At 48.1% G+C, this 69,403-nt stretch overlaps 3 protein-coding genes across 6 annotated transcripts; 2 read left to right on the top strand and 1 right to left on the bottom strand.

Annotated features, from left to right (window-relative positions):
• Nucleotides 1–13,829: 13,829 nt before the first annotated feature.
• PTP4A2 (protein tyrosine phosphatase 4A2) lies at nucleotides 13,830–33,255 on the bottom strand. Of its 2 annotated transcripts, none has more exons than XM_086479081.1 (6): nucleotides 33,171–33,255; nucleotides 24,367–25,041; nucleotides 22,692–22,784; nucleotides 17,510–17,640; nucleotides 15,369–15,443; nucleotides 13,830–14,261 (listed from the first exon to the last, which is right to left on the bottom strand). In XM_086479081.1, exons 2-6 carry the CDS (start codon nucleotides 24,460–24,462, stop codon nucleotides 14,153–14,155), a joined length of 504 nt encoding a protein of 167 aa, XP_086335207.1. In that variant the 5' UTR covers nucleotides 24,463–25,041; nucleotides 33,171–33,255; the 3' UTR covers nucleotides 13,830–14,152. The 2 variants fall into 2 exon arrangements, with proteins under 2 accessions (XP_086335207.1, XP_086335208.1); XM_086479082.1 differs by lacking the exon at nucleotides 33,171–33,255 and adding an exon at nucleotides 25,179–25,196.
• A 3,609-nt stretch (nucleotides 33,256–36,864) lies between these two features.
• Nucleotides 36,865–53,485, top strand: KHDRBS1 (KH RNA binding domain containing, signal transduction associated 1). The gene is made up of 9 exons (XM_086479354.1): nucleotides 36,865–37,189; nucleotides 44,135–44,262; nucleotides 44,837–44,953; nucleotides 45,998–46,144; nucleotides 48,057–48,193; nucleotides 49,082–49,301; nucleotides 50,234–50,301; nucleotides 50,642–50,700; nucleotides 53,090–53,485. The coding sequence occupies exons 1-9, from the start codon at nucleotides 36,865–36,867 to the stop codon at nucleotides 53,185–53,187; spliced, it is 1,299 nt and encodes a 432-aa protein (XP_086335480.1). The 3' UTR covers nucleotides 53,188–53,485.
• A 2,441-nt stretch (nucleotides 53,486–55,926) lies between these two features.
• On the top strand, nucleotides 55,927–69,133 carry TMEM39B (transmembrane protein 39B). 3 transcript variants are annotated; one of them, XM_086479635.1, is made up of 10 exons: nucleotides 55,927–55,941; nucleotides 61,521–61,629; nucleotides 62,386–62,594; nucleotides 64,481–64,700; nucleotides 64,995–65,078; nucleotides 65,743–65,897; nucleotides 66,496–66,832; nucleotides 67,641–67,828; nucleotides 68,283–68,403; nucleotides 68,773–69,133. In XM_086479635.1, exons 3-10 carry the CDS (start codon nucleotides 62,467–62,469, stop codon nucleotides 69,007–69,009), a joined length of 1,470 nt encoding a protein of 489 aa, XP_086335761.1. In that variant the 5' UTR covers nucleotides 55,927–55,941; nucleotides 61,521–61,629; nucleotides 62,386–62,466; the 3' UTR covers nucleotides 69,010–69,133. The 3 variants fall into 3 exon arrangements, with proteins under 3 accessions (XP_086335761.1, XP_086335760.1, XP_086335762.1); XM_086479634.1 differs by lacking the exon at nucleotides 55,927–55,941 and adding an exon at nucleotides 60,173–60,225; XM_086479636.1 differs by lacking the exons at nucleotides 55,927–55,941; nucleotides 61,521–61,629 and adding an exon at nucleotides 60,173–60,225.
• Nucleotides 69,134–69,403: the final 270 nt, after the last annotated feature.

Here is a 69,403-nt window from a genome sequence, read left to right as displayed (position 1 = left end):
GGCCAGCCGCACTTTGCTGCTTCAAGCTGACACCAACATTCCCCGGACCTCCACCCCCTTCCTCGGCCTCACCTGAACCTCTGCCGATGGGAGCAAGCCGTGGCAAGAGTGAACCCGTACGCACACCCCGCCGCTTCGACACTCGTTCTTCGCCTCGGTGAAGCCATTGAACGCTGCCGCGCTCAAGGCAGCAGCCCTCCTCACGGTGACACTTTGCATCCCTCCCTGCACCTCGGCATGTCACGCCAGTTGCCATGGCATTGGACCGTTCCGAGGAAGGAAGGTTTATTATCAGTTTCTCTATTGAATAAAACCTTGGATGAAATTTTGTTTTCTCCCTGCTGATACAAAATGTCACGGATTTGTTTCTGACCCTGCTGTAGCTCCCTCTGTATTTATAGATTATCCAGGCCAACTTTCAAAGCCTGTTTCCTACCACTGCTGAGGGAATCCAATGCACACACCCAGTCGGGGCAGTGTCTGAATCCCCATTAACAACTCACCCGAGCCCTGGGGTAAACCACAGAGAGCAGCATCCTGGAGCAAAGCTCATCTGGACACTTCCCAAATGCTCAAGAAACATGCTAACTGTTGTTAATTCAATGGCAATCAGCTGTCTCCAAGCAAAAAAAAAAAAACTTTCCTACAGACCAGTGGTCCCTGAGATTAACCCTGTAAGGCACAGAGCACTTTCTGCTGAGCTCTTCCACATGCTCCACAACTGCACAGAAAGGCTGCAGAGCCACAAGACATCCAGTACCGCATGAATTAGGCCCTCAGGCTGAATATCAGAAATGCAGAGCAGCAGGTTTATGAGTCAGTTCTAGGAATGTGAGAAAACTGGGTAGGAAACAGCTAAACAAATTGCAGATTTTTTTTTTTCAAAGGTCTCTGTGTTGCAGTGCCAAGGACCCTTCCCACGCAGGCCAATTCCCCTCTTTCTCCTCACATCAAAAGCTCTTCAAAATTTGTTCCCATCACGCTTTCAGGCTGACGCACTCTCCAGTGTGTTCTCTGAAGTACAATGATGTGACTTGAGAAACGCTCCAGTGTTTTTAACAGGTTTCTGAAAGTCGGGAAGCGGGAACACGGAGAAACTGGAGAGCTGTAGCATGGCATGGTAACATGGGCGAGTTGGGCTCCTCTCTCTCAGGACAAGAGACTCCCAGAGACAGGCATTAGCCTGAAAATCCCATTTCACTGCAGCCCAGTGAGCCCGGCCTCAGCAAAGAACCCTTCCTGGAAAAGCAGGGAGAGCATCATCAAATCCTCAGGTTTCACCCCGGTGGAGTTTTGCAAGCTATTTGCAGAGCAGTCCCCTCGAGCACCGGGGGAAAGCAGTCTGGCCTCCCTCCGATGGGATTTGGGAAGCTCAGCCCACGCTCGAGGAAGGGCGGTTGCGTTTCTGCCCCGGGTCCATGGCAAGCCCAGGGTGCACGTGCCGGGGTTGGAGAGGGCTCACGGCAATGCCAGGGTGACCACTGGCACGTGCCTTCCCCCGTGCTGGCAGCGAGGGGACAGGGAGCAGAGCGGGGAAGCAGCAGCAGCTCGCTAAGCTGTGGCTTGTCACTCGCTCCCCATCCCTGCTCCACGAGCCCGGGCACGTGCGGCTCCATCTGGCACGGAGCAGGAGAGCCGCTCCACCGGGACGCAGCGAGGCACGCTGCAGTGGCAGCACGCGCGCGAGTCGGTCCCGGCTCCTGCCAGTCATTGCCCGTGATTCCCTTCCACCTCCTGGGAGGCTCAGTCCTTGTCTCTCCCAGCGCCGCGGGGATAAATCCCAGGGTACTGCACCACGGGAAGCTGCTCTTCACTCCTCGGCAAGGCGAAGGCAGGTGCTCTACCAGATGGCAACAACTCAGCTGAACATTAAAGACGTATCCGGCATCAAAACCGAAGGAGTCCGAGTCCACAAGCCTCTCCCTTTGATACACACCATTTTGGACCATAACCAAGAAGGGAAGTTATTTAATGGACACATTCTTTTCAGCCAGGAACCCACCCACGCTGGGCTCTGCCACCCCGACGCCCATCTCGCTTCTCTTAGTTAGCAAAGACATCCCGCTGAGGGACATCTAGAGACCTTGGTGGTCTGGACCTGTCATGCTCAGCCAGGTGACAAATACGTCCCGTCCCCCTGTGGGATTGCATTTGAATTGTGCGAGGCAGACAGCAGATGGGCAAGTCAGGCTGTAGCTGAACTGGGAATAGCATCTACATTGCTGGTAATCACAAAATATAGCTGCAGAATTCAGGCTGGGATGTCACCCAGTGTACAGGGGATGGGTTGTATTTCTAATTACACTCTAAGTCTCAGGGCAACACAGAGAGATAAGTTAAAATACCTTTTGATCTGCAACACATGTCACATGGCTTTGTAAGGGGAGGTTTACAAAGATCAAGCCGCAGAGGAGTCAGCACCCAGGTGAAATGAGAAGGCGGCCTCCGAAACCGCTCCTTTATCAGCAACAACATTCAGCTCTGGGGCCACCCTGGGATGATTTTGCCAACGCAGGAACGAGCCGATGCCATTTTCACAGTGAAAGTTTGCATTTTGCAAGCTTTTGCGAGGGGTGGCCTGCAACTGAGGGTCCCACTGCCTCATTACAGCTGCTTTACCTCTCCCTGGCTCTCTCACTCCCATCCGGGGCTTCCGAAGAGCCCTTCCATACACAGCCTGACACCGGCAGCACATCTCACGCCGGCATGCTTCGGGTCCCCACGTGCAACAGGTTCACTGTCTTGGTACCACAAGCAACGGGATGGGGAGAAGCCCAGCTGTGCAGCCCCATCGCTGCCGAGAGCGAGGAGCCAGAGCTCCTCCTGAGAGTAACTTGTGTGGAGCCCGAGGGCTGCACGTACTCGAGATGGAGTGCAGATTTAGAAGATCACTGTCCTCAGCATCACCAAGCGTTTGCCCTTGAAACATCCTTGTTAAAGGAACAAGAATCATCTCCTGTCTGAATTCTGCCAAGGAATCCATCTAAAAACCTGTCTCTGTCTTGCATCAAATGCAAAACACACGTTAATTCCACACCCCTGGTGTTTTAGGACCCTTTTCTCACTAGAGAGGCAGTGCTGCACTCCAGGTGAGCAGGAGACATTCCCCCCACCCCCAAGCTTTTAGCTCCCATTCTCATCTGTTTTCTGCCTCAGCTACACAGCAAACATGAGGGAGATTTGAGTTTATAATGCAAGTTTTATGAAGCATGGAGATACGACATAACGATGGAAACACGGTGATAGGACGGGATTCAGGAGGCAGCGTTGCAGAGCTCCGTGCAGGCGTGTGCCTTGCCAGTCTCCAGCCAGGAAGCCGCTTTACAAGGCTGCACATGTATTTCTCCACTTCTCATGAGGGTCCTGAGGAGGCACAGATTTAACGCTGCTCCATTTCTACCACGTATTGATCAGATATCGGTGTTCTGGAGCAGCAGACAGCTCTCATCAATTAGGAAGACACTGCCTGCTGCATTAAGCCCTGCAGACAGCAGTCAGAAGCCCTCAAAGGCTGACTCAAAGAGCAATTGCTTCCTGTATTACTGCATTTTCAATATGAGACTGATCTCTAAGAGGTTACATTTATCCCCATCATCAAAAATTGCGAACTGGATGCACAGCAGCCCCAGCAGACAGACAGCAAGGGCACTGCGGGGATACCTGCAAATAACCCCAGCAAAATGGGACAGAGCAGCAGGGAGGTGGTTGGTTTGCCCTAAGGACAAGCTATGTGGGAGGGAAGAGGCCCCTCTCTAGGGAGCTGCCAGACTCTAAGTTACAAAGCACATGATAAACATGGCCAGATAATAATTCCTGAAACGTCAAGAGAAGGTGGACTGAAGGAAGCTCTCACATCCTGTGCTGCATGACCGGCTACCATCAAAGACTCCACTCCCATCTTCCTCACACCAAATTTCAGACTTGCGGAGGCTGGTTCACACCACAGTACTCAGAAACACAAGAGATTCCTGATCCAAGACCTCCATCTGCCTGGTCTGACGATCTCCCCTGTCACCTGGGATTTTGCAGGCTTACTGCAAGGAGTACAACTGAAAAAGAAGGAAGTCCAGGAAAGCGAAGGGTGGGAAGAAGAGCAGAAGGGTGTAATTGGTGCATGCAGAGATGGTGCCTTTGCAGAGAAAAGTGTCCTGGGACACAGGTTGGGAATCCCAGATTTTGGGAAGTGCTAAAGGCAATAATTCATGTCCTTTCAAAACCAAGTAAAGAGATAGCTGCTGATCCCACATCCCAGCTCAGGTTGTCAGTGGAATGGCCTGACCCATCTCCTGCGCTTTGCAGGAAACCAGAAAACCAAAGGTGATGCCTCCATGGGTGACAGGAGAGGGTGCAGACAGCCAGAACCACTAGAGAAAAGGCTGAGATATTATATTCCTCCCTCTGTCTCACAGCTCGCTGTTACCACCTTGCTGCCAGCAGAGACCACAGCTCCACTGACTGCAAAGGTCACGCGAATGCTCTTCACCCAACAAAAACGATCCCGGCTGGCACCAGTCCTGCCTGCAGCTCACACCCCTCCTGCAGAGCAGAGGTGCACACAGCGCTCAGCAGCTGGAAGAGACCTGGACAGTCATCACCTCCATCAGTCAGGGACATTGTAATCCCCTGCGGCACTGCGCAGTGACTGTCCGAATCCTCTCTCTGACCTGAATCACTCCCATTTGGCTTCAGTTTGGAAACCGGACCCAAGCTGAGGCCATTGAGATCAAGGTAAGCGCAGCAAAGGGTAGAACAGCTCACAGCCCGCCATGGCATCCAGCCAGGACTTTGTGCCCAGCACCCAAACACCGGTGCTTCAGAGGAAAGAAAAAAAGTTCCCCATTCACGTGGGCTGCTCCACGCGTTGCTTCCAAACAAACACACTTCCAGAGCCCAAAGAGCAGAGCTGGAAGGGGCAGAAGGCAGCAGGGGAGGGTGCTCAAAGCAGGCAGGGTTGAAATCTGCTGGAGTGCTTTCTGATGTCTTGATCTACCGAGGCAAGCAGCAAGCACACGGATCGCAGAGACAGTAAAACAAATCTGCTCGTTACTGTCTAGCTAAGAGGCATTTCTTTCATGCTACAGCAACTGCTTCCCGTAATCAGTTCACTGCTGAGGCCACGAGACAATGAAATATGTTTTTTTTCCCCCAAAACAAGGAGCTCATTTCAATTGATCTGAAGGTGGAAACAGCCTCTCGTTATCCCAGAGAGGCCAGGACCCTGGGAATTGCTGGGTAACCCTCAGAGCCTCTCCTGCCCAGGGCCAGCTTTCTCTAACCCCCATGTTTCTGGACTAAGGAGGAATTGGCAGCAAGCACTGCTGCCAGGGGGAAAGCTGGCCCAGTAACTTGCTGAGCGAGCAGAGCCCTGGCTGGGTGTGAGGGAAAGTGCAAGCCGTGCTGCGGGATGCCCGTGCTGAAGCCCAGATCCATTTGTATTCCACAGGATCCTCTCCTCTGCCTGTTAGCACAACAGACAACGGGGTCCCCCATAGAAGCCGAGGCTGGGATGAGCGCACAGCACTTGCTCTGCTCGGCAGAAATGCCGTTTCTGTTCGAGCTCCTGTGGCTATGCCCTCCTGCTGAGGACGGGCTGTGCCACAGCGCTGGTTTGATAGACTGTGGCGAGCCGGGTCTTACCAAGATTCATCCCAAGGGAGGTGCAGGAGCATCACTTCCCGAGCATCCTCTCCGGAGGACGCAGCGCTGCCCTGCAGACTGGAAACCCCATGGGTTCCGAGGCAGCAGCCTGGTGTCAGGAGGCTGACGGCTCGTCATGTCACGATATGACACTGCAGCAGAGACAGTTAGGGAGCAGTTTCTTGTCATAAAATCTTGACAAAATTGCTTTTTAAATCCCTCTGGTTTTGAGCTGATCTCTTGGTTGGTTGTGTTTTGTATTTTTTTTTAACCCTGCCACAATGCTCTGCCACACAGGAGTGGCAATTTCTTCTTCAATTTCTCAGCAATCCCTCTAGAACAGAGCGCAGCAGATTTCCCTAACTCCCATTATCAGCACCATTTGCCTCATGAACGACAGAAGGACCACCTGAGATTAAAAGGAAAGCTGTTGCCCTTTGGGTTTTCCCATCTCACAGGCTACACGATGTCTCTGCTTTTAGCCTCCCGCCTCAAGAGCCATGCAGAGTTCAAATCCGCTGCCCAGCAAATGAACAGGACATGTAAAACCTCCCTTAAAGAGCAGAAAAAATCTATTCCCTTCCTAGGCTGTTAGACGCCATGGATAATTGATACATGACTCCGTGCGATAAAGAAATAAACCATTCTTCCTTCTGGAGGCCCCTTCTGCCTCCAACTCTCAGAGCCGGGTAGCCTTTGACCTTGAGTTCTTGCATTAATGCCTGCACACAGTCAGAACAGGGATATCGCACACGCACTCAGCTCATCTCCTGGGGTTTCGCTTTCTTCTGCCCCTGAATAATGGCAGCTTTGTCCTCTAGTAAATGAAGAGGCAGCCAGTTTATTGCAGGCCCAGCTTGCTCTCAAAGATAAACCCAGTGAAAAATGTCACCTGCTGATTTGATCCGCCCCGTGTGCCACTTTAGCAGCTGCTCCATCCCAAACACCCATTATCATCGAACAGGTGGAATAATAGAAGTGTATACAGAATATATACATAAACATGAGAGCGGGAGGAAAGATGGCATTTCGTCTCACAGCCCTGCAGGCCTGGCTTAGAGAGCTGCTTTGTTTAGGAGCGACAAGAGGCCAGATTCACAACGAAGCTCCGTCGGCACTGCGGCATCCAAAGGCAGAATTCACAGCAGCTGGACACCCGGTCCCCTGCAGACCACCCAGCTCAGGACACTAAAGCAGTGATGGGGGTCGGGAGGGAGGTGCCCCGGCAGCACGGCAGAGCTGCCTTGGACTGCACTCCCGGAGGAGTTTAATGCATGTCTGCACTTAGAGAAGCTGTGGGGGCCTCTGGCGCTGTGTCAGTTATTACCCAGCTCCGAGCAGGGGAAGGCAGAAAAGTGCAAGTGCTGTTTGCAAAACAGCTGCCCAGAACTTGCCTCCCACCCCAGCTATCACTAGCAGACTCAGCTCTGCGAGCACCAGAATTAATTTAAAGCCATTTCCAAGCAAAGGCAAACAGTTTAATTCTGCTGCCCTTTGGCAACCCTGCTTTGATTCCTTACTGAGGTCCCGAAATAAATGGAAGGCTTGGATTCAGCTTAGCAGAACACAAACAGGAAAGCCATATGATAAATTACCTTTGCAGGCACGAAGGATTCACCTGGGACAGTGCTACTACCTAGTAACCAGGAAGCAACCGCGGGTTATCAGCGTCACATCTAGCTTGTGCGAGCGCAGCTTTCACCTATGATGTGAGTGTGTGGGAGACACCAGCTCTCTCGGTACTCCCGGGCGAAGCAGCTCCAGCAGCCGCACCCGTGGGGCGATGTTAAAGGAGTCGTAGCAGCAGCATCCCGAGACTTGGCAGCTATCCGCAAGCCCTCCTGGGGTGTTTAAATTTACTGTCATCATTAAGGACAAAGACGCAAATGTCAAACGCAAGGCATCCCGTAATGGATTTAATGCAGGCTGGAGAGGAGTTAACTGAAATACAGAGCATTCGTCTTGCTTTAAGTAATTATCCTTGTAGGAAGAATACCGCTACCAAAAGCGGGTCTGCTGTAATTTCTGTCACCTTCCTCCTGACCCCTTCTCCTATTTAAAATTTCTGGCTAGCTTTACAGAAAGGAAAGCAAGACTGGCTCATTAACGAAGGTACAAAGAATAACTACAGCAGGTTGGGATGGAGTCCACACGGTAATCAAAACAAGGCTTTGTAGTTAGCACTGAATTCCTGCTGTCTCAATTACGTTTGTGGAGCCTACCCCGTGCTGCACACAGCTCTGCTGTGGGGAGACTTTTCTTTGTGCCTTATTGGCTGCTCGCAGTGGTACTGTGAGAGCAGTTTCCTTGACAACATTTTTTTTTTTTTAATAGAATCTTTTTTTTTTCTCCTTGCCCCACTCCACGGCTGCAAGATCAGGCCTGACTTTGAATCCCAGTTGCAAAGATACCACAAATAAGAAGGAGCGTTACACGAAAAGGAACACCCCAAAAGCCTGTCCGTGACGCGAGGTCCCCATCCCACCCAGCTTGCAGTGCGACCAGTGGCGGAGGAGCTGAAGTAACAGTTGGGAAGACGGTGATTATCATTAAGTTGTGCATTACGCAGCTCTTCCTCCAGATTTTTTCCTGCTAGCCTGACATTTTGTTACCCTTCATCTTGTTTTCAGTGCCTAGGGAGGACAGAAGGGAAGATATCTACAGCTCATACCCACCCCACTACCAGCTATTCCAGCACGGGTCACGCAGCAGGTGCTCTGCAGTACAACACGCTCCAGCTGACTCCTCCAACACACCAGCCAGCCCCTCCATCCCCGGGGAGTCCATCAAATCTGCATTTTATCTCCCGTGTGCCTGATCTGATGGCAGGAAACCCACTGACTCACTCACTGCCCGCAAGCAACAGAAACAAAAAAAGGACGTCTCATTATTAAGACTAGTCAAAGATCTTCCAGCAAAACAGATGCTCCCCTCCCTGCCAAATGCTGAGATGATGGGACTGAAGCGTTCTGCAGAACATATCGATCCCAACGTAGTTCTCAAAAAAGCAGGAGGCTCTGCCTGCACTCCTAGCACTTCCAGCTCGCAGGCAGCAGGGCTGAGCAGCAGCGAGGATTCGATGTCAACAAGCTGCTGCTATTTTAACATTGTGCCCCCCACAACCCCACTCAGCGCCAGCCTGATGGTTTCTGCTGCCCTTTTCCCTAGGAAAATTTCTTATTTCAGTCCTAAAGCCGTTTATATTCCACACAAAACTGTCCTCTTCCCTTTTATTGTTGGAAATAGAAATTTGAAATTGAAATGGCAATAAATCACAAAGTAGCACAAGAGTCAGCCTGCATGCAGAATTATCTGCAGCAAAAGGTACCCCAAAGCACTAAGTCCAGTCAATTGGAATAACCAGCTCAGTAAGACCATGCCACCCAGCAAGCTAACGATCCGACAGCCCTCTGGATAACAACAAGGACAATAAAAAACAGAAACAAAACAGTAGCCCAGGAAGGTCACAAGCTCCACATGCACGGCCTTGCCAAAGACAATCCAAGGGCTTTCTGAGTATTATTTCAGCCAGGGGTTCACGCTGTGCTCTCCATTCTCTGCAAAATACCGCAGATGTTAGTAGCCTCAGCCTCCCTGCTTTGCTGGGAGCAGGGGGCTTTTCACAACATCCTATCCTCCAACTCACTGCATGCGCATCCCCTCAGGGTGCTTGTCAGTGAGAGAATTGTCTCAGTAACAGTAACGGACTCCAGTCATCAGCATTCAGCCTCGCTTCCCAGCAAAGCGGCTTCAGGAACCAACAGAGGATGTCCCACATCCTGGGGCCAGATTCGCTCCCTCTGTTGACTTTGTGCAGCCCTAAAGGACTCCCTGTCATTACTCAGTGCTTTTGGTTTCCCTTGCTGGACAGAGAAGAAGCGAGTCCTTACCTGGCTCTTTTCCCCCCCTTGAGCTCTTCTAATCCATCGACAGATTTGGATCACGGATTTTCCTCTGGTGTTGGCTCCCGGTGTCCCTTGTTTGTCTCCATCTACAGAGTTAAACCCTGTAAGAAAGGGCACAGACACCACCTCAAATTCTAGCTAGCCTGCCAGTATCGCTGCAGTCGCTGCCAAAATAAAGCAGCTTCTCTAGCAGCCTCTAAATCTCACCCACCGTTGTTTCTCCAAGAGGCAAGCTCCTTGCCAGTCACACCGCCACCCCTGCAAAGCGCTCGGGTGCTCAGTTACCTGGTACCAACCACATCCCCGAAATGTAGATCTGCTCAGAGGTCCAACGAGAAACAGAGTTCCCGTCCTGGCTGGTAATGTAGGCAACTTTCTGCAACTGCACCGACAACTTTGTCAGAGAGCCAGAACGCTGTGAGATAGCCTCGTTTTCTTTTTGGTGTCGTCCCAGCCATCAGAAGTTGCAGGATCTAGACTAAATCTATGGCACGAAAAACAACTGAGACTCACTTTCGTGACGTCATTCATTGATGATGGCGATTTAAGTTCTGATGAAACAAGCAATCACAACAAGGGAAGGTCCTAAGACTTAGCTCCACACCAAAGGTTTTGGGTTTTGCAAAAATATTTAACACTACTTAATACCCCCAACTTTATGCCTCCACAAATTCAGCCAAGCCAGCCTCCAGGACATACAGATGAACCCAGCAATCCCACTTCCCCAAGCCTAGCAACTCGCTGCGGAGCTCGGCAGCAAACCGCTGTGTGCCCCGAGCGCCTGAGCCCAAGTGTCTTCCTGCCTTTGGGAGGGAACGTCACAACCCAGAGCCAAGGCCCAGGCCAACCCCAGCACGGAACCCTGCTGCCTGGAGTGGCGACGCTACACAAACCCAGAGAGACAACGGGTTTGGTGGTAGCCTTAACATCCCACTTCAAGATCTGTTTACTGACAAAAAGCTGTTCCTCCCCTCCCCCAAGAAACTTCAAATGCTCTCTGGAAGCAATTTGCAAGCGCTGAGACTAAGTTAAATGATTTATAATTTTTTAGTTAAAAGAACACACACTATTATAGAAGCGCCAACCACGATTCCTGCAGTTTCTTTCCCCAGAGTCACTCCACTCTGCTTATCATTCTTAATTGCTCCAAAAAGTAGCATTTTAAGTGACATAAAAATGCACATGATTAAGTGTTATCTCCAGTTAAAGTATCAGTATCTGAAGCCGCCTAGATGTTAGTGAAAAAAATTTAACAAGAGAAACAAGCAACTCATATCATACAGAAAACCTCCGCTCCAATTAAGTGCATAATTTTTTATACTGAGTAGCCTTTCATTAGCAAGACATTTCACTTTGATGCATGATAACCAAAAAGGTAGAAACTTTGAAAAACAAAGCAAGAGTTCAGCGTTAAAAAAAAAAAAAAAACACCAACAAAACCTATACAAATACAAAGACGAGATGGAACTTCACAGTTACTGCTGCCAGTTTCACAGTCAAAGTGGTTTATTATCTCACTGCCAACAGGGACTAAAAATTTGTTCTAGTACACTAGTGGGAAAAATCTGATAAATATTAGAAACACGATGCTGATTTGCAAGTAACATATTTCTTTGATGGCAGCAAAGCAAGGCTGATTGGAGTGTTATCTGTGAAAACAGCACCATAGTATTATTTAAATAAATTATACAGATCACCACAGCGGCACGCTGCTGCCAAGGAAGGGGAACTGACTGGGACCCAGGACTCTGGAAACTCACTCATTGTTACCCCAAAACAATAACCCCGTTCAAGCCCTGCCAGGTGGCATCGTGTCTAGTCTCATCCAGGGCACAACAGAAAGTTTTGCAACAGATCTTGGATGGTTCTTGGGAAAGTTCAGAGCTGTTGTTTGGTTTGGGGGTTTGTTTTGTTTGTTTAAAGGTAAGTTTACACGTTTTTGAACAGGTAATTTGAAACGAAGAGAACTGTTCTTGTCTACAGCACCGTTCCCTCTTCTCAAAGGTAGAGCAGCCTTCCCACCAGCAAATCCCAGCCACGTAGTACCCAACTGTGATCGGCAATACAAGGGGCACGGACAAACTTCTCCAAAGCCCTTTACAAATCAGATTTTAAAGAAGAGCATTTAACATTAATGAGCTGCAATAAATTCATTGAGCGCCAGAGGGAAGACATTTTACTGCAAGAACTTTATTGCACTACGTTCAAGTGCTGAATCAAGTATTGTGCCTACTGGACATGGGTCACAATTACACTCCCCCCGTTTGCGTCTACACTGCGTGACAGTCTGCGCTTTTCACTATTTTTCCTCAATTAAGGCTGCAGAGTCAATAGTATATGGCAATTAGTACATTATAAATCAGGGTAAAACTAGGGGGAAGAATGCAAAGTTATACATATAGCATGTAAATTTTTTTTTATTGTTCTTCAGAAGGGCTTGGGGTTTGGTTTTTAATCCAGCTCAACACCTTCCCCTCCAATCTGACTTCCATCATTGGTCAAATCAGCTTTAACTACCAGTATCTCATTTTACTAAAAACATGGATTTTAGTTTGCAGAAACAGTCAGAACATTAGGCTTCTAGTTTGTGAGGGGAAGGTAAAGTCCAGAATCAAGTAATTTCAGCATCATCAATCTTCCACATAGACTCAAACATTACCAGATACGTTATTTCCCTAAAGTAGGCATTGACATCACAAACACTTTCGTGTCTCCTTTATCTGTTAAAGAAATCAGAAACGTTACACATCTTAAAGGGAGAAAGGAACTCAGCACAGCAACACAGCTTGAGTCACGGTACGGACCGCATTCTGTGGAGTGCGGCGTTTTCCAGCCATGGACCTCAAACAGGCCTCTTGGCGCGTCTCTAACGTGAGGGGCTTGACAAGTACCATCATTTTTTGCTTTAATTTATAAATCCCTTCCAGGAATAGAATTCTAAAAGTCCATTACCTGTGTTGTGAACATGTTTGCGCAGCTAAGCTGCAGACTAAAAGCAGAAGTCTAGAACAGGAAGAAATCCTGCGAAGGCAGCTCACATCGCCAGCAGCTGAGGTATCGGTGAAGGATTGGTACCAGTCTACGCCTGCTACAGGCACAGACCAACAAAAGCCTTTGGTGCTCCACAGCAAAAGATCACAGGAGAGTATGACCCAAAACCTGTATTCAAAGCCCTCAACGGCTGAATATTACAGACACGATGTCGTAGTAAGTTGAAAGCACGAGGTCACCACTGGGGCAGGGCACTACATTAACGTGTGCTTGGTAAAAATAGCCTGGCTGAAACTGCTTATTAGAGATCGTACAGTGACTTCTCTGGATCAATTCACCGGTAACACCAATGACCCTACAAAGGGAACACGGTGCCAGTCCATACTCCAAAAAATCAGCATATTTAGGGTCTGCCAATGGTGAATGCAGGATAGGCATGTTGGTGTGTAACTAGAGATTCTCCCTCTAAAAGTGTCTAATAAAAAACTAGCAAGGCAATCAGTGGTTAAACTGAACTGTACATGAGGGCTAGCCTGGGAAAACACCCGTACTAGGCATTTAGTCATGGAGCGCATTTCTGGGTGCGTACCATCTCTACCTCAGATATGATACAAGTGAGATCCTCCCCCCCAAACCCTGATTTACTGTGTTCAGCAAGGCAGAGAATCTGGACAGCAGCAAAAAAGCCTTTTTCTTCTTCCTTGTGACAGATAAATTAATTTTAAGTCCTTGTCTGAATTGCCCCTTGCTCACTCAGGACACTTTTGAACATCAGTCTTCTGCCAGGATTGATTCTCTATCTAGCAGCAGAAAGACAATTAACATTTCAGCCAAATTCTTTGGAAAAATAAAGACTGACATACACGAACATAAAATCCCACACAGGTCCATACACACACACACTCACACAGTGAAAAGCACTATCTCCCACCAACCAGAAAAGGCTTTTAGCAGATTCACCAGAGATATTAGGCAGTGAGTCTTCTGTTAAAGCCCAACAGGAAGTTCTCTCGCACCCACAGAGTCTGAACCCCACGTAGACACACAACACAGACTCTACCAAATCTCTAGAATATGCCCAGGCTGGGCTTAAGGCCATCAGACTGCTCCCATACAGCAACAAAGGCTCCTCCTCATGTCTCTCTGCCAGGTCCCAGCAAGGTTTAAAAAAAAAAAAATAAAAAAAAAAGGCAACTCCATTTAACAGAGTCCCATAGGAATTAATGTGTCAGGCCCTAACTGTGGGGTGCTTGCCTCAAATCAAGAAAATAGTTTCTGCACAAGCCAATGCTCTGCTGGTTTTCCTTAGACATAAAATTTACTTTATTTCTTTTCTTAAAAAGTTAAAAATACAGAAGGTTCAGAAACTGATTTTCTCCTTGCAGATGTTCAAACTGCAGCTTAAGGAGAAAACAATCCTTCACTGAAATGTTACTCTTAATTTTTTTTTTTATTTTTTTTCAATCATCACCACCATTAGGACAGAGGTTGAGGAGCACTAACTCCACCACTAATTTGATGACGTAGTTTGATTCCAGATTCACATTTCCAGGTGCCAAGAGTCCAGAAAACAGCCATGCTAACTTCTGCCTTCGTTTGAGATTTATTTTTTTTTTTTTTTATTGAACACAGCAGTGACCGTTGGCATCTTTGAAGCGTAATCGCATCTTAGGCCGGTATTTCTCAAGGTAAAGCAGCTGTTTGGAATTGAAAGCTCCCCTCCTTTTCCTAAAACAAAGAGAACGAAGGCTAATATCAATGGAAATAGTACTGCTTCAATCACCATACACATCCTAAGGCAGATTAGTCCTCGTTTCAAAGCTTTTCTGCATCTACAAAACAGCATTTTGGCTTGGTTCCGTATCCACTGACGCTTTGAGGAAGGATACACCAGGCCAGCACATGCAGTTCATCACCTACATGCCAATATTAAAATCAAAATCCAGTTCGCAAATTTCAGCATATTTTCTTCAACTGGGAGAGTTTATTTCCATCGCCAGCAGCAGCCACTGAACATCAAGGTCACCCTTTCTGTGCAGATGCATGCGTTACTTATTATATTAGCTAAGGAAGACCATGACATTCAGATACAAATATAGAAGAGGTTCTCAGAAAAGAGCTTCTCGGTATAAAAGGTACCGTACCCAGGAAAAGAAAAAAAGAATTTAAGAAAGGGAAAATTCAGAAAAATCTGTTGACAGCAACAGAGTTCTGTATATAGGCAACTGAAGACCCTGGGAATCTGTAAAAGGATGAATTGCTTCTTTGTCAAAGCTCATCCAACATAATCTTACCTGCTGGGCTTCATTTCAAGATCTAATGTTATCACTAAACCAACAGAGCTCTGTAGCCTCATCCTTCACCAGTTCTGTTGTTTTTCAGACAAGGTGGTTGCTGCCATTTCCTGGGTGGATAATGCACTCACCCACTACACCTGTCGGAGGGCTGGGGCTCACCTATTCACTGTAGAAATTCTGCTCAGGGGCCCAACCTCACTAGGATTTTTTAAATTGTTAGCAATTAGTCCACCTTCAATTCATCCACGCTTTCTACAGCCCCAGCCTAGACATTTTTTCCTCCCAAGTTCAAAATCTTTGAGTCTTAGGTCAATGGCTTAATATATGAGCCTAAATTTTAAAAATTAAGATCACCTTTTAATCCTCATCTCTAAACAAAGGAAAGGGCAAAAGCCTCAGCATTAACATCAAAGTCATGCCCACTATTGTCAGGATATAGCTACCAGAAAACAAATCTAACAAACTTTGCTGAAGACACATGCTGCCCAAATACAACGTAAACCAAGGGATTTCTTGAGAATGAGGAAGTTTAACTTACTGCCTTATAAACTGAACTGCATCTTCGTACTTCATTCCACATTCAATGAGAGCAAGTGCAACCAGTACAGGAGCCCTAAAGGAGAAATTAATGTTTAAGGAAGATCTAGAGAAACAATATACTGAACCCCTCAAAATACATCAAATTCATCTATAAACAGATAGCTTAAGTATTTTCTCTTTAAGCATTATCTACAGAAAGACATTTGCCTGCTGAGTCCCTAATGCAAAATTTCTTTTAGTAGACAGCTTTGCTTGCAGCACACACACTCTTAAAAAAAAAAAAATAATCAATAGCTCCTTAGTGTTTGGGGCGTGAAACAACAATTCTAGATTTTTATGCTTTCTCATTTCACTATAACCTAATTTTCTACTTTACTGAAACAAGTGTGTAATACCTCTTGCATGCATTTTACTTCTCATCACACTGTAGATTTAGCTGTGAGAGCGCTATGAAGCGCTGAACAGGTGACTTATATAGATTTTATTTCTTTTTAATTATATGCTGTACATGGAACTGGGCATTCCAGGGACAATAGAGTAAAACTCTCTACTTCAGGGTCCACATTTTGGAAATGAGTTAAGCGTAAAGAGCTGCCTTTTCAAACAAGCAGGAATCCCAGGCACACTGGCCTTCCCCTGGACACTAAACACACGCAGTTGCAAGAGGCACCTCTGGCAGTGGAGCAGTGAAGGATTAAACAGGTACTGGCAACGGGACAACTTGTACTCGTGGCTAAACAAAAACAGTTCAGGAGAAACAACTCTCACTATCATGAGGTGCCATGGTGCACCTGCACAAACAGAATCACTCACTCTCCAAAGGAAACAATTTAAAACTTCAGAAGTCACTTTAAAAAAACAACCAAACAACTGTCTCTCTTTACTACACTTGAAGTTCAATTCCCTACTACAGGCAGACAGTTTTCCAGATTAAAGGAAAATCTGTAAAGTTCTTGCGTTTCCCTCTGCCAGAAGCAGTCTGAGAACAGCAGCAAAAAGGTCACTCTGTAAGGAATGGATATGCAACACGAGTGAGCGTGACATACAGAAGACAGGAAGTTTGTGGTACCCTTTGGCCTGATATTATGCAAGAAACTGGGGAATTGTAAAAAAATCACTTGAGTTACACGCGGCCACCTTCCTAAAGGTGTTCCTCAGATAAAAACAGAGCAGAAATGGATAAACAAACATTAATTGCCTTGGGGTTTTGGCCCTTCTGTCTTTAAATATTGGCTGTTTCCCCCTCTGCTTCTTAATCTCCCCCATCAGAATTCTTCTCTAGAGGTGGAAATGTAAGAACTTGACACACTCCAACCGCAGGCTGACTTGACTTCTTTAACCCACCTTTCTTGCCCACTCATTCATATCCTTAAGCATTAACAGTCCCATGATTATTGTAAGAATACTCACACTTAAGCTCCATTTCCTCCTAGCCCATAGGATAAACATAACATCCAGAGATTACATTTGGGAATATGAATGTAGCATTTAACTTTCTCAAGTCAGTCTTTTTTTTTTTTTTTTTTTTTTTTTTTTTTCATTTCAGCCTGAAAGGAAGTTCTTCCCAAAGAAGGAAGTTGTATTTTGAGTGGTGAGGACAGAAACATCAGTCTGCATGTGAGCAAGAAATAAAAGCCTAACTCTTCTTGAAACTAAAGCCACTTTAGAGCAAGAAAGTAATGGAACCAGTTTTAATAAATGCTTTTATTACCACATGCTTAATAGTATACCAGTTGAAAACAGGAGGAAATTAAAAAGCCCAACTGTACAGCCTTAGAAATTGTACTATACATGTAAAGTGCGTTCATCAGGAAGCACAAGAGATCTTGTTTTAGCAGAAAGACGTATACTTTCAAATTAACAGCATCTCCAACTGCTCGTGTTGTTCACCATTGGCAAAAGTGTTCTGAACACCCTCTCCAAGTTCTTCCTCTCATCCCCGATCAGAGTTATGAAATTACTGAAGGTTTTTAAGCTGCAGAAAGACTCTCTTGCTTTAATGACACAAAGTTGATGCTGCTGCTTTAAAGTGTTACTTGGGAGAAAACAGAGAAATCAGCCTTTACTTAACACCCTCCATGACCTACCTCCCGCACTGACTCTAAGTCCAGTACAAACCCCAGACCGCGGAATACGAACCTTCCCAACCCTGCCACACAGTGAACAGCGACACAGCATCCAGGCTCTTCGCGAAATTTGGTTTTCAAGAGGTTTAGCCAGTCGTCAACTATCTGGTTCGGGGGTGGTGCTCCATCATCAAATGGCCAGTCCTTTGAAGGAAAAAAACCTGACATTAACTATACGGATTTCACTCCATGATCAACAGCAGCTCCCATGTCTCGGAGAAGGAAAACGCTGCGTTCAGCAAAAAGTGCCTACTACACCCACCGTTCTGTGGGTATTTTTTCTGGTTGCATAGAGAAGTTTGCAAGTCAATATCATAATGCAACACTAAACGTTTAACAACCATTTAATTGCACTTTTCAATAAAATTTCAATAAAACTCTACACTAACTCCTTTGTAGTATAGAATTTTTAGAAAAATAGCTGCCCTTGAAATCTCATTTTATTAAAAATATGTAAAAATCAATAGACATTTCAAATAAACATTTGAAAGATGAGAACTCTGTAGACTTTTGCCTGTGGATGTGTCAACCCTTTAAAATACTATTTGTACTTCAGACTCTATACAGAGGAGAAGCTACTTCATAACAACTCAAGGGGATCAGCAGAGGAGAAGGTACTTCATAACAACTGAAATGGATCAGCTTGTCCAGCTGCCATGAATCCAATAAGCCAGGCAGTGAAAATTACCTGGGTATTTTCAAGTCAAAAAAACACATTCACAAGCAAAAAAAGAAGTGCTTAGCAGCAAAGTCAACAACTAGGCAGCATGTACAGTTATATTTCTGCCTATTAAAGGGGAAGCCAACATTTAAACTACTCAGGCCACATCTAATATCATCACCATGGCTGTCAATCAAAGTTACATGTCAGAAGCTTCCCATTTTCCTGAGGTCACAGCTCTCTCCTGGAACTTGTGCTAAGTGGAGTACTACATGTCCTACATTTCAGGACCAAGCACAACATCACATGCTTCATAATCTTCTCAGACACAGGGAGTGCTGTGAAAAGAGCACTCCCAGATGCAAAGGAAAAAATAATACTGAGTATTTAGCGCTTCTCATTAGACCACTGCAACGCATGTCACAAGAGACACTCTTAGCCAGAGTTTTGTATTATTCAACGTCTCCAAATGGCAGGGAAATCACTTCGAAAGGAGCCGCCTTCTTCCCTCACTGGCCAGAAACAAGCCTTTCATGTAGTATTTTGAGAACAGGTTAACATGAATTAATATTCTCTGAAGCCTGAGAGCAGCACGCAAAAACGCTGAACAAGTACAACCAAAGGTAAAAATCTGCCAGGCTTTTCATTTTGAAACACACTTACTGCTGCCCTAATACCTCCTGAATAGCAAGTACAGCTCAGCACGGACCTCAGCCCAAGAGCACCTTATAAATGTGTTAGCACTTAAAAAAGCTGCAAGGTAGAAATCTGGGTCTCAGAACTACAAAACCAAAAGCTTTAAGTTACTGAAATAACTTTATAGGCGATTAATTCAGAAAGATACACCAAGTCTGAAGAGTGCAGAGTATTCCTTTTTTAAAGCAAATGGGAAATTAAAAATATCTGGGACAACACAGCAAAATAAGAGGCTATAGAAACAGGATCATAAAGTAAAACTTGTTCTTTCTAATAAAAGGCTTTTACGAGATTTTTCCACTCAATCACACACTGCTAGCTATACTATTTTCGGCCTAGCGTCACCCACTGTCCCAGGAAGAGATGTATGGACTGCCAAGAGAAGAGGCATTACCCATTGCACGATGCTTTCTTTTGAAACTGCTTTGCAAGGAACAGGATTTACATGTCAGTTCTGCGTCCTGGTTTTAGATTAAATTAAATCCTTTCCTTCAGATCAAATACAGGAGCTTACTACATTGCTCCAGCTTACGTGTTAACCATCACGTCCACACAACTCTTGTGCTGGCCTGAATTAATCACAGAGCATCACCTTCTCAGGACCGGTACACCACTGACATTAAGTTAGCACTGATAAAACTCTGCTGCATGGGGGACTGCCCAGCGAGGAACAAGAATAATTCTGGGACTAGAGGAGTAATTGCAGTAAAGTTTTGCAGGTTTTTTCCCTGATTATGAGTTCTGCCAGCATCACCTCCGAATTCCTGTCAGACAGGACAGAAAACAAATTGCTAAGCTCCAGGACCAGAACAGTCATTAATAACCAGGATGATGCACCAAGATTGCACAAACAGAAAATACAGCTCTTTTGTGCCACCCTGCAGTAGCTGGGAAGGACGATAGGCAAGACAGGCCTGTTCCTATGCACCCTCTATCTGGAGCAGCCTTGCTCAGCAGAACAGCTCTGGGTTTGTCAGTCAGCACCGACTGCAGGATTGGCAATGCAGAGCTGAGATGACCAAGCAGCAGTAACAGGACTTTAAGGTGACAAAGACCCCTTTCTTCAAAACCCGTCTGCAACTTGCACTGAAGTCACGGCAGCAAAACGCTCCCAGAACGGCCTGCATCTGCGCAGGACGAAGCGCAGCCGCCAGCGTGGAGCTCTCCCACCTCCAATACCAGAGCCCCTGGCGATGTAGTAAATATCAGACGGCCACGAAGTCAGATCTCCAACACGGGCACTGCCGACTGCCTGCCGGCATTCAGGTGGTGGCCGTTCTGGAGGGCACAGAGTGTAAAGAGAGTCTGATCCAGGGATGAACTGTAAATGAAGGGCTGATAGGAGGAGAACAACAAAATGTGTCTTAAATTCTGAAGATGAACAAAACTTGGTTGCCAGCCAGTGCAAAAATACTTCCAGAAAAAAACCTACCAGTTTTTCTGCTGTAACATTTCCATGTTACAAGACTTTACACACGAACATAACTGTAAGGACTGCAGAAGCACACAGAAACTAAATCCAACCCCGCCTCCTGTCTCCTGGATTTAATCTCTGTTGATAAACATGCACATGCAATAGTACTACTTCAAACATGGAACATCTAATTCTCTACTTTCTCACTATGCCATCTGCCAAAGCAACTCTGGAGCTGCCACATTCTACCCATCTTGCCAGTACATGATCCTGTATCACGGCATCAGAGCAGGCTTTGCTAAAATGCTCTCATTTTCAGGGATTTCACTACGCTTTTGACCTCAACAGTTTTAAAATAGACACTAATCTCTCTCAGGCTGTGTTTTTAATCTTAATGTTGTTTTTGCAAGCAAGTATTAGCTTTAAATAGTGATGTGTTATTTCCTCAGCCAGCTGGTAATTCAATACCATTTCTGAACAGCAACAGGACCCTGCTTTGAAAAAGCATGCACTCATAGGAAGGAAAAACTATACAGGAGGTGGTCGTGTCGGTGACCAGTTAAGCTTATCTCAAATAGCAAAACACTATTGCAATATAGCACATTACTAAGACAACCTCATGACCGGGATCATCAGGATCAGTGATGACATTAGCAGCAAACCTTCCCTGTCACCTCTTGCTTCCCGTTACCCTTAACAGATGCCTGGTGGATTTATGCTCTCTCCTGCTTTGCCTTCTGCAGCAGTGGAATACTAAGAACTGGTACATACCAACGGCAGAGAGGCTTGTTAGCTGAGGCAAACGCGTACAGACACAAGACTCTTGCGCATGTTACTTGAAGCGAAAGGCTCTGCAACAGAACGGTGCTTAGCAGAGCTGGTGGAAACTCCATTTCCAGTTTTTAGAAAAGCTTCCTCAAAAAAACTCTTTCAGTTCAAACCTAGCCAACAGCAAGCTTTGAAAGTTTCTTAAGAACCAAAATCCCCAAACTCTTTCAGAAGCGCAGGCTCCAGAGCACAGAGCACCCTCCGGCTCCTGCAGCTGCCCCAGGGGCCCCGGCCATGGACTAGAGAAGGTGGATTTCGCTCACAGCCACAGGAGCCAAGGTCAGCCGGCCTCACGGGGCAGCTGCCCTGGCAGAGCTGGACACTTGCAAAACTGTCCTAAGTCTTCTAGGAAGAACTCAGACCTCTGCTCTGGCGCAGAAACACAGAAATACTCTAAACTCCAGCTTGAATCCAGGGCTCTGAGGGCCTCCTACACCAGAAGTCTAATCCTTCTAGTCTCTGGCAACCTTAGCAGTATGGCAGCTAGAGGTTTCACAGCAGCTTGCCTGAAAACGCTGCGATGTCCAAGCGCAAAACAGCTCTAGAGTGAACACAAACGCTATTCCAGAGTGCAGCCCTAGGAGCACTGGTAGCCCTGTAATGACTGATTTTTCCGACAAGAGTGAGGCACACGTGGCTGCCTGGAACTGGAGTAAAAGCTTACTAGGGCTGGAAGCCAAGAAACCTGACTGACCTGTACGTGGAGTTTTCACAGATACGCCAGGATACAAGTTTTTCTCCTAATGGAAAACTGAAGAAGTTTCCCTCCAACTGAGCCATAAAATCAAGAGGCAATAGAAGACTGACTACCTGCAACATGAACGTAAGATGCAATTTCTGGCCTCACAAAGGAGTATTACTCACTCCAGTAAAATAAACTGATTATATCTGACACACTGTAATAATTCAGAAGTACTGCCTGGAAAAATACTGCCTGCAAGCTTAGTATGAGCACACACCTATTAAAAAAACCTTCCCTGAAACATCAAGCAATACTAGACGATATAGTCAGACAGTCATTGCATAATGTTAGCCATGAGTAGCAGTTCAGGAATTCCACCTGCCGAACAGGGAAGGCACCAGCAGCCAGGCTTCAGTTAGAGGTGAGCAGTGATGAGGCTATCGATCAATATCCTGCTACAGCCAGTCCATGGAAGCCTGTATCTCATCAGCGACGGTCAAAAGGTGGCACTTTTTTGAAAGAACAAGAGAAGGGAGTTCTCTCTGCATCCTGAGAAGGTCAACAGTAAAGCCAAGAGAAAAGGACCAAACCGAGTTGTATAAACCACAAGGCTAACACTGGATTAGTATCGAACTAGTCACTAAAAGGCAATCAAAATACCCCAACAAATCCAGAAATCCAGGAATAGACATTTCTATTCCAACCAAAGCGCTCAGACAATAGCAATGAATCAGCAAGTACCTTTCACAAAAGGACAGTGAGTTTCTCAAAACCAGCTTTAGCCGATGCTGAGGATCACGTTGCTTTTGGCCAATCTGAAACAGTCATAAGCTCTCGCCCAAAGCACGAAGGCCATCCCCACCACTTCTAGACATGTGATTTTTCACATTTAGACAGTTTTAAAGGCAACTCACTAGAACCTGGATTCCTTCTTTTTCGATAGGAGCTTGATCGTAAGTGGCATCACAAACTCGCACCAAGGTTGTCACTCCGTACTTCTTCAGCTCCTTTAAGAAAAAGGAAAACATGTGAGCATGCTGGCAGAGCAAAGAATTAAAGAACTTTCTCATCAGCTACAAAACTAAACTTTTTACAGAGTCAGCAGCACCACGACTCTCACACAGCTCCAAGGTGACTCCACAATGAAGGAGCAAGGGCCAATGCAGAAAGGGGGGTTTATGGCCTACATTAGGCCAAGGGTTACAAGTGACAGGAATAAACCTGGAACACCTCTGAATCCTTCTTCTCTAGGGAAATGCCAAGGGGGAAAAAAAAATGCATATATAAGAACAAAATTAAAATAGCTGCTTATACTCTCCAGGCAGCTTCTTCTTCTCTTTAAATAGAAGCCTGGAACTGTTTGCTTCAGCCAGTGTTGACATTTTGAGGCAGGGAGGAACAGAACACACACACCACCATACTCCAGCTTCCTTGTAATGCACTATAAGTAGCACATTGTGCTAGATAAATAATCAGAAGATCAAACAAAAGCTGTTCCAGTTCACTTTGAAGGTTCATACAGCAAGCAGAATTTCCTCTCATGTTTGGACTGAATCACTTTAACTTCTAACAATTAGCAATAATATCTGTTCCAGAGTCAAGACTCCTGGAAAGGGAAGACAATCCACAATAATGGGGAAAAAAAAATAAATAAAGACCAAAAGAATGTGGCTTTCAGACAAAATTAACCACTAATATCTGAGCAGATTCACGGTGAAAAGCACACTGCTAAACGATGGAAGTCTGTTAATAGCCACAGTCAGACAGCAGTATCAGATGACAGGATCTCTTTGGAATGAAAAAGACCTGCATACACAAGATAAAAGTCCTCTAGATGTAAGACATAAGGGCAAAGATACAGCAGGGTTGGAGCAAACTAGAATGCAGAAATACACTGCACTACTACTTCTCTGATGAGACCATCTGCTGCTTTTTCAGAAAACTGAATGTTAAATTTTGCCATATTTAAGACCTTATTGTCTCAGTAACGGTGTGATCCATCGCTCATCCTAACTGACTCTTTCCACAGTTCAACCCAGGCAGATGTCAGTTTTCATGTATAAATTCTGACACCTGAAATCTCTGACAATTCTGGGACTGGTAGGGCAGTCTAATAAAAAACATCATTTTAAGTATTGCACTTAATCCCACTCTAAGGGAGAAGGGTCAGAAATCAGTTCCAACTCTGTTAACTACTTCTTTAAAAGCCAGCAGACAAGCAGTAGATGGATATTTCAGCAGCACTGCATTATTTAATGAAAAATAACATTTAGAATCGCAGAACACGCAGTCCTTCAGAAACCAGGACAGGAACGATGGCAAGGGGGTGTGTTTATATTCTAAAATGGAAGCTCATCCAGCCTCTTGCAGTTAAAGAAATGCGGGACTTTGGAAAAAGTAATCGGTGATTCCCTTCTCAGACTGTCAAGGGAATGTGAACAATACATTAAAGATAAAAACGCCTTAAGCTTCAAATAACATGTAACATACAGCCAGAGTACTGAGGCGTGAAGAATGAGCGTACAGTACTTCTGCAGAGACCACGAGCATTTAAGGAAATAAGGGTGATACTTTATTTGACTGCCTTACCTCTATGAACTTGCTGAGGGTTGCATTGGTTGGGTTGTGAGTGATCAGGAAACGCATATTCTCGTAAGTAATTTCCACGGGGGCTGGACGGTTCATAATGGCAAACAAAATGTGTAAAGGGCCAAAAAAAACTTTAAAATAAAAAAAAAAATCAATAACCTTGGAAACGTTTCACAGCAGAAAACATGAAAAAGACCACTAAAATGCCTGGGATTGATCAGAGCTTGCTTTGACGTGTTTGTTCCTTAAAGAATTCGCTTCTAGAAAAGCAGGTTTGCTTCAGAATCCACTCGAATTCAACTTCGGCCTCAATTACTGCAGGTGGTACCCTTCAGACTCCAAAAATTCTGACTACATGCAAGACTAGGCAGCCTGTTCTACATTTAGGCACTGGTGAGGCAAAAAAGTAAGGGCAGATTTTCTCTCCACTTTGTTTTCTTGATGCTTAGTTTTGCTAGAGTCAGTAAAAGGAATATGCTTCCAATGTGCAGAAGATATCCCATATATTTGAGTGTGTTCGCTGTGTCTGGAGTCTTCAAGGCAAAGTAATTATGGCACGTAGAACCCCCTGCACTCAGCTCACTTGTCAGCCAGGATGCTGTGCTGGGCCTGGCAGAAGTCTGCCCTCACGCTCAGAATCGCCATAAATGTGCGACGTATATTCCAACAGAACACCTAAGGAGAAGAAAAGTATCGTGTAAGAGGACTTGTTGCTTCTGCTTCCAGAAACACCAAATAGTGACCCTCCCAGAGGAACTCAAATTAGACTAGGTAAGACTATGTTTAAAAAACCCAAACAAACAAAAATCAACCTTCACCGGAGTCCCGAGGGTTGTTATCCCGGATATTCCTTCGGCACCGAGTATGCTCCAGCTCAGAGACACGGGACTTCTCGTAACTGCTGTTCCTGGCAGCCAGGCACCGGAACGGAGAACAAGGAAACCTTTCTGCACTCTCTGCAGCCCCTCCCTCCCAACCAGGTGTCCCAGAAGAGGAGAAAATAGCACAAAGCCAAGTACACGCTTGAAAATGTCTGTTGGTACAGTCATACCTGTTTGGCTTAAGCCCAAATAGGTACAAAATATTGTTGGTATGGCTTTATTTTCTGAACAAAGTAAGCAGAAATAAGAGTATAACTAAACTGCCATACGTTTGAGCTTTTGCTAGCAGATAAATTTCACCAACATTGTTCTATCACCAAACTCCCAACAGGAGCAGGGAGGTACCCTCCAGAAATTGCTCGTTTCAAAAGACACCAAATGGTCATTTAGCAGTAATAACTTTTGGTTATTCTCAGTCTTATCTGTGTTTACAGACCAGGGCATTAAGACAGCAGCAGCTTCCAGTCCTAATACACAGGATTCGAAATACAGATGTTTCAGCAACAGCAAGAGAAGATAGAACAATGTCATTCTACCACGGGGGGATGAAAATGGAGCTAACGGAAACTAGCTCATTTAAGGCTGAAATACTAAATAAGCATCGTGGCTTTTCACTGCATTTAAAAAGTGTGAAGCCAAAGAATCACTTAAATCGGTTGATTAAAATCCAAACTAGCAGCCAGAAGTCACAGACCTGCAACTCGGGCAGAAAGGTCAACGTGGCACACTCAAGTGAGTACAATTAGGGAAAAGCACACACATATGGAAGTTCACACCCCAAACTTCTGGTGCACTCAACATTTTAATGAGATCCTCACTTTAAAATAATCAAATTAAGTACTAAAAAATTACCTTTTTCACTGACACAAAGTCAAAAATCACCCAAAGAACAGCAATTATTTCCTTAAAGAACAGTTTTCAATGCCAAAAAAATACATTAATTAGGTTGCCAGAGGCAAGAACAAAGATGTTTTCAATAACCTCCCCTGACCTTAACACAGTTCTTACTCTGAGTGACTGAAATACAAATTTCAAAAATGAATCCTGGAATATTTTATCAGTGTAATGACTTCAGGATTAAGTCTCACCCCAGAAGGGAGAGTCCCGTCTAAACACATCATATTCAAGTCCTTACACTTGTCAATTCTTGCGCATTTGTCACAACTCTCTCATATATACTACCAAATCTCCCAGCAAAGGATTTGTTAAAATGTATTACAGTCTGCTGTAGCGATGCTGTACCAGGCACAGAACAACTGAAGTTACAGAACCCACCTGTGTCCAACACCTGTAAAACCTGATGCAAAAAAGTCCTTTTGCAGGCAAACACTGTCCTGTTTTTCCCCCATTTGAACTTAACTCCAGTCATCTGACATGCCCTGGAGGGTGACCTGCAGACTTACATTACAGGAACAGTTTCAAAAGTAACTTTCGAGCACCTAACAAGGTCATTTAAATAAAAACAGTGGTCAACAGATCTTGGCATAGGAGATCAAAACTTGGATCCAGAGTTCCAGAGGCTTACAGCATTACAAAGTACACTGTCAAGAGGGGAGGAGCCATTGTGTCATATTTAAACAAATCCTTTAAACATTTTTCTTCTCAGCACCAATACTTTGGTTGGGAAAGCTTCATCCAGTGCTATTTGCACTGTGAGGTGTATCAAATCAGGTTACACTTCTCCTCCCTCAAGCAAATCAAAGAGGGAATTTCAACACAATTATTTTAAAAGTCTTTTGTAAAAACGATTTACCAAGTCATTAAGAAAGGACACATGGAGATGACGTGTTCCAGTAAATTAAGTACAGCAGGGGGAGTCACCAACTTGAGTCCTCCTCTCAGATCTGCAGCTGCTCATGGTCTGACCTTGGCCAAGCCACTGCCAGTAGCTCAACTCATCCGCAGAACAGGAATGACACCATCTTACCCTCCCCCAAGGAATATTACCGAAGCATTTAATTAACTAATAGCTAAGGAGTGATTAAAAATGTAAAGCACTGTATTTAAGTCTGAAAAATGATTTCCAGGAGGATAAGAAGTTTATGTAGAACACAACCTTATTTTTAAAAGTTTGGTTACTGACACATATAACCCCTCCATGACTTTCAACTGCTGACTGTTAAGCTGAAGTTTAAAAGAAAAAATGAGGCTTCTAACTAAGAAAATTAAAAACAGGAAAAACCCACCCTACTGTCTGCAGCTTCTGATCTCCCCAAGTAAATACTTTAAATTTTCTTCCTCTCCGTGTTAGCAAGCAAACTTGTACTTCAAAATCTCAAGAGAACCAAGCGCTATCAAACTGACAATAAATTGTAACCAGGTCTATGCAAAACATAAACCAAGAAATCACTTTTCAGCCAATTAACCTTCAACTTTTTATAATTAGAAAATGAGATAGCACATGGAGAGAAACCAAAAAATTACAACATGTTTTATGCATCTGGCCTCAGAAGGGGAGCAGAGGTATCCAACACATCAACGCTATGAATGAGGTGCAATAGCTCCATCAGAACCAGAGGAGGAGAAAAAGCAGAGCCAGCAGGACAACCAGGCTAAGCAATAACTATTCATGCATCTGAAAAGAACTAGGTATGCTTGGGAGTCAGTTTCTGATGCTGTTTAACTTCATCATCATCAATCAAGATGCCTATCTACACAACCCAGTTGGTGAGCTGTGACGGTCTCTGCACCTACAGACAGGACTAATTTAAGCTACGACAGTGCTGCGAGCTCCTCACCTCTCACGCTCACGCAGCCGTACCTGCCAGGAGCTTCGTAAAGCCTAAGGAAGCCAATTTGAGAAGAATGTCTTTCAAAATACTATGAACGTGCAAGAATACGCTTAAAGCATAAGCAAGGTGCAGTCGTATTACCTAGCATAAATAAATCGGGGTGATTAACTAATTAAGAGAGAACAGTTACATGAATTCCTGACTTGGTAGAAGCTTCACTCGAGACTGCCCTAAGGAAAAAACCGACCCATGTGCAATTAGCTCCAGTGGCTGCGTCATCTGCACTGCATTGACTCCTGAATTAGATGCTTCGATAGGACAAGTCGCTCGCTCTCTGTATCGAGCCTGCCCAAGCTCAGGGAGACAGCTCCAATGAAAAACAAGGAGTAACATGGGAAGGAATTCCTAGTTCCACCATCTCCTTCAAAACACACCGGTAGAAGTGCTGCCTTAGCCACACTGAGACAGAGAAACAGCTTGCAACAGCTGCAGCTTCCAGAGATTGGAAAACACAGATACCTTTGGAAAGGTCACTCGGATCCCCTTTCAAAATACCCCAGTGCACAGGATGCACGGCAAAGCCTGCTAATTTGTCAGTCAGCATTAAAGGAATACGTCAGCGTTTCGAAGAGCACTTTTTTCAAACTATCTCAACTAATTTTGTTCCTGTAAGTGGGAATCCACATTCCAGGTTAACAAAGTCAGGTCACGAGCTGCTGAATTTTCCTCTTTTCCCTCTTCCATAAAACCTCATTGTTGTGGTTTGCACTCACACACACGAGATCAGCACCACAGCACACTGACGGCCCACAACTCGATCCCCTGAAAACTGCCATCCTGACACGACACCACAGCCCAGCCGCGCTTTCCCCGACACTCTGCGTACGTCACAATTCACTTCCCCTTCCTGCACTGCCCCGCTGAGGGACCCACGTTCTCTCCATACACTATCAAAACGTCCCATTTCATCTGGAGCACAGGGGGCTTTTCAAGCGAAAAAAATTCACCGAAACCTTCAAAATGAGCCTTAAAACAGTGGGTACACACCTTGGCAAGAAGTGAAGCAACCATCTTTTCTAAAACATGCTCTCCTAGTAGGCAGAGAAAAGAAACTCTGGAACTAACACTCTTGGAAAAAATTCTTGAACGCTCTCTGAAGGAAGCTTGCTCAGAATGACACGTGCCTAGAGAGGGGTGAGGTCAAAAATTTTACTGTTCCACCCTATCCACCCCCGCCACGGAGCTCCCTCCCAGCCTGCTGACAAGTTCTGCGGGTGACTCATTCGTTTCCTTTTGCACTAACCCAGTCGCTTGGTCCGAGGCCGTAAAACCCACAGCAGCAGATAGAGATCTGCCTTAGCAAGAAAAAAAAAGCAGTCTAGATTAAAGAAGTCTCAACTTAAAAGTGACACGTCAGGAAACAGCGAGAATTGTCAAATATCCCGTGCAAGACAACTCGAAGAACAACCCTGTGATCCTGCAGCAAAGCTCAAGATTGAGTACTGTGCAGAAAAAGTTTAGCTGCCACCCCTCAATTTGGGTGAGGTCAAACCTCTACATCAAACACAGGCCTTGATGCACAGAGATCATCACCCTGGCGAGCTCGGCAGTGGGAAGTGATCAGATACTGCATCAGCTCTTTCAGAAGACCTGACAGGCGGGTGTGCTTTATGCTTCAGAGCTTTTCTTTCCTGTGAAATACAACCTGCTTCGTAGTTAAAAATGCTGTTCTGACACAGGGTTTATTGAACGCCTTCCCCACCCACCACTTAGTTTTTAAAAATCCTACAGAGGACACATTTGAATGTTATTTACATACCATGCCCAACAAGTTTAAAGTTACTAAAAGTGTTTGAAGTCAAAACCAAAAGGCCCTGCTAAGAAAAAGAAATTTAAACGATTATCCTGTTTAAGTCACAGAATTATATATAAGTAAAATAAAAAACTACTGTAGACAACAGTTCATGAGTATGTGACACTAATAACTCATTCCCAAAAATCAGAATGCCGAGTCGTTTAAGCTGTATCAACGGTTGGTCTTCGAACACACAGTCGTGCTACACCATCAGCTCCCCCGACAACTCAAGACGAAATATTCTCACACTTTACGTATCAAAAAAAAAAAACCAAACCCCACCAAAAATCCATTAACGAGTCAAGCAAGACTTAAAAGCAATTTCAAATCACACAGCAACAGGGATATTATTCTATGAAGTTACAGAGTTGAATCACTTGCATCTTACTCATCTCACTTATTTGAATTTGCCGTACACCTCTGCCGGAAAAATGACTTAGTGGGGAGTTGGCTCCTTTTCCGTGCTCTTGTAGCAGTTAAATTCGGTCTGACAACTGAAACTGAAGCTCACTGATAAATTGCACTGCATGTCCACAAAGTCTCAATTGTTAAAATCCACAGTCCATTATTTCGAGCAGAGCCAGACTTTCAGTGTAAGAGACCAAAAGAATTTAACTTTTTAGTACAGAACAGAGAGAAACAAGGGTAACAAAAAGGTACACGTAAGACTAACCTGAATAGAGACGGCAACCCAGCGTCTCAAGTGCCATAACTGAAAAAAGGATCAAGAGATCTAAGACTCCTTTACCCCTTCACAATTAGCAAAATGAGCCATGAGATGATACCAAAGCCAACAGCCACGATAAAGGTATTTTATACGCTTATGATATGCATCAGCCAGATACTGGCCTAAATAGGTGCCAGCCTGATCTAGCACTCCGATTCACATGCATCAAAAAGAATAACTTCTACCCCGGATTCTCAAGCCATTAGGTCTCTTTTTCAATATTTAGACAAAGCTGTTTCAAATCTCCAACTCTTTAATGGGCAAAGCAGCTGTCAAACGAATGCAATAGACAACACAGAGCTCCTTTCTGCTGGTTCTGCAACAGCACGTCACTGACAGCACGTTTCGCCCTCCGCAGGTATTATCAAAACACACAACCTACACCATTTACAAAAATCATCTGCTTGCGCTGCTCAAGAGCTACATTTTCAGCTGTGGATCGTCTCAAAGCGAGCACAGAAATGTGCCCGGCTCTCCCCGGGGCCTCACAGCAGTGAACCACCGCAGCATTCCACCAGCGGGCAAAGTCCAGCGGCAGGAGGGAGGAAACCAGCTGCGATCACAGTTCAGCTTCGAGGGAGGAAGAGCATTTGAGCACTGCTGGGTGGAAGGGAACGCTGGATATTTGCAGGTAATTAAACCTGCAGTCAGTCACCTATATTTAGGAGGTGTACGTAAAAACGTCACAAGCAGACCCTAGGTAAGAAGGCCGACGCTCCTGCCTCTGCATCCCTACGTACGCAGATGCTCACTCCTACCTTAACTCCAACTGATCTTTTCTTTCCAACAGTTGTGTTCATTAAATCTAAGTATTTCTACATGTTGAGTCATAAGGAGATAGAGTTTTCTGGCTGCTGCTAGTCGTGGGTTTATCATTTTTTCTTCTTTAAATACTAACTGCAGTTCTGAGTCAGAACCTGACTGGTTCATTTGGGGAGTTTTGAAGCGAGTTTCCATTTATACAGTAGCCTTTAAAAGCCAACTTTCTGCCTTACTCCTCCTCACGCTGAAACCAACAAGCATACAGCCGCCCCGAGAGAAAAAGCAGATTGTGACTAATCACACTAAGGAACCACGAGGAACCATCGCTGCAATTGAGCAGAGGCCACTTCTACAAGCTCCCCCGTACCGTAACACCTCCCAATCTGCAACCTCGCCTGCGCTCCGAATACCAGACCTCCAGCTCCCAACAACTAGGGCTCCTCACCAACCAAAGCACGCCCTAAGCAGCAAACCACAGCCGTTCCCAGTAAGGACACCACTCCCTGTCTCAGGCCCTCCTGTAGGTCACTCTCAGCACCCTCAGCAACACCAGCACTTTCTTTAGCCACTGCCCTGGCCAGGCTTCATCAACTCTCCCCTTCCCACCCAGGCAGCTCCAAATCCCACAGGGCAGCCCACTATCTACACAAACCAGCCTCAGCATTCACAACCCTGCCCCCACTCAAACCCCAGGAAAACCACCACATCCTGGACACCCTTCCTTTCCAGTTCCACATTGCTCCTCTCTAGCCTGAGAAAATTCCCCCCCGCCCCCCCAACATTGCTCCCAGCCTTCCCCTTCCATTTTCCAGCCAGGATTCCAGAGAATTTCTTTACTTTTTACAGACCATCTCCGGGCCTAACACAAGGCAGGCCTCCCCTTCCCCCCAAAAAACTCTCCCATCTTTTCTCAAACTCTTCCCCCATCTGTACATACAGAGTAACAACCCCTCCCCTCAAACAAACCCCTCCGAATGCCCCCCACACCACGTACAAGCAAGACTCTCCCATTCCCCCACACCAACCCCTCTGCAGTCTCCTTATCCTCCCAGCCCAGGTACAAGGCAGAGTCCTTCCCTTTGGGGTCCACTCATGCCAGCCCCACAGCTGAGGGGGGACCCACACAATCCAGCCATACAGCCCTGAGGCGTAGGCACCGTAAGTCAACCCCATCCCACAGGCAAGGGGAGGGCCCTCCAAACCAGCCTCGCAGGCAGAAGGGACAGCCCACAAAGCAGCCCAACACTGCAAGCCAGGGCTACTGTCCTAAACCCAGGCTTACCGGCCATGGGGGTCCCTCATACCAGTCCAACCCCACAGGCAAGGGGGAACCCTCCAAAACCAGCCCCCAAGTAGAGTAGGGAGCCCACAGGCTAACAAGCTGCTCCTAAGGCTGCTCCTCAGACCAATGCAGCCCCCAAGGACCGGAAGGGTTCCCCAAACCAGCCCCAGAGGTCAGCAAATCCCTCCAGACCAGGAAGCAGCTCCCAAACCAGACCAAACCGAACCTCCTAGACCAGCAAGGATCCCCCCCCCCCCAACCAGACCCACAGCCCAGACAGGACCCCTAGAGCACAAAAGACCCCTCCAAATCAGCCACAGGGGCCAAAAAAAAAGCCTCTCCAGGCCGGGAATGTCCCCCCAGACCAGCCCCACAGGCCGGGGGATCCCCTAAAAACCCTCCAGGCAGCCGGGGCGGGGGGCATAGGCCGCCCCGTTGCCACTGCGCCCCCCGCCCCGCAACCCGGGCCCGCCCCAGGGCGGGGGCTCCAGCCTCCCGCGGTCCCTCCTCACCCGAACACCCCCTCCCCCGCGCCCCGTGCTCCTCCCCACCGCGAACCCCTCACCCTGGGCATTGAGCGCGTCGGCGTTCTTCCGAGCGGGCCCGGCGCCTCCCACACACCGGGCCGGGGGACGGGAAGGAGTGAGAGGGGGCGGGAGGGGGCGGCGGCGGGCCCGGCCCGGCGGCGGCGGGGCCGGTAACGGGGCTGGGACTGCGCTCGACCCGGTCCGGCCCGGCCGCGCGGAGAGACCCGAGAGCCCGCGCGCCGCCAGACGGCTCCTCGCGCACAGGCCGTTCCCTCCCCGCCCTGCGCCCCGTGGTACGACCCGCCCGCCGCTGATTGGCACGGCCCGCCTCACACCCACATCCGGCAGTGGTACGGTCCTCCCCCCCCTACCGCCCCGCAAAGGTTCAGCGCGCCGGGCGCGCCCACCCGCAGAGCCGCGGGGGTGCTCCGCGGCACGACAAGAGCTAGGGCGGTCTGGCTTCCCACTGCCGCGGCTCGCCGTGCCGTTGCGCTGCGATTAGCCGGGTCCTCCTCCCCGCGCCGCGGGGAACGGCTCCCTCCATCCCGCTGCTGTTGGAACAGGTCCTCTTCCTCCCCCCCTCCCCCCGCGAGGGAGGCTGCATTGGTACAGCCCCCTTCTCCCCCTTTGGCATTGGTATGGCCCTTCCCGGCGCGGCCGGGGAGCCCGGGGGCGGCTGGCCCTGCCCCGCCGGCGATGAGCACGTCACGAAGCGAAACGCGCCGCCCTGCTGACCCAGTCATCCTTGGTACGCCCCGGCCCCCCCATCCCCCCGCCGCTCCGGCGCACTTAGACTGGCCCTCCCGCCACACGTGCACGCGGGCCCTTCCACGCCAGCATTCCCCCCCCAGAGCACAGCATCAGTGGTACAGCCCACTTCCCCCCAGCCCTCTCCCCCCCCCCCCCCCCGCCCGCTCAGTGGTTCGGCCCGACCGGCGGTTCCCACTTCCGCTTCCCCTGTCGGCGCCGGGCCCTGCCCGCCGCCCCGGCAAGGAGGCGGCCCCGCCGCTTTTACCGGCAACGGAGTGACGGTGCTGGTGTAACGCGGCTCCAGCACCTCTTTCCCTGCGTGGGGGCGGGGGGCAGCTTCCTAATCCTGCCGGGAAAACGGGGTCCGCACCTCTCGGGAGCACCGGGACGTCGCACGGGGCCGGCCCTGCGGCTGCTCCGGCCTCCCGGGAGAAGGAAATCGTTAGCCGTGAGATGAAAATCGCTCCCAAAGATCCCTAAGAATGGCAGGGTCAGCGTCTATTAATCCCCTATAACAAGGACGACCTTCATTCGGAGCCACGGACTAACGCGTCCGGCCGAGAGAAAAATACGGGAGCCAAGGCCAGAGCGGCGGGACGGACCGGGCCGCGCTGGAAGCGGCACCGGCGAGAGCTGGAAGGAGAGCTCTGCTGTTCTGGGCTCCCGCAGGAAGCCCTCCGCAGGGCCCCTCGCCCAGGCGGGCAGAGGTGCCAGTTCCATCACACACAATGCCGAGCGCTCCGGGCTGCCGGGCCCCCTCTGCAGCCAAACCACGGGATTTTCTCCCAAAAGCTGATGAATGGCCCCGTCAGAAGCCATCGCTCCCACACTGCGGAGGTACAAACGCTGGGAGGACAGAGCAGGAATGGCCCAAAATACGCCAATCTCCTATTTTTCAGCTAGAGGAAAGCATGTCATTCCTCTGCCCTCGGCCTGGGGCTGTCTGGAAGGGAACGGTGCCCATTTTCACACCCAGGAACTCTCTGAAGCAGCTGGAGACGCTGGCCAAGCTCAGAGCCACGCTGCGCTCTCTGTGCAAGCTTGTAATAAAGGCATGCCTCAGCCTCTGCGCAGCCTGAGCAGCTCAGAGATGAAGAAAGGAGGTAGAAGTGACTTAATTTACAGCAACTGGTTAAGCAAAGTGTTCAAGTTCACTCAGGAAGTCCAATTTTCCCGGATTTCCTAATTTCCAACCCAGGGCCCCACCAGGCAACATTCCTCTAAAACTTGAAGCCAGTGCTAAAGGAGCCATGTGCATCTCTCCTTTTTTTTTTTCCCCCCCCTGAAGTTTTTTTGAGGACTGGGTCCAAATCACTCAAGTGATGACAGGTGCCACCCACAGCTCCAAGAGCAGAGCCACGGTGGTGGGACAATGGGAGCTGCATGTGCTGGGGGAGGAGGTGGAAACCCCAGGGCAGCGACAGCCCGTTCCCAGGAGCAGAGTTAGTTCCTTCGGGCTCTGGGAAGGTGCCACAGCATTTAAAAGTGATGCAGCCATAAGGGTGAGGCAGGGAAAGAGAATCTCAGTGGAAAATACACAAGAATGACATCAAACATACGCAAATGAGGGTGAAGGATAAAAGAGTGTGTAAATGAGGAGGGAAGAGGAGCAGAACAGGCATCGGGGACACAGGCAGCTCTGAAGCTGTCAATAGCAAGAGCTCCCTTACCCAGGCAAGCCGTTCTGTGCCGCAGAACTGCGAAGCCATTGAGCACCGAGGCTCAGGGGGGCTGTTTGGAAACGGCACCCTGGAGGCAAGAGGGACAGGACAAGGTTCAGGCTGCGTTACCTGATGATGCCGGAGGCTACGTCTGTCCATGAACATCGGCTTCAGCTCTGCGCAGAAGGGGCTGCTGCTGACGGCCGTCTGTCACAGGATACTAGGAGAACAAATGAGAATCACACGCCTCCTTAACAGGCCGAACTATACATGTAATTTCACGAATTATAAAAGTTGTTGTTTTCCCATGTTCTCATGCTGTCAAATTTGTAATAAAAGGCTGTGTTTGATACTAAATCAAGAAGCTGCAGTGCCCAAAACGCATCCTGTGTGCTAGTTCAGTAACTGCTGCCTCCACAAACCACTGGAACAGAAACCCCTGCACACGAGGCTTTTCACGTTGGTGACCACCCTGACTGAAAAAACTGTTCAACGCCACTTTGCTGGGTTTCAGGGCTCCACAGACAAACCATCCCCCACCAGCTCCACCCCAGCACCTTAAACTGGCCCCACACAGGCCCTGCCAAGGCGCCGCACTGCAGGGCAGGCCTGGGAGCGCGGGCAGGCCGCGGGCTCAGCGCTCCATGAAGGCTGTGCAGGCTTTACCACACCTCAGCGGGGACAGGCGGGCGTGGCTGCCCTCCCCCTCTCGCTCTCCGGCCGGACCCCGACCCAAATCCCCCTCACGGCCCGGCCCCGGCCCCGGCCCCGCACCGCGCTTCGCGCCTCTGAGCTGCCACCTCGAAGAAACGCCGAGAGCGCATGCGCAGCAGCCGCTTTGTTCCAGCGCCGGCAGCCTCTGCGCATGAGCGATACGGCGCCTGCTCCTACGCAAGCGCCTTGACTCCGCTACAGGCTGATTCTCTCAGCAGCCTGTGACTGTCACGCCGGTAGATCTGCGCGTGCGCAATCGAAGCCTCTCGGGCGTGGCCCCTCCCACACACGTGTCCCTTCCCCCCCCCCCCCCCTTTTCACCGGCCCGGCACTGCGCATGCGCCCGAAGAGAGCGACGCGTTCGAAGCCCGCCGTTGGCAGAGTGCGCATGCGCATCCCGGCGGGGCGGGGCGTGAGGCGCGCGGGGTGGTCGAGCGGGAGCCGGTCGGGGCGGGGGGGGGGGGGGGCGCCGACAACGACAGGGGGCGGTGCTTCCGGCTCCTCACTTCCGGCCCTGGCGCTGCGGCGGATTGTGTGGCAGCGCCGCTCGGCCCGCTCCGCTCCGCGCCCGCCCCGCCGCCGCCCGCCGCCCCTCCCCGCCCCCCCAATGCAGCGCCGCGACGACCCCGCCGCCCGCCTGGGCCGGGGACCGGGTCCCGGCGGTGCCCGGCAAGGGGCACCTCAACAGCGGCGGCCGCCCCGTGGCGGGGGGGGCCGCGGGGCCGCTACCGGGGCGCAGCCGCCGCCGCTCTTGCCGCCCAGCGCTACGGCCGCCGCCTCGGCCTCTCAGGCCCCCGCCGCCGTCCCCACCCCGCTGTTACCCGGGGCCGCTGTCAAGATGGAGCCCGAGAACAAGTACCTGCCCGAGCTGATGGCTGAGAAGGACAGCCTCGACCCGTCCTTCACGCACGCCATGCAGCTCCTCACAGCAGGTACCGGGGGCAGGCGGGGCGGAACGGGGGCTGGGCAGGGCGGGACCCCTGGACAGGGCCCACCACCACCACCGCCACCGTGCCCGGTGGGGCGGGCAGAGTCGGAGGCAGCTTCTTGTGCGGCTAGAGGGGAGAGGGACCCCCCCCCCTCCGGGTGGCTGGTGCGGCGGCGGGGGTCCCTCTCCCCGGCCGTCCCGGGGGAAGCGGCGGGAGGCGGCTGTTGCGCCGACCCGTTCTGGCTCCCCTGCCTGGTGCCAGGTGCGACCCCGCGGTTCTGAAGATTAGATATTTTTCTTATTTAATCTTTGTTCAGCCCTGTCCTGAATCCAGGGCCTGGGCCGGATTAAACGCAGACCCAGAACTTTCTTTTTAAAATCCGGTGTTGTTCGCATTGGCCCTTTCCATCCCTGGGGACAGAGGGGACCAAAGAGAACGGTAAAACCTGGGGTTTTCCATGTAGCGTCCGCTTGAGTCCCTGGGAGGCATGGTTTGGGATCTCTTTGATTTTCCACTCTGGTAATCTGTACTAGAGCTTGTTACATGCTTTTGACGAACCTAAACAGGGAATGGAAATGGCAGTCTTTGTTCTGTGCCCAGACTAGCCTTCTCCTTCCCCATCACCACTGTCCAATCGCCTGCCGGCTCTGATTTCTCCATATCTCCACCGTGCAGCTGCTGCACCCGCGCTCGGTGCCTCCATCCAGTAGATTCAGCTGCCTCAAGACACTATAGTCAGCTTAAAAATTGGAACGAGTGAAAATATTTGCTGTCACTAACCACTTTATGTGCCTGTAGTGGAGAGCTGGGAGGTACCAGGGGCAAGGATATGCTCAGATTTAATCTGCAGATGAGCAGAACGCTCAGCGCTCTGGTACTTATCGTTCTGCTTTTAAATGATTTTTTTTTTAAGGTCTTTAAAAAGTATAGTATTGCCATAGTTGGTGCAGTGCTAGAGATTTTTATTAGCTCCTCCTTTAATGTAGAATATAATTCTTAGGAATTGCCGTCTCCCATTATGCAAATGACTGAGGTATATTGTCATGAGTAACTTGGCATCACTCGCGGACATCTTGATCTAAATAAGTTAGTGTTATAATCTGATTTGCCGTCAATTTAATGTTTTTGATTAATAAAACCCTTTAGCCAACTGATGCTTGACAGCTCAGTGATAATGCCTTCTAGTGAAATGAAATCTAAGGAGTTTGCTAATTCCCGCACAAAGAAGAGCGTTCTCGGCCCACTTAGTAAAGCTTCATTCACTGAGCGGTGTAACAAGGATTTACCAGTTTTCTTTCATTAGTTTAAAAATTGCTGATAGACTGCAGCTTTGTGAGACTTCAAATTGATCAGTGGAAGAGCTCCAGATGCTTTCTGCTTGCTTTGGGTATTTTGAAGATTGCTGTCCTTTGGGAGCATTCGCTAACAGTCCAAATTCAGGATGATCTGAGCAGGAAGCTCGTGAGAAAGAATCTGAAATAAACCAGTGGGTTTTACACAGATGACCCCAAACTGATCTGGCTTGCTGAGAATTTTTATACTGCTGTGGCACCCTTCGGGGATGTCGTGTTGGAGAAGCTGCCGTAAAGCTTATTATGGAATGGAGGTTTGAGCCAAAGATTGTAATGCGTATGGCCAGCACAACTAAAGCAAAATGACTTCCAGACAAAGAAAGGACTGATTATTGAATGTGAGCAGTATTCCTAGTCCAGCTTTTTTTCAGGATTGGAAGTTGCTTGTCCTGCCTTGCCTCTGGGAGGGAACCCTGCAGTAGTTTTGCATTGAAACTGAGACTTCTTTAAAAACAAGATGTAAAAGTAGTCTGAAATACTTAAGAGGTTCTAAAGCTGCTCAGGATTTCTAGACAAAATTAGCATTGGTTAGGAGGAAGATGGAGGGCAGCACAGCGATGTCGTACTGATTCTTGAACAACGTGCTCTGTGGTGAAAAGGCACTGAAGTGGCTACATGTTAGGTTCTGTTACCCAGCACCCTGAACAGAAACTGGAAACTGGGATTTCTTGCACGTTGGAATACGATCCGTGTTTCCTCACTCCTGTGGTGTGGGGCCTGTGTGACCTTCCTCTTCCATAGGAATAAGAAAACCCCTTTTCCTCACTTCAATTTATGCCCTCATCTGCTGTGGGGAGGGCGGGAGGAGACGCTGATGTTTTGAAAGGCACAGTCCTCTCCGCTTGCATGTGCTGGGAAGACAGGAGATGTCCAACAAAGTGTTAGCGAGGCGTGGGGGGGGGGGTTTCAAATTCTTGTAGCAATTTTAGCTATTTTTATTTCATGGAGAAACTTCAGCTGGTCATCTCTGAGCTTCCCACGCTGCAAACAGATAAGTGAGCTGTGTCATTCCGCTAGCAAGTCTCTATATAGTCAGCATCTAGTTGGTCCTTGTGTTAAACGCAGCCCTTTGCATCCCCAGAAGCGTGGAGCGGTGAGGAGGGATGGAGGTGGGTGGTGGCTTGAGAGCAGCGGGTAGGGTATTAGAGCAGGACCCGTAAAGGGAGGGAGTGCCGAGCAGTTGGGGTTAGAGCAGCACGTTGCAAAGCAGGGAGCAGCTGGAGGTGTTGGAGGACTCCTTGACAGAATCCCCTGCTGCCCATGCTGGTTCTCGTGCCAGGCTCGTTCAGTTGGTATGTATTCCCAGGAAGGAAAATGGGAAAAGTCAGATGGCTGGGCAGTGGCCTTGCTGGAGTGACTTGCCAAGGAACCAAATAGTAGGATCAGAGATGGGCTGAGGTCACAGGGGTGATGAGAAACTGTGTGTAACCCAGCACAGTACAATGTCCTGAAGCTTGCTTCTCGTGGAGCGAAGGCTGTCCTGAAGTGGAGAAGAGTATCTAAATGTCTGTGTTTCCAAGCGTATCTCCTACCCCCCAAAGGAGTCGTAACTGCCGCCTTAAACTTGTGCCCCGGTGTCGCGGACTGTGGGATGCTGACGCCCTTTCATTGCTGCATTTTTAAATGTCTGTACTGCTAAGCCATGCCAACGTTCTTAGATGCTGATGCTAGCCTGCCTGTCGCTGCCGTGACTCTGCCTCCTCCCACTCCTCTCCCAGGAGCCTGTGCCATTTCTCATAGCTCACTCCAGGCTTTCTCCTCCTTGCCTCATGCTTGAGCAGTGTTTCTTTTCTTCCCCGTGCCCCTTCTCCCTGGGCTGGTGGCAGTCCCCTCCCTTCTCAGCAAAGCTTCAAAGCAGAGCTGTCTGCATCTGAATCCCAGCATACAGGCTGGAGGGTGGGGGGTGTAGCGCAGCAGAAAGCGGGAGGGAAACGGTGGGGTTAGGCTTGCCAAATCCTGCAGCTTCCACTCTTGGCAGAGTCCATCCGGGAACAGGTCCCTGCTTCCTTTCCTGTGAAACCGAACCAGCTGGGGAGCAGTAGCGTAGGAGAGAGGGGGCTCTGCTTTCTTCCAGGAGCTCCCATCCCCAAAGTCTTTCGAGTTTTGGCGGGGGTATTTTTGGGCATGGGGTCAGTATGATCGTACTGTTAAGATAATACTCTCAGCATTACCTATAAGCAGAATGTGTCTCTGCTTACAGAGCGCAAGGTGCTGCAGGACAATGTTTAATACGGGGTTTTTTTTTTGTTAAGGAAGAGCTTGGGCTTAGAGCAGGAGTAGCACTGTGGCTGCTTAGCCTCCTCCTTGTGAAGCAGCGGTGTTACCAACCCCCTTTACCTACCCCTTAGGAGTTCTTCTGAGACAATGCAATCACTGCCCCACATGAAGTCCTGGAAACCACTGCCACACATGCCGCCAGACTGCTGACATTCCCCGTGGCAAGAAGGTAACCTTCTGCTGCACCTCTGACACGGCTTTAAAAAATCAGCACTGAAATGAGGCATGCTTAATCCCTCAAGGTATCCGTACGCTTCTCCTTCGTATCAGTAAGTGGTCTGACAAACTGCTACCACTCATCAGTTCATTCAGTACTGCTTCATGTTGCGTAGCTAATATGCCAGAATGCATACAGATAACGCTGGAATCCGGAGCAGTAGGACACGTCACAAGTGGCATGTTTTTAGTCCTCCTTCACACCTATTTCCAGACTTGGGAGTTTGTTCTGAAGGTGTGAAGGGGACTGCTAGGTCACCCGCGCTGACCTCAATTGCAAGAGCTCCAGAACTCACTCTGCTGTGCAGGGCTTTTTTTCTTCTCTGATGTTTTGTGTTTCGTTTGAAGACGTGGCAATGGTGGATCTGATGGGTGGATTGTTTTGGTTTGGTTTGGGTTTTTTAGCAAATGGTCAATTATTTGTTGCCCTCACAGGCCGATCCCCAGGTGTCGTGGCGACTGTTGCAGGAGGCAGAATGGATTTTGCTGTGTGGTTGATGTGAACTGTGATCCGCTGGTTTGCAGAGGCTTATGTCTGATTGCGTTGTGTTTTGACAAGGTAGAAGATGCCCCTGGGTAGTTTAATTTACATCCAGAGAGTTTTAGGGTGCTTTTATTCTTGATATGTGCGTAGAAAAGACTTCTTGTTAGTATACAGAATGCATTTTCAGAAATTCACTTACTGGTTTTGGAGAACGAAAACATTTGAGAAGTAATCACATTGTATTATAGGGTCTAAAGCTGTGCCTAACCAGGGATAAGGCCACCAGTGTGATCTTTAGTTTCCAGATCTTGAGTCTCTGATCTCTTCTTACAGCTAAAATTAAAAAAAAAATGTAAAACTGACCGAGGCAGCCAGCTCTTTTGCTTACTTTATAAACTTGACAGTGCTTGAACTTCTGGGTTCTTTATTTTTGCATAGTATCTCCACAAAATAATTTCTTTTCAAAGCCAAAGTCAAGCTATCTTTTTCAAAGCAATTAGATCCGGTAATTTTTTTTAAACTAAGGAGTCATGGTAACACTTTTGTAAGGGAGCCAAGATGCTGTTACAAGTAGAAATACAAAATTTAGGCTTTTTTTCGTAATTAAGAAACACAATCTCCTATCTTCTATATTTAGATCTCTGAACTAAAAACCAGTTTATATTACTGTGTCCGTAATTGAAACCTTAAAATACTGATCATTTGATCATGGGGTGGTTTTTTTTGGTTGCACATGTAGTTGCTTGACTTCCTTGTGGTCTGCACCATTTGAAAGATGCTTCTAAGCCCATGAGGCTGTGGTTGCCCGCCCAGTCAGAAGGATGATGGTAACACGTTGTTCCTATTTCTGTTTGGATGATATGAGAATATTAGTGGGTGGATGATATGCCAAGTATCGGATATGCCAAGTATCTGATCCGCCAGCCTTCCACAGTTTCCACTGTAAATGTGAACATCTAGTCCAAAGCATATAGTTTCTGACATGGACAGAAATCCCAGGAAACACAGTATATTGCAGCTGCCCTCTTTAAATTCTGGAAATGACTAAGCAGTCTTCAGTTTCAGTTTTGTCTTGCAGCTTTAATCAGTTATGTGTATAATCTTGTGAAAGTGTCTCTCTTTCCCCTGAGATGTGAGAAGTTGTATTTAGAGCACTTTTGACTCAGATATTTATAGATCTTGGGTTTGCTGATGAAGTGGCACAATTTAACTTTTAAGGAAGGGTCATGCTCCTTCCCTGATAAGCATCTGTAAATAGTAATTTGCGATGGCTCTGCACGGTGTGACCAGTTTTGGTTGGGTTTTTTTTTTTTTTTGGTTGGACCAAAGTGTGCATAATGGTTCATCAGTCATTTGGGATTGGCAATAATGGATTGGCTCCAAATTTGGGGGAACTCATTGTCTAGTTGGTGGCTGTTAAATAAAAAGTGTACATGACTGGACATCTCTGGAAAAGAAAAGCCAGTCAGCTATGGGCTGCATTCTTTTGAAAAATGTTGGGAGTTTGTCTTGTTCAATGACTGTAAGAACCTATGCCAGAAATTCCTGCCTTGAAGATGATCTTCGGTCCTCTCCGTTTGGGTCGTCTTTTATGAGATGACAGTCTCCTGCTATCCTTCAGTGAAAGTTGAATTTCTAGCTGGATTTAAGGAGGTGTTTGTGCACAAGTTCCTAATTGGCATACCTTAATGACCTACTTCCAGAAGGTTATTTGAACTTTGTTCCAGATCCCCCTCAGGCTGTGGCGTGCCTTCAGTTCAGTCAAGCCACCCCAGTGTTTTTTCCAAGACTCTCTAATTCACGATATACAATTAAAAATCAGAATCTTATTTTGAGGCACAAAAATTTGTGGTAGTATTGCCTGAATCAAGTTAAGGCCTTCTGACGCTCACTCTTATGGCTATATGCCTGAGGCTTACGACTTAAAAACCAAGTTCTGAATTGCTGGTGTGATAAAGGTACATTCGTTTAATGAAATGAAGCTTGTAAGAATCTCATAAGCCAGGCTGCACTCTAGTGTGTCGCTCATTCAGGCTTCTGTTTATCAGGAATGTTTTCGGCTTAGCCGAAATTCGTAGTGTCAGTATGTGTTGGCACCACTAATTAAATTACGGATTTTTAAATAGTACGTCAGCTGGAATGATAAAAACCTGCCTGATTTGCTGGTGGCTGGTGCACTGTAGAGCACATAGAGTTAGTGTAGTTGGGCTGGTTTCTTGGTAGGTTTAGGAGTCTCCACGTGGGTACTGCATTCGTGGAGGAGGCATGAGATTGGGGACCGATAGAGGAAGAAGGCACAGCAGAAGTGACGCGCAAAACTGTTCTTGCAGTTTCCTGCTCTCACCTGTTGAAGTTATTTGTAGGGTAATCTCTGCTGTTCTTTCTTATTTTTGTTCATTATCCCGTTTTTTTGCCTTCTGGAATCCCTAGATGTGAAGGGAGGAAGAGGCAAGCTGGGCTAGCACTAAAGAGGTGGCCTGTCTATCCAGATTCCATTAATGCAATTATAAGTGTTCATATATTCACAGAGAATGAGGGTGGTATGTCCTGTCATAATTCCAACTCTAAAAATAATGCTTGTTTGAGGAATATAAGCAGCCCTATTTTTATCTTGTTTAGAAATTGAAAAAATTCAGAAGGGTGAAACAACAAAGAAGGATGAGGAAGAGAACTACCTGGATTTATTTTCCCACAAGAATATGAAACTGAAAGAACGAGTTCTGATACCTGTCAAACAGTACCCCAAGGTGAGGGCCAGAAAATAGCTTACTGAATCTCTGTGATTTGCTTATTTTCTATGGATTTTATGGCTGACTTTTAGAGATAGTAGCTGTCAGAGTGTCGTCAGGAGTTATGCCAGCTTTCCACTATCGCTGTGGAATTTTTCCTATGCAAGCTTGCAGGATCTTATTTCTAATATATTGCATTTCTAGAATGTCCTGGGATAAAGCTAAATGGTGATGCATATTTTGGATCCTTTATTACTGGAATAGACACTTCCATGTGTAGAGCTTTGTGTTTTACAGTTAAGAACTTATTTAACTCTTAAGACTTGCTGCCTGTAAAACTACCGGAGAGTAGACATTAGAATGAAATGCTTTATGTGAGTTAATTAAGCTTGATTTTCTGGTGGAGCATTTTTTCATTAAAAGAATGTTCTGGAACTTAAATTTTCCTGTGCATTTTTTGGTCTGTATTTTTTGGTAAGGTGAGGAGAAAATGGAGTGGCTAAATTTTTTTTTGTCAGCCAGCATAACATTCAGAAAAGCTTTTAAGGCTACTGAGCTCTGGAGCTAATTTTTTTTTTTTCTTCGTTTACAGTTCAACTTTGTTGGAAAGATTTTGGGACCTCAAGGCAACACCATCAAGAGACTTCAGGAAGAAACTGGTGCTAAGATATCTGTGCTTGGGAAAGGTTCGATGCGAGATAAAGCAAAGGTGAGGGCATCACCCTTGAAAACATATTAATGCCCTTCATATTGCTGTGAGAAGTAGTAGTTCTGACAGCGTTTTATAAAAGATTAAACCGTTAAAATCCAAAAGCAAAGGCAGTAGGAAGTCGCCCTTCCTCAGTTGTTCTGTGGTGTTGGGAGCAATCAACAGGGGCAGAAGTGTGATGCATGTTTTCTTTATGAGCATGACTTAGAGGCTAGTCATCTTTTGATATCGTGTGCCCTTGGATGCAGAGGTAGTTTATATGAAAGGTGAAGTACAAAGTTTATAAAATAAGAATTTATTCCAGCTACTCCGTGAAAGGTAATTCGCTAAAGGAATATGTTTCCCCTCCAGAAAAAAAAAAAATAAAATAAAAATCCTTTTTCCAGCTGTTCCCTCTGAAATCCTTAAATTCTCATGGTTCACTGAAGATGTTGGAGCAGGATGTTCCTGGTAATCTTTAGTGAATTGCAAAGTGCCAGGAGGGTTTTTTTGAGCAGAAAAAATGAAAATAATTTTTTTTTTTCTTCCCGCTTTACTCCCAAAACTGAGCTAACAGTCAACAGAACTGTAACTAAATTCAGCTTTTCACTTGAGCAGCATGAAAAGCTTTTACACTTCCGGCTTATTTGTAGCTTCTTAAAGCCATCTGAATAACACGGGTATCTAAGAGCAGAGTTAAAAAGCAAGCTTGCTTGCGGCATTAGACTTCACTAGGTGGTAAAGAGCACCTCAGGCAGAAAGGTGGTGTAGAAGAGGAAGAACACTGGTTGTGTATGTTTAACCTTCTGGGGGAAAAAAAAGTGTCTGGCATCAATGCGTTAGCAAAAATGAGTCACCTGAAAAGGCAGCTATAGAAAGATGGAAGGTGTAGATTGCGTGGGGCCTTTCATAAAACTACACTTGTGTGTTATCATATGTCTGTGTACAGGCATGGCCAGAACGCTTTTACAGACATTTCCTGTTAGGGTGTAGAAAAACAGATAAAAGAAGAGTGGCTTCTGCGTTTGATTTAGTTTTAGGAATCTTCTGTCTGCTTCATTTCAGGAGGAAGAACTGCGTAAAGGGGGGGATCCTAAATATGCTCATCTAAATATGGATTTGCATGTCTTCATTGAAGTGTTTGGACCCCCTTGTGAAGCATATGCTCTGATGGCTCACGCCATGGAAGAAGTCAAGAAGTTCCTTGTTCCGGTATGTGTCCTGAGGTCCTTTTTGAAGGATGTAGATGGGTTTGTGACTCTGGCTATAACGATGGGTAAGATTGCACAGTGTAAGGCTCACGCTACAGGAATCGGTGTAGTGGAGGAAACCTGAAGTATTAAGTGTGTGTCTGGCAGCTTAAGATGACCCCATTAATCTTGCATGAAGGCGTGTGTTAGTCCCCTGAGCGTAGTTAGAAAGACATACACTTCCATGGCAATTGTATAGAGCATCTGGAGTACTTACTTCTCCCCCAGTTTTAGCAGGAGAGTAAGTTCAGCCATGCCTGGCATGGAAGAGACTTCTTGGTTGGGTTCCTCTGACTTAGAACTGCAGCGTAGAAATCTGGCTACAAACCTCATTGGTCAGATCAGCAACTGTAAGTAGGGAGATGTTTGCTCTGCTCTGAAGGGGTGGTGTGAGGATGAGGAGGGTGACTGCCCAGGCAGTAGTATTCAGTGTTGTAGCTGGTTTCTGAAACACATCTGTTAAATCAACATTTCTGTTGCTTTCAATGTGTATGATGTGAAGGAACCTCTGTGCTAATGCGTCATCTATACCGATGACGCGTATCTTTGTGGGTGTCTTTTACTGATGACCCTTACAAGACCTTCACAGCCAACTTCATGTCAGTTTTGCGCCAGCTAGAACATCACCTCCGAGAACTGCAGAATTTGAAGGAGCCTTTTGCATGTTATTAAAACAATAGTGTTGCTTGCTAAATTAGGAGAACAACAAAATGGGAAAGAAGCACACGGTGCTCCCTGCTTCTGGCTAGCTCAGCCTGTAATTCAGACACCGGGCAGGTAGAGAGCTGAACGTACCCTGGCACTGTGCTCCTCAGCTGAGACTGGGAGCTCAGATGTTCTGCCTGAAATACCAGGAGCAGGTGGAACCTGAGGTGGGTAGTAGGGAAGTGTGAAAGAGCGTGTGGGTACTGTGTGATTTCTGTGAGTCTCACACGGAGAGGAGAGATTGCTGTGTGAAGTGTCTTTGAAGGAAAGAGGTCATCTTCAAGGAGCCCCTGGGATGTACAAAACCTCAGCTTGCTAAAGCAAGCGTGCAGCCTTGCTATTTAAAGTGTCTTATCTATCGCTGCCTTCAAACAATGTGTTAAACTTGTGAAAATTGACAGAGAAGTCACTATGGAAGCCAGCAGTGCTGTGAAGACACATCTGGTAGGAGACTCCTTGCTTTGTGATGTTGCCATGGCATCGTGAAGATCCTCGGTGTGAGGCCCAGCCTGCCCGTGTGTTGAGGGGAGGGGTGGGGTACGATGGCTTCTGAGGGGTCACCAGAAATCTGGACTAATTCCTGAGGCTAGATCCCCTGAGGTGATAAAAACACATGGAGCCAGACACATACTGTGTTCCTAAGAATTTGAAAAGACAGCCTGGGTTTGCAAATGGGTGTTTACTCTTTGTCAGGCTGCGTCCTATCCTGTTCCTTCAGTGTGTCAGGAACAAAGCAGTATTTTATGTGGCGTGGGCTCACTGCCAGCCACTTGCCTTTAAATGGGAGCTGTAAGGTGCTTGAGGTGAGGTATGTCTTGCCTGACTTCACCTCTAAACTCTCCAACAGTTGCAGATAAATCTTGCTGACATCCCTGGGGTGCTGGACATCATCAGATGCCTCCAGAACCCCTACGAGCGAGGTTCTCTTCCCAGGGACCAGTTGTAGCGCTCACTGCAGCTCCTGGACGTGCAGTGTCCTTCTTGGCCGGTTTGGAGAAAGCTGGCAGTTGTGCACTGCTGCCTGCTGAGCAAATCCCAGTGAAACTAACCAGCAGATTTTAATTTAGGACTCTCAGGTTGGTTTTATTCCAGCACGGTAGCCTGTGATATTCTGGAGCACAGACTGGCTAGTTAGCTGTTCTTTGGAGTTGACTCTTTCCCCTCTTTAGGATATGATGGATGATATCTGTCAGGAGCAATTCTTGGAGCTCTCCTATCTGAACGGTGTGCCAGAGCCAACTCGAGGCCGAGGAGTCCCTGTGCGGGGAAGGGGAGCAGCTCCACCACCACCTCCACCTGTTCCAAGGTATCTTTCCCAAAAGCACGGACCTGGAAATGCTGCATCTTGCTCGGTGCTGTCCTGACAGATGAGGTTAAGCTACTCGTTCTCACACATCAGCTGTTGGCTTTGACCTTGGCTTTCGGCCAAGGCTTTCTAGCCTCGTGTTGCAATGCTTTTAGCAAGCTGGTGTCAAATGTTTTGTGTTTTGAGATGTGATCTAACGCCGTGGATGTCTTCTGTGTGATTTTTGGTGTCTGAAATCGGTAGCTTCATAAAGTAACCTTTCAAAAACTGGCCCACAAAATCACATGTAGATAGATGTGTCATGTTTGCTGCTGTAGCCTTCAGCAAAATGAGCATTTTCAGTTTAAACTGACCTTCCTTTGAAGGTTATAGGATGGCATTATTCTGTCATTGCTGTCAAGGCATTGGGATAAATTGGTCATAAAACTCCATTACTGTAGTTCTTGCTTCACTACATATTTTGTGGGGGGAAAGCCTTTGCTTCTGAGTGTTTAGCCCAGAAGCATCCCTGCTCATCTCATCGTTGATCTTTACAGTCCTGGAGGTCTGGCAATCATTATGGGTTAGTGATAGAGGGTTGTTTAAAATGAACTCTGAGAAATTACTTGGCCAAAGTTCTGTATCAGATTTATTTCTTCATCCGTACAACATCTAATGCAGTAGAGTTCTAATCCCAGAAGAGGTTTTTGTAAATCCTGCAATAGAACACTGATAACAATTCTTGTGCTTTCCTTCCTGATAAAGAATTCATGGCTTAGTGGTGACTGCGTTTGTTTATCAAGCTGTTGCATTTTAAAGCAGGTGTAACAGCGCATGCAGTGCCCTCAGCATTCAGCCCACGAGCAGTACGGCAGGAGCTGCTCACAATCCTTTTTATCTCCTTTCCAGGGGGCGCGGTGTTGGTCCTCCCCCCCCTCCTCCTCCTCCTCGGGGGGCCCTTGTGCGAGGAGCCCCGGTGCGGGGTGCCATTGCCAGGGGAGCTGCTGTAGCCCGCGGAGTGCCTCCTCCCCCGGCAGTACGGGGTGCTCCTGCACCCAGAGCACGTGCAGCCGGCATCCAGAGAATACCGCTTCCTCCTCCTCCCGCACCAGAAACCTATGAGGAATATGTAAGAAACTATATATCTTTGGGGTTTTTTAATTCCAGCTAGCTGAGCATGTGTTAGATACGCGACATCATTGAAATAAGGGCTGACCACAGTAAGATTGCTCTGGAGAAGTGACCACCAGTGCCAACACTGCGTGGTGCTGGGTGACCTGCTCTGCCCCTTTAGTCCTAAATACAGGGTAAGGGGTGGGTTTTGTAAAACTGAAATGTGCCCCCAAGACTGAAGTTTGCCATAACTGTCAGTGCATGGTAGAAAAACTAAGTCACAAAGATTGATGTAGTAGTTCACATCACGTTCTCTTTCTGCAAGAGAATGCTTTTAGCAAGAAACACCAAAGATTTCTTTCTTCCCCTAAAGGCCTTAAAGCAAATACGTGAATGAACCTGATGATGGTTCAAGCCATATAACTAAGCACCACCCTCCTGCCAAGCTTATCTTGGCATCTGTGCTCTGGTTATTCTGAAGGAGAAACGAGCCACCTGGTTTTGATGCACAACAGCATTTTCAGGAATCATCACAAATATTGACACATCTAAAAAGTCCCGTTTCTCTTCTTGGTAAAACTTCTCAGTTTTTCCACTGAAACCAATCATAAGTTAATAGGTTGGGGTTTGTCTGCCTGTAAGTCTGTGGTTTAGATTACAGCCTCCTGGCACGTGGGTTTGTACCACAGACAAACTGGCTGCCTGGGCACGTAAACGACTTCCAAGCGCATTGTCAGTGTTGCTGTGGTTCATTCCTCCCAAGCCGCAGGACACAAGCAGATCTTGGCGACCTGTGTCTTAGGATTGAGCCCCTTCCCTGTGGCAGGCAAGGATTCCCAGGCTCCTCTGAAAGCTGCTGTAGCCCGAGTTCAGTTTTGCCATTACTCTTGGTCAGGCATTAATCTTTGGTCCTTCCATTAACACTGTTGATGTCATCATCCGTTTCAGGGCTATGATGATGCATATGCAGACCAGAGCTATGAGGGGTATGAAGGCTACTACAGCCAGGGCCAAGGGTAAGTTTGCTTGTCTCCTATCTGTTGCTGAGAAAATGATGCATGATCTTTTTTTTCTTTTTTTTTTTTTCCTTTTTTTTTCTTTTAAGGGAATGGAAACACTCATTTCTGAGTTTGAGCTGTAGGGAACGTGCCCTGTTCTGCTGAAATCCAGGAGTGCCTGGGAAATAACTTTTGGGAGTGTCCCAGTGTCCTTGACAATTCTGTAAAAGCAGTGATCAGACCCACCACAGCCAGGAGCAATATTGGGCACCTTTGCTTTTCAAGTGTTTGTGCAAGTTGTGTCAGTTTAGGAGTAAGATTTCAGCACTGTATGTAACCAACGTAATTACTCTTCCAGGGACACAGAATACTATGATTATGGACACGGGGAGGCACAGGAAACCTATGAAGCTTATGGTATGTCTGGGAATACTGTTCTCTTGACAGGGAAGGGGCTGCACATAGCTGGGAATTGCCTGCAGCGGTTGCACATAGTTGGGAGTTGCTTGTGGTCGACCGGCTGTTTTCCAGTGCTGCTCCACGCTCTGAGCAAAAACTTTCTGAGGAGAACCTCAAGTGGTTTTCATGGTAGAATATTTATACCCTGCAGACTATCCAGGTCTGAATAACCAAAGGCATTCTGTGGCTTTTCGATTCTTGTCTGGCTTGATTGTCTCAAAGGTGACACTTGTTTAAAATTCCTTTTTTTTTTTTTTTTTAACTATGGAAATAATCTTTCAATTTCCTTGTAGCTTTAGAATATTTTAAGAGCTCTGGATTTCCACCCACAGCACTACTTTTGCTGCAGTCTGGTTTTCACGGATTACATTTTGTTGAGCTGGATGAGTGCATGATTCCATCTGCTTCCTTATCCTCAAAAACCCGCTAGCTGATACTGACTCTGCACTATGCATTTGCTTGAGAAATGGATTTAAATGTCATCTGAAGGCCTCCCTTTGAGATGGAACAATTTTGGTCAATATAACTTGCAAGTAGACTATGAAGTTTAACTAACTTTAATTACGTAAAGCTATCGGCTCAGCCTAGACTGAGGGGTGTGGGAGACCAATTTAACCGCAACTGTGTAAACCGCCAACTCTTGGAAACAATAGGCCTTACATCTGAGGTGCTGGCAATCGAGGATCGGGTTCATATATCCGAGCTTATGAATGGCATCTGCATGTGGCAATGAGTAAGATTCATTTTCATCTCCCTGTAAACAAGCCGAACTATAAACAAGTTAGGAGAGCTATACAGCGAGCTGCTTAATGGCATGGAAATATGCTGTATTGAAAACAGTCCCTTGAGCAGGGCATCAGTTGCCTGACGGGGTGAATGAATGCGGGTAGTGACGGTAACGACCAGCTGGAGGGGCTTTCTGGGACCCTCAGGAACTGGGAATCCCCTATGCTGTGTCAGGCTGGTGTTGGGGAAGCGGAGTCATTAATGCGGTGGTGTCTCCTGCGCCTGCCTCGGGCTGTTCCTTGCTCTGGGCTTAAGTTGTGAGAAGTTCAAATTCAGGTGCCTAACCAGGGGTGCTTTTCCAGCCTAAGACGCATTTGAATAGACAGCTGCTGTCAGTAATGGCTATCTTTCCTGCCTTCAATGGCTTGGTTTGTTGCCTGCGTTAGTCACGCAGCACAAAGAGGCTTTTGTGCCTCCTACTTGGTAGGAGAGCGGTGGTGTTGTCTGGGATGTGAAGGCCAAAATGCTCATTGTATACTTGGCATGAACTTGCCACAGCTAATCTGTTTATCCACAGTAATTTCCTTTGGTCTCTGCTTTCATGAAAACAGAATTAGAGAAATAAATTGTTGAGCCAGGCTGGAGACAGTTTTTTGAGAAAATGGGAATGTGTTCCATGGTGGTAGGAACAGGCTCGGCTGTCTTCCGGGCTTCGGACACTTGCTTTCAGAAACTAGTGACCCCGGAGAGAATGGCAGGCATGCAAGTACGAATGCTGCAGGCACAAGCCATAATGAAAGCTGAGCTCGGATATTTGGGGTTGAGCTAGCTCGGGGACAACGGGGATGCAAACTTCCATTTGCTTCGGTGGTGGTTGTCCGGAGCAGAAGGGCTTGGGCTGTCCTGTCGAGTGCTTTGTCCCGTCAGCAGTTGATTGATGCTGGTACAGCACTAGTGAGGGGTGTCAAGAGGTGAGCAGATGCTCCGTGCGCTGCGGCTGTAAATTTTCCTGTATTCGCAGCGGGGAAGGAAGAGCCAGTCACAGCCGGAGAGCAGACTGGCGTCTGGGAGGGCGGTTGGACGCACTGCCGTCCTACAGCAGCGTAGGGACTTAATTATTTTGGCACAATTATCCAGGAGCTGCCTCGCCTGGCACCCGGGAAGGAGAGAAGCGCTACCTGTCGAGGTTCCCCCCCAGCCAGACCCCAGGGTTAGAGCTGCTGCTGGCCGCCAGCCCGAGGGGCCCTGACTGCTGCGACCTTCGCCATGGCTGGCTGCCAGGGCTGCCAGGTGAATTGGCTTCGGCTCTGCTGAAATCAATTCTAAAAGGCACCGGGCTTGTCCAAGTCGACGCTTAGCCGGGCTGTGAGAGCTGCAGGCTTCCCGGGGATCCCGCACAAGTGGCTTTTTCCCCATCATGCTGGGAAAATGTGCTGAAACGAGAGGTTCTGGTGGACTGCGGGGTGTTTTGCAGACTGGTTTTGGGGTGAAACCGCTGTGAAGATGCCCCGTGCCTCCGTGTCGACGCCGGGGAGCCCGGCTGGCCAGCACTGCCGCTCCCTCCGTGCCCCTCGGCCCGCAGCACGCCGCCATCCTTGACGTATCCCTCTCTTTTCCGCAGGGCAAGATGACTGGAACGGAACCAGGCCCTCCCTGAAGGCCCCGCCGGCCAGGCCAGTGAAGGGGGCCTACAGAGAGCACCCATACGGACGTTATTAAAAAACAAACATGAGGGAAAAATATCAGTTATGAGCAAACAGTTGTTACTGATTCTTGTATCTCCCGGGATTCCCGTTGCTTTACCCACACCAGACAAGTAATTGTCTAACTGTTTTTCTTCGTGGCCCTTTTTCTCCCACTCCATCCTCACCCTGCATTCTGGCTTCTGTACGTAGTATTTTAAAATGAGTTAAATAGATTTAGAGGACCGACTTTAATTTTTTTTTTTTAAAGTGTGTAGATGGCTTTTCTTTCTTTGTTGTTTAGATAAACACAACTGTACCTTTTTTAATAAAAAAAAAAGTTGAGTTAAAAATGTTAGTTTCAAAAGTGAAATGCTTTGCTTAGCAGTTATGAAATTAAGGTTTTGTTAACCTTTAAGTTTGGTTTTAAGGAACCCATAAAAGTTGTAGTTGCAGAATCCCAAAGTAGGCTACATTTCAAAATTCAGGGCTGTTTTTAAGAATTTAAAATCACAATGTAACGGTAGTAGCTGCCACCGTTTAAAAGTAACCTCAGATGTCAAACTTTCCTTAAAAGCAGATTGCTGGTGAATCTTAAGTTTAAATTTTAATACGAAGGATCCTCAAACAAATTAAATAGCATTTTTTTAAAGGTAATTGACTTAAAAGGAAAAAAAGAAAAAAATTAGGTTTGTAAAATTGACTTTTCTTACGTGGGTTTTGAAATCTAGCCCCGAACGTGCGGTGTTGAGAGATGCTTGGGAAGCGGATTTTCCAGTGTAAAGGGGTTCTTAGTTTGGTTCTATATGAAGAACTTTTAAGGGAAAAGCAAATTAAAGCATGGCTCTAATTGCCCAGTGTTTGATATTAGAAAACAGAGTATTACGTGAGTAGGTCTGAACTCTGTGAAATTACAGTCTTCTCATTTTTATAGTGCTTGGGGCAGATAATACAGTGCAAGTTTAAAACTGACAAAATTGTCAATATTAGCAATCCCATGGACTTGTTCAAGTGTATCTCAACACTAGCTTTGCATAAAAAGGGACACTGCAGCTGAAAAAATGAGGAAAAATTTGACTTTGTACATAGGATAAAGTCCTAATTGGATTTGTACACTGTCCTCCCACTCTGTTCTTGAAGATTAAATGCTACATGTGTAAGTCTGCCTAAATAGGTAGCTAAAACTTGTCAAAATGTCTGCCGCAGTTTGTCAATAAAGTTTAGTCCTTTTTTAATCAAAGTAAATGTGATGAATTGTCATTTTTTTTTTTTGGTTGAGCGATAAAATAGCTATTTTTTTCCAAATAAATTTAAATTAATGCTAAAGCTAATTGTCTTTTTAAAAACATGGAGACATTCAAAAAATGGTGTTTTTTGTAATTCTCACAAAAAGTTTATCAAGCTCATTGAACGAGCTTAGTTTTGGGTTTTTTTTTAAAAGAGAAAGAAAAATTGTTTTTCACCCCCTGGAAGTTGTTGAAAGCACTTTGATCCTGGGCTATGGCAGAAATCTGACTTCAGTCTGCTGGAAAGTGTTTACGGTTCTTTGCTGAATTACCGATTCAGACTTCAGGTGGCCTCACAGAGAATTCCAGACTGCAGACTCCAGATTGAGTCTGAAATGGCTGGTTTAAACGTAGCGTGACAAAATGAATGCTGAAAAATGCGAGGCTTAGCTGCCACCAGGAGGAGAAGGAAGCTTGCTGTCTGCTTTATGTAAACACCCGAGCCCCCCGGGCTGCGATGGTGCCCTTCCTACTTTACGGTAGCCTTTACTTGGAAAGCCACTTAAAAATGTGTCTTTGTTTGAGGAGGGTGCTGCAGTTGCTCCCCGTATCCTTCTGAGAGGGTGTGTATGTACAGCTGTATAATACGATAGCTTAAAGTAAACTGCTGCTTAGAGAGACGTGAAAAATGCTTTTTATTTCCCATCTGCCAAAAGAATCTGGCATTCTAGGGGGAGAGAAATAAACTGCTCGGGGGTGAAAAATAGAATATTAGGAACCAAACTGCTTGTGGCAGTGCATGATCGAGGGGAATACTTTTAAAACAAAAAGTTGTATTTGTAGATTGTTATTAAAGTGTAAATAACTGAATTTTCAACAATGGTTTGGAGTCAGCTTTCAGGGCATAATGTCTTGCTTGATGAAAAGATCACCCTATACCCCCCTTTTAAAGGAAAATTATCGCAGGAGAATCAGGATGTGTAAAGCTAACATGCATCGCAAAACCCAAAAGGTAACCTAAATGTCTGATTTTAATAGCACATTTCTCTTTTACATAAACTGTGACGGCAACTTGCATAAACTTTATTGAAACAATTCTTCAGATGTTAATTTTAATGTAAAAAATTTGCAAAAAATGTTTAAAATAAACATTTAAAAAAGACCACATGCTTCTGCATAAATTAGCAATAACTTTAATAATGTGCCCTTTGAAAATGCACTGTAATGTAATGTGGGCAAGAAGGAATCGGCAAGCTTAAATATCAAAAGATGTAAAATGACAACGAATATAGATAGTCCTGCTACTGCCAAAAAAAAATTCTGCTCAGTTATTTAAAATTGTAAAATGATGGCCCTTTTTAGACCCCAGTATTGATATTTACTGTGAAATGTTCAAAGCTCAGCTTAAGTTGCATGTTTTCCTTCCTGTGTAATTGCATGCAGGAATCTTTCTTTTGATTTGTGCCTCCATTAAGGAGACTCACAAATGTCTTCAATTTGCAGGAGTCAAGAGTACGTCGCAGTGAATCACTTGGGTGAAGATGAGCCGGGGCAACACGAAGTGGGTAAGTTTGTTTATTTTTGCAACCCCTTGCAAGCTGCTAACACGTTCCGTGTGGGAGGTGGGGGGCGGCACCATCTGAGCTGCTAAATCGAAGCCGTTCTTTATATGCCCGCACATAAACTACGCCCGCGAAAGGCCGGTTCCGTGGCCGACGCTCTCGCAGAGGCCGTGGTGTGGAGGAGGCTTCGGTGTGTACTTGCGTAGAGCTCTCCCACCGGGATCCCGTGGAGAAAAGGAGGTTTAAGTGGATTTGAGGAAAGAAGGGGAAGGAGATCTGCCTCTCGGAGCTGGTTCCCGGCTGAGATGCTGGCTCTCGGCAGCGAGGTGGTGTTGAAGTCCTTACGCCGCGCTCGAGAAACAGAGCAGCCCAAGGAATGGCTCGATAGGAATTCCTGTACGAGTCCATAATGCGTTAAAATTAGACTGCAGATTTTAGCCAGATGCTGCCCAGCTAGACCTCGCTACATCCCCCCGCTCCCACACCCCCACGGACGGGCTCTGCAATGTGATCTGGCTGCTGGCCGCTCTTTTTTTACAGCTTTTTGTTTGATCTCGTTGCCAGAGGCGGCTCGGGCAGCGGTCCTGCCGGCCTGGCTGGGCCGTGTTTAGCTCGGGGCCCCGCAGGGCTGCACGCCTGGTGTCAGCGAGCGAGCACCCCCGGGAGGGGTGATGGACCCCCAGCACCTTTGGGTGCTGGTGCCGGTCAGCACCCACGGTGGCGGGGCTCCCTCTGGCGGCTGCTCTGGCCCCGCTGATGTGCTGGTTCCCCAGTAAATGCCCTGATAAATGCACGCAAGTCCTTGCCAACCGAGTGGTACCTTGGATGGGGAGATCATCACGCGTCAGCGGCGTGACCTGCTTACACGGCAAGGACACGTCTCCCCCCCGCGCCCCAAGGCAGCAGCCGTAAGCGTTTCCTTTGGGGACGGCTAATCGCTTTCTCTCAAATCTCGAGATCACTGAAAGTCTGAGCTCCATAAATAGAAGAACAAAGAAATAAACCCTTGGAATGCTGAAGGAGTCTAGTGGCTTCAAAAGACAGCCATGAAAAGCCCTGGGCGTAGGACATCGAAGGACATAAGTCTTATTTTATATGGAATTGTGAAGCTACCAGGCGAGCTTCTCTTTTCTTAGGAGTATTAAGAACAAGAAAGCGGTAATATGTGGAAGTGCTGTGGCAGAGTGAGATTACCCTCAATTCTTTAACGTGAAAAAACTTTAACTTGAAAATTGGATCTGTAATTTTCTGCTAGGGGAAATCATAACGTGTCTGGATTTGTGGCCTGTTTATCGAATGCATCTTCATTTACGATGTAATTGGAACATCAATTTATATGGTGTTGTACCAATCTCTCCCATTTCTTTCTTAATAGGCACAGCTTTTATATCAAGTGGAAAAGATTTGATAGAGATCATCTATTATGATGCAGTTTTTTACCAGTAGAAGTGGATCTTGTGACACTGCCTTTGGAGTAATACAGCTTGCTTGTGCATTGCATTTGTTGCATGTTTCTGTGAAAGACTTTAATGTTATGGAGGAATGTAAATCTTAATATATTGAAAATAACTGTATATGGCAAAACTATTTTGAAAACGTGCCCTGCATCAAGTATCTTCCTCCCTCTCATCGCATTACTACGTTCAGATTTGAGCCTAGAGTCTGCAAAAGCTAATTTGAAATCCCAAAATAGCCGTCAGCATCGGATGTGTCTCTCAAAGATGCTCTAATTAGCCAGACATTCCGGGGGTGATACAGGACTTGCTGAAATCTGTCAGGAGTAGAGATTCCTTTGAGTACTGAAGACTGAGTCACCTGAATAACCTTCCCTTTCATACTGACACATAGCCACTGGAGGTAGTGTTCCGCTGGCTGTGAGCTAACAAGCACCAGTGATCTTTCATCTCCTGATTTCCCCAAAGGACTAATCCACATCTTATTATTTGTAGGATTTTGGTAAAGACCAGAAACAAGATAAAGGCCCCCATTGTGCTTGGTACTGTACAGCGTGACGTACAGCAGCAGTCACGTCTCCTCTGTGGAAGCCTTTCCCAACAATACTGTTCTTTTCCAGAGAAGCTTGGCTCTAGAAACATCCTGCTGCTGCAGAGCGCTCCGTGCCTCAGCAGTCCCATCTCCCCTGGCCCTTGCTCTGAGTGGCCGCAGCTTCTTCAGCCTCTGCTCCAGCCCTTTGGTATAAACACTCGGGCTTTGCTTGGAGCTGGTACAAACCTGGACTTTACACTTCCTCGGTGAGGTCTCACCGTGCACACTGGTTTAGAGCCGGTATCTTGGACAGCAACAGGAGTGTGAAACTGAGCTTGCAGGAAAAGCACTCCAACTGGTATGGCAGAGATGTCCCCAGCAGCTTTTCCTGGAAGGAGACTGTCATACCCTGACCATTCCTTAACGCTGGTTTCAAGTTGCTGTCGGGATCATTAAATAAAGCAAATGGCTACAAGCTTTGTTCCATAACTCACCTATGGTATCTTTCTGTTTAACGTAAAATGCTGTGCTTTCGGTAAGGCTAAGACATTACCTTGAGGTGGCCCTCCGCAAAATTCCATATTTGGTAAGTCGGCTTTAAGAGCACAGCTGGATCCCCCGTTTGGCTGTTAAAGCAGATGATTCTTTTTGTACAGAGTGAGTTTTTAAACTTGCATGAGAGCATCTGTCACAAACAGAGCCAAGATAAACAGTTTAAATGTGCACGTCTTCCCTTCCCCAACCCGTGCCCCTGCTCTCCTAAAGAACGCTTGGGCTGAGGGTGGTTCCTGCAGCCTGTGACAGACCCTCCAACTGGCCCCAGAGGAGGAGAGACCAGCTGTGACCTGTCTGCTGGGAGATGCAGAGGAGAACAGGCGGTGCTGCTAACACAGCTCTTCTCTCGGCTGCGAGGAACGAGTACATATGGTGCTTTTGGGGAGGAAGACAGGGCTTAGAGAAATTCTTCTTTAATTGATCAACCTGTAACATCTTGGATGAGATGTTGGACACGTGCCCCATTTGTAAGCTTTGAGGGGGAGGAATTTCTGCAGGCTGGTTGGGGCCTGTGGGAACTCCCATCTTGAATGTAGATGTTATTCCTCTCTTTCTACTCGGGAAGCTCAGTTCCTTGAGCACAGAACAGAAACCTTTGCTGTTATTGCTCAGTTGAGCCTTCCATTGCTGCCATATGTTTTCATAGAAATGTTTGTTTCCGCGCTCATTTTGCTCCTTTTGCAAAGTGGGATGAATCTCCGACCGGCTGATTTCGGATCTGGTAAAGGAACCCAGTTAAGATGCCGTTTGCTTTGCTGTGGCTGGAAAATAGGGACCTGCCAGCTCTCGGTGAGTGCTGGAGAACAGCGGAGCCTCCCTCAGCTGCCGCAACGCCGGAGAGCAGCAACCGTATGTTGGAGTACTGAAATATAAAGTGTTTTCCAATGAAGCTGTAACTTTTACCGCTGGCTTTAGAACCAAATACGACAGTGTTACAGATGCAAACCTGTTTTTAGCCTGACATCGACACCTCCTGCCTGTTGCCTTCGTAGTTGTTCCTGGAAGATTCTGTTAAAACCACACGTGTCTGGATACTCCTGGGTTTTGATGGCTCTGCACGACGTAGGTTTCAAAACCAGTAAAAAATGAAAGATTGTCCCTGTGAAAGTTCATTAATTTTAGAGATGCCTTTGCCTCCAGCCCAGGCAGTTTTGGGGCTTGTGTAACGCTCCATCTGTACCAAAGCATCAACCACCCACGAGTTAAGGAAATCAATGAAAAATACAGCGAGCGTTTGGTAAAAACCGATCAAGGTGAATCACAGCATCAAAATAACTTGTACAGGAAGCTGGCGAGCTCCTCTGCGGCTCGTATTTAGCGAGAAGCGTTCGGCAGATGTTGGAAGCAATTAGTCATTCCCTGTAATAAAGGCCTAACGATGAATTTTTTTTTTAATTTAATTTTTTTTTTTGGCTTTCAAAGGCGTGAGGTTTTTCTCTTCCTGCTGCAGAGGTGCCCTCCATGGGAAGGTGGAGTTGGGGGGGGGGGGGGGGTTGGAGCCGGGGATGGGGGCGGGGGGGGGGGGTCCCGCAAATACCCCAAAACGCCCCAAGTGCTTCGGTGCTTGGTGCTCGGAGGGGGCGGGGCGGGAGGGGCGGGGCTTTGAGGCGGGGGCGGGGCCAGGCGGGCGGTGCGAGCGCGCGCGCGCGCCCCGCAGGAGGATTGTCCGCTGCCGGCCGCCATCGCGCCGCCGGCCCCGCCCGCCATATTGTGCCCGGCGCAGGTTTGAGCGGCGGCCGGAGATGGGTGAGGGGGCCCGAGCGGCGGGACGGGCCCGGGCACCGGGGGGTGAGGGGGAGGGGGGGGGGGGGGGGAGGAGGAGGAGGAGGAGGGGGGGGGGGGGGGGGGTCGGGGGGAGGTGAAGGCGGCGAGCCGGGAGCTGGGGGGAGAGGGGCCGAGCGACGGGCGGGGCGCTGGAGAGCCCGCAGCTGGCCCCGCCCCGCCCCGCCGCCGCTGGGAGAGGGGGGCGGCTCCCGGGCCGCGGCCTGTCCCGGAGTCCCCCAGGGCGTCCCGGAGCTGCCCCAGAGCCCCGTTGCTCCCCGAAGCCTCGGTGCGTGCTCCTGTAGCTCCCTTACAGCTCTCCCCCGCCACCCCGGCCCAGCCCCTGATGCCCCCCTGCAGGTGTCTTGGACCCCGGTGGTGTCTCCAGAGCCCCCGGTCCTCTCCTGTGGCCCGGCCTGCGAGCCCACAGCCCCTACCACACACCTGTAGCTCCCAGTGCTCCACTGCAGGCCTGGCCTGCACCCCAGGGGCCTTTATAGGCCCCATTACCCTCTTACACCCTCAGCCTGTGCCCCTAGGGCCCTTCTAGCCCCTACTGCTCTTCTGTAGTCCCCACTTGTGGCCCCTGATTTCCCATTTCTCCCCTGTAGCCTCTGCCTGCACCCCTGGAGTATTTGTGGCTCCTGCCTGCACCTCTGTAGACCTCACAGCCCCTGGCCTGTGCTCTCACAGCCACCACTGCACCTTCAGACCCCCCATCTGAGCTCCCAGAGCTCCTACACCCCCTGAACTGTGCTCCTGTAGCTCCCAAGTGTGCCCCCCCAGACTCCCCAGCTGTCTTCCCAGGCCCAACACCTTCATCCTACTACTTTTTGCTCACAGACTCTCTTGTCGTGGTGTTCTGGGCCTCAAACCTGCTGTTTCCTCTCCCCCCGAACGTCCTGTCCATCTGATGCCCCACACACAGCCCATGTGTTGTATCCTGGGGAGGGGGGAGCTGTGCACAGCCCCTCCTGTTCACCAGCAGTTACCCTGCATCCCCAAGTCACACACTGGCACGTACTGGGGTTTCTGCCCTTTGCTCTGTACCCCCCCAGTTCCCCCAGCGCTGCAGCTACCTCTGTGCCTCACTGGCCCATGTGGTGGCACCTGTCTCTGTCTGTCTTTGCTTTTTTTTGGGTCTAGCCCCAGGCGCAGCCCCCTTGTACCTTGTCCCTCATAGTTTGCTGGAGGATTCTGGAGCTCAGTGTAAGCTTTAAAACTCGTTTAAGAGCAGTCTCTAAGCCTACAGCAATTTATTTTCATTTTTTTTACTCCAGATTCTAATTGTTAAGTGATGCAATCTGGAACCTAGCAATCAGAAAAAGGAATGTTACGGAATTGATAGGACCTGCTCCGAGTTTCTTCACAGCTCAAATTTCACTTCTAGTAAGTGGTGTGTTACCACCCTGTGCTTTCTCTAAGTTGTGTAGATTCTCCTGACGTTAAACAAGATCCAGAGAAGGTTTATAAAGCCTTGATATTATTATTATTGTTTACACTGTGGCAAGCAAGCACTAGAAGAGCTAACTTTGGCCTGACATCATCCCGTTGATGTGCCATGCAAACATACAACCACAAATGCCCTAAAAATGCCAGTTATTTTTTTCCCTGTCTTAAAGGAGCAAAAAAGGAAAAAGCCTGGTTGTGTGCCTTTGCAGTGTCCCTTTCAAAGAGCTGTGAAGCTTTGATTCCAGCACAAAATTGGGCAAAAGGAGATGTAGGTAATATCCTCAATTTACCAAATCCTTTGGGCAAATTGTTTAGCATCTCCGTAAGTGTATTGCTCTGCCTGTAAAACAGGGATAACACCACCGCAATGCAGATTAAATTCCTTGTAAACTGCCTTGGGTTGGGAGAGAGGCATGAAACGCTTCTCCCCGCGCCCCTGGAAGCCTGCATGCATTAGGCTTTAGACTCTCGGTGAGTTCTCAGCACCTCAGCAAGCTGCTGCACGTCCTCGGAGCGTCAGGAGCTATCTGGGGCCGCATCTATAGCCCGTGGCAAATACAGGAGGTGTAAAAAAGGGTTGAGCAAAGTTGTCCTGCTTTGTGCTGCCAGCTAGCAGTGTGTGAGTGATCGGTTCCGCCGGTCGCCGGGGTGGGGTCAGCAGACGAGCCTTCATGATACATCTTTTCCTTTCAGTTTTAAGGACTGAAGACATCCTCCCGCAGTGAACAGCAGAGAAGCCCCCTGGAAGAACAGCCCTCCGCCCCCTCGGTTGGTATGGCAGGGGGAAGGCGGGGCCCTAACCGTACCGCCTACTGCCGAAATCCCCTCTGTGAACCCGGCGCCGCTGGCGGCTCCGGCCATTCCACGAGTTCCTCTGTCACGGGTGTGCGCTCCCGCACCAGGTACGTCCAGCTCCCCACGTCTTCGCACCTCGCTGGGCCAGCAGCTCCCCTCCGAGGCAGGCGTGAGGCCGCCTCTATCTCCCCATCTCACGCACTGCTGGTTTTCTTGTGGCTCAGCGGTTTTTCACTCCCGGTGCCCAGCCGAAATCCTTTTGCAGCGTGTGGCAGTGTCCATGCTCCATGTTGTGTTTGGGATAGGCGGGTTCTAATTGGTGTGAGATGTTCAGTGCTTTTATCACACCGTGACAGACTTCCAGGGGTGCTCAAAAGCCTTTAGCGACCATGGAATGGACAGTAAGAACAGAGACCAAGTTTTATCCAAAGCCTGACTCTGGAGTTTGGGTTCTTGCGTCTCCTGTGCCCTGAAGTTTATGTCGGGTGAGGCGTTTCTGGGGCAGAGTTTAGCTGGGTCAGGGGATGTGTGGGCTGCGGGGTTTTTTCAGGTTCTAGCCTAGCTGGTTGTTGCATTTCTGCAACGGAGGTAGAGAGGAGGAAGGAGAAGCGGAGCGCTGACTGCAGTGCGTAAGCAGGAGGTGCCTTATGAACTCTCTGCGAAGAAATCCTTAGGTTTGTCTTAACATCCTCCCTGTTTATGGCCCTGGGCCAAGAAATTCGTAGGGATACAGTTATACAAACAAGTTATTGCAAGGCCACAGGAGGTGGAGCAGTCCACCTCGCTCATACTTTGCAGCGAGAGCAGGCTCAAAGGTCCTTACCACACGTAGGTAATGCAGCACAAATCCACGGCCCAGCTTTCCTCCGAGTGATTTCTCTCCGTAGCCATCCCCTCAGATACCCATCACCGACACGGCAGGCCAGGCTGAGGAGCCCCAGGGTGCTTTATGCCTACGAGAGCCTTGTTGCTGCTCTTGCAAGAGCACCCTTGGGTCTCATGTGTCTGTTCAAAGCAGAAAAGGCTCTGTGTGTATATTTAATGCCCTTTTCTGGGGGACCAGAGCACGAACTCTAGTTCTGTGTGCAAGGAACAGAGTTTATTGGTGGATTTAACAGTCCTGAGAAGCTGGATCAGTCTTGTCCGCTTGGGAATCTGGGGATTTCAGAGAGACAGCTTGGGTTCCTAAAGTTTTCTGCTCATGCATGGCCTTACTTTAGGCTGTCGGCCTTCTGTTTTAAAAAGCATGGACTGACCCAGCTGTGTCCACCCCTGGGCTAGAAGTCTTCCTGCAGTCACACTCTGAGACTTTGGTGGTTTCATTTTGGGATTTTCAATAGGAGTTTCTGCTTTGTAGTTGCTTTGAAACCCACACCCAGATTCCTTTGACTGTTGTTCTTTAGAGATTGCAAATCAGGAGAGATAGATCTAGTGTATATTAATTCACTTCCCTTTGATTAAAAGCGCTGCTGTCTGGGATTGTGTGCATGCTCACACAGGAATATGCACCTCTGACTAAACTTGTTTTTCCTCCACAGTTGAATAGAAGTTGAGAAAGGGCTTGTGTTTGATTGCTCTGTATTTCATGTTCAAGCACTCTTAGAAATGTAAATAGCAACTCCAGGCCTAAAAGCTTCCAATTAATTAAGAGGGCCACTGGTTGCCCCGTGAATAGCAAAACACAGCTACAGCTTTTGAACCTGACTCAACACATGGGATTTAGCATCAAATGACCTGGTGCTGTAAACTGGCCTAGTTCCAAAGGTTGCTTTCGCCGGGCAGATTCCTGCTCACATCTGCCTCTAACAGTCGGCCCGGACACCTTCGGGGTGCTGACACTGCTGGTTTACAGCAGCCATTGACCAGGATGGTCACCTTAGGGTTCTCAGTCAATATTAGACCACAGACTGCTGCAGTCTGAGCACGTGGGCTGGAGGACAGCGCTGTGTTTATCCCGGGGAGGTGACTGCTGGCTTTTGGTTTACCTTGGTAGGAGCGGTTCAGGTACAGGCCTTTCCAGCCCACCTTTGGCAACTCAGACCGTCGTCCCCCTCCGGCACTGTAAGATCCCAGAGCTGCCTGTGGAGAGGAGTGTGCTGTTCGAGCTTCAGCTCTTCTTCTGTCACCTCGTGGCTCTGTTTGTCCACTACATCAACATCTACAAAACCGTGTGGTGGTACCCACCCTCCCACCCGCCTTCGCACACGTCGTTGGTAAGCACCGAGGGGCGGCTGCTGTCCGGGATACTCACAGACTGGCTCCTGGGTCCTTAGACGGAAAGTTTTCTGTACATGTTTGATTTAAACTACATGTTTCTCCGCAGCCCTGGAGGGTTGCTGATGAGACTTATTTGGCAAATTTTGGGCGCTGGCTGGCTGCTTGGCATTCTTTTTCTGATCTTGGAAGAGAGAGTCTGAAGAGAAGGGAGTAGCTGGGGAGCTTCTCTGTTGAGTGTGGGTTTCTGCTGCCTGGTGGAAAGTGGAATCATTTTGTTTTTGTCACTGCAGAACTTCCATCTTATTGACTTCAACGTGCTGACAGTGACAACAATCGTCCTGGCACGCCGGCTGATTGGTGCTATTGTGAAGGAGGTAAAGTGCCCGAGCAGATCTCAGAACCATTCTTTCCTCTCAGGCAAAATGTAAAGCTGTGTCCCTTTTGCAGTCCCCAACTCCTCTGTCCTTTTCTAAAAAACTTTGTGTGATGTCTAAGTCAGAAACCTTCTAGTTTCTGCTGGGAAGAACAGAGAACAGAAAGGAGCGCCTCAGACCACTGCTCGTGACTCTTCTCTGTCCTTCTGGGGTTGTTTCTGAATTACTGTCTCAGCTAGGCTGTAGTAATTCTGCTTTCTTCCTTGTGAAGAACAGTATTTGGCTCTTTTCCTGTTCTTTTAATTAACTTTCTACAAGGAGGAGCCAGTGTAGGTTGGTTTCTGCTGACTGCAGAAGCTTTCTGTGGTGAGCAGGTCCGGGAGAGTGGGCTGGTCACACCGATCACTACCAGACCTTAACAAAAAACTCCGAGAGCTCTCCTCATTCCAGCCTGAGGAATGAGGCCCTGGGTTTTGGAGAGTCCAGAGTCCAGCCTACAGAAGGCCTCCCCTTCCTGGTGGCAGTCAAGCAGAGCCTTTCACTAGCTCTTCCTTCATGCATGAAGTTGGTTTTACAGATTGAACGCTGCTCGTTTACCGTTTGCTTCCTGTGGAAAGAGTGAATTAGTCTCCCCTCTGCCCAGCTCTTTCTTCTCTCCCCGCAGGCTTCCCAGAGTGGCAAAGTCTCCCTGCCACGTTCTGTTTTCCTGGTGGTCACTCGGTTTGCTGTTCTCACTGGCACAGGCTGGAGTTTGTGTCGGTCGATAATTCACCTTTTCAGAACCTACTCTTTCCTTAATCTCCTGTTCCTGTGTTACCCGTAAGTATCTCTTCTGTCACTTGTGTGAGATTTCTAATGTTGCTTCAGTGCAGGGGGTGTTGCTCAGCTGAAATGAAGCCTGAAAGTAAATAAGCACTCGATTACCTGGTAGCGGAACCTAAACTACCCTTTTCCCTCTTGCTGTGTCACATTGCTTCTTGGTGACAGGGCTGTCTTTTAACATTTACCCGTATTGCAGCTTTAATGTCAGCATCAGATATTGCTCATGTCCTCTGAAAAGGGTTGTGTGCTTTTCTCATGGTATCCAAAGAACGCCCATGGCTGGTTTACCTTAGTTCTTGGGTGCCTCTGCCAGGTGGAGTGAATCGAACAGCTTCCCTGCTTCGTGTTAACTAGCTGAAGGAAGCCAGCTCTGTTTCCAGTCAAGTTGTGGAAATAGCTCCCGTCGCTCTGGTCGATGCGGGAGGAAGCATCCTGTGAAGATCCGAGGTGCTTGTGTTTGAGATCAGATGGGTGAAGCTCTTTTCTGGGGTTTCTGTAGGGACTAGGTGCCGTCGAGAAGGGGGATGTGATCGTAAAGCTGATCTTCTGACGGCTGGTGAGGAAGTAACCCCCTTTCTGCACTTCCCCGCTCCAGGTTTGGCATGTACATTCCCTTCCTTCAGCTCAACTGTGACTTTCGGAAGACGGGCCTCTTCTCCCAGGTGGCCAACATCGGTCCCAGAGAGACCGGAGAGGTGAACTCCAGGGGCCGAGACTACCTGACCGTCCTAAAGGAAACCTGGAAGCAGCACACTCGGCAGATGTACGGCATGGAGGCCATGCCCACTCACGCCTGCTGCCTCTCCCCAGATCTCATCCGCAACGAGGTGGAATACCTGAAAATGGACTTTAACTGGCGGATGAAAGAGGTGCTGGTGAGCTCCATGCTCAGCGCCTACTACGTGGCCTTTGTGCCCGTCTGGTTTGTGAAGGTGAGCAAGGGCCGCCGCTCCTCCGGGCGTGGAGCTGGCTGGGGAGGGTGGTGGGGAGGGGGGCGCTGGGTCGTGGAGGAGACCCTGGTTCTCGCTTCTTGCTTAGCAGGAACGTGGGAGAGGTTAGGCAGAGGGCTGGGTCTGTACGAAACCCGTTTACAGAGGTCTTGTGAAAAGTCAGAAGCGAAACCACCTCGGTTTAGCTTTGCCTAAACTGCAGGTAACGGAGGACAATTTTGTCCTGGTAAAGTGTGTTCTGACTGTCACGAGGGTGTGCGTCCATCCCCTCCTGCCTCCCCGTGAAGCTGGGAGGACGCCAGGCCGACCGTTCCTTCGCCCACTGACCTTCTGTGAGGACAGAGCTCCAGGACAACGGGATTGACTTAAATAAAGGAGGCGGTATGAAGGAGGATGGACCTTGTCAGGATTCGTGGCTGGTTTTTAAGTTCCTAATATGTTGTAAAGTGAGACAAATGTCTTGTAAGTCTGTCAGACCTCGGGGGTGAGCCTGAGTCCCTTTTCCCTGCGGGGCTGGTGCTCCCACCCGTCATCAGCTGAGCTAGGGGAGCGTCAGGAGCTGCCTCCCTGTTTGTGGTGATGGGTGATGATAGCATCAACGTTTCGCTGTGGTGCGCTCAGGAGTTGTACAGCAGCCGTCCTATGTGGGCGCTTCTTTTTGAAGCGGGATTAATAGCGACGTGAAAAGCCCTCGTTTTACCTGCCTGAGCGCTTTGTGTTTTGATGGCTTTGGTAGGTGAGGCTGTCCAAACACGTTGTCACACATTCTTCTTGTGTCCCCCCCCCCCAGAACACTCAGTACTACGACAAACGCTGGTCGTGTGAGCTCTTCCTCCTGGTTTCCATCAGCACGTCCGTGATCCTGATGCAGTACCTCCTACCCGCGCGCTACTGTGACCTCCTCCATAAAGCCGCGGCGCACCTGGGCTGCTGGCAGAAGGTCGACCCAGCCCTCTGCTCCAACGTGCTGCAGCATCAGTAAGGAACTCTGCTGGGGCTGGGGCTGGAGTCTTCTCTTAGCTGGCGCGCCCGTTGGCGTGAACAGAGGCTGGATGGGGAGCTCAGCTTTCCAGCCATCTCTCCTCCTCCTCCTGTGGCTTAAAATAAAAAGAGGGGAAGAAAAATGAAAGCCAGAGTTGTCGGCTGACACATCCGACAGCTGACAGACGCTCTGGGTACTGCCCGCTTCCCAGGCGCAGCGAGCAGAGCTGGGTTTTGGCAAGGTGCCTGCTGCGGCTGGGCTCAGGTAGCTGCCGTCGTGACGTGCCTCGCTGGGCCAAACTCTGCCCTCGCTGCTGATGGCAGCTTGCTGCTGCGGCCGGCGCCGCGCAAGCGGCACGTACGTCGTCCTGGCTGATGGTGGGAAGGCAGGAGACCCCCTCCCCCTCAGCTGGGGGGGTAGAAATAAGAGCTCTCTGCTTGTTTCCCGCAGGTGGACGGAGGAGTGCATGTGGCCGCAGGGAGTGTTAGTGAAGCACAGCAAGAACGTGTACAAAGCCGTGGGTCATTACAACGTGGCGGTGCCCTCGGACGTCTCACACTTCCGCTTCCACGTAAGGTCACGTCCGATTTTTGGGGACGGAGGTGTAGCGCCTCGGCGGGGTCACGGTCCGCTTGTCCTCAGCACCTCGGATGCTGAGCTGGGTCTCCGAGCCGGCGAGCTGCCCGAGGCGTGTACTGGGGGGGGGGGGTGGAAGGAGCGGGGTTTGGTTAGAGCCACATTAGTCCCTCATCTCCCGTCGTGCTGCCTGAAGGGTGCCCGCTGCAACCCGGGGCTCTGTCCAGGGCTGTTCGCGGGTAAACGCGTCCCCAGAGGGGAACCCCAGAGGAATCCTCACCGGCCTCTGCCCCGCCCGTCCTGTCAAAAACATGTCCCGAAGGTTCTGACCCCCCTCGGTGCCTTATTGTGCTCTCTCCTACAGTTCTTTTTCAGCAAACCGCTGAGAATCCTCAACATCCTGATTCTGCTGGAAGGAGCCGTCATCTTCTACCAGCTTTACTCACTGATTTCTTCAGAGAAGTGGCACCAGACGATCTCGCTGGCTCTGATCCTCTTCAGCAATTACTACGCCTTCTTCAAGCTGCTGCGTGACCGTCTGGTGCTGGGCAAAGCCTACTCATATTCTGCCAGCAGAGACTCAGAGCAGAAGTTAAATTAAAACAATTGCACTGACGCTCAGCTTATTACAAAACAAACAAAACGAGAAACCCTCAGAGCTTTGTATTTTTGTTACCACTGCTTTTTTTCTTTGATAACTGATGTAATTAAAAGGAAAAAACATATTTTTTTACTCCCAACAGTTGTTTGTGTGTTTGTTGTCTGGTAAAATCCCCCGAGAAGGCCTCCTCCTGTTTGTATCGGAGAGGGGTGATTTATTAACCACGGGGCTTAGTTTTGAGGGCTGCGAACACGGCTGCGGAGCTCCAGCTGGCGCTGAGTGGGAAGAGCAGAATTACAGGTATGTTAAAGCTTACAGCTTCACTCTGGGTCCCTTTTATAAGGGGGGGAGCCCTGATCCTGCCCTTCCTGGGGACCCCGAAGGACCCCCCGCA

Source organism: Leptosomus discolor, chromosome Z (genome assembly GCF_034619465.1).
Source record: "Leptosomus discolor isolate bLepDis1 chromosome Z, bLepDis1.hap2, whole genome shotgun sequence".
In the NCBI taxonomy this organism is placed as follows: Eukaryota; Metazoa; Chordata; class Aves; order Leptosomiformes; family Leptosomidae; genus Leptosomus; species Leptosomus discolor.
The sequence above is the reverse complement of the archived record's forward strand: the minus strand, read 5'-3'. Positions and strand labels throughout refer to the sequence as shown.

Coding starts and splice junctions, on each gene's coding strand:
- PTP4A2 (XM_086479081.1), bottom strand. CDS start 24,462: ATGAACCGTCCAGCCCCCGTGGAAATTACTTACGAGAATATGCGTTTC. Junction 22,785..24,366: donor CCCTCAGCAAGTTCATAGAG/GTAAGGCAGTCA, acceptor TTTTTCTTAAAG/GAGCTGAAGAAGTACGGAGT. Junction 17,641..22,691: donor AAGAAGGAATCCAGGTTCTA/GTGAGTTGCCTT, acceptor TTTCCTTCAAAG/GACTGGCCATTTGATGATGG.
- KHDRBS1 (XM_086479354.1), top strand. CDS start 36,865: ATGCAGCGCCGCGACGACCCCGCCGCCCGCCTGGGCCGGGGACCGGGT. Junction 46,145..48,056: donor TCAAGAAGTTCCTTGTTCCG/GTATGTGTCCTG, acceptor TCCCCTCTTTAG/GATATGATGGATGATATCTG. Junction 48,194..49,081: donor CCACCTCCACCTGTTCCAAG/GTATCTTTCCCA, acceptor TCTCCTTTCCAG/GGGGCGCGGTGTTGGTCCTC.
- TMEM39B (XM_086479635.1), top strand. CDS start 62,467: ATGGCAGGGGGAAGGCGGGGCCCTAACCGTACCGCCTACTGCCGAAAT. Junction 64,701..64,994: donor CGCCTTCGCACACGTCGTTG/GTAAGCACCGAG, acceptor TTGTCACTGCAG/AACTTCCATCTTATTGACTT. Junction 66,833..67,640: donor TGCCCGTCTGGTTTGTGAAG/GTGAGCAAGGGC, acceptor CCCCCCCCCCAG/AACACTCAGTACTACGACAA.